The 72,089-nt window shown below is 38.2% G+C and overlaps 1 long non-coding RNA gene across 1 annotated transcript; it reads left to right on the top strand.

Annotated features, from left to right (window-relative positions):
- Positions 1-55,867: 55,867 nt before the first annotated feature.
- LOC138849719 (uncharacterized) lies at positions 55,868-66,917 on the top strand. Its single transcript, XR_011388819.1, has 3 exons — positions 55,868-57,654; positions 57,746-57,796; positions 61,013-66,917. It is a non-coding gene; the product is annotated as an uncharacterized lncRNA (long non-coding RNA).
- Positions 66,918-72,089: the final 5,172 nt, after the last annotated feature.

Below are 72,089 nucleotides of genomic sequence, written 5' to 3'. Positions count from 1 at the left end.
AACTGTAGCATAATGTTAAATGATGTAAAGTAGTTTTAATTGGCCTATTGAAGAAGAGGGTGAGAGGCCGGCACCACGGTTCACTGGGCTAATCCTCCACCTGTGGCGCTGGTACCCCAGGTTAGTCCCAGTTGGGTCACCGGATTCTGTCCCAGTTGCTCCTCTTCCAGTCCAGCTCTCTGCTGTGGCCTGAGAAGTCAGTGGAGGATGGCCCAAGTGCTTGGGCCCTTGCACCCACATGGGAGAGCAGGAGGAAGCACCTGGCTCCTGGCTTCGGATCACTGCAGTACACCGGCCGCAGAGCACCAGCTGTAGCGGCCATTTGGGGGGGTGAACCAATGGAAGGAAGACCTTTCTCTCTGCGTCTCTCTCTCTCACTGTCTAACTCTGCCTGTCAAAAAAAAAAAAAAAAAAGAGTGAGATAAATCTAGAAGGTATATAGAAGAGGGTGGAATAAGTTGCTGCACATGCTTATTCCTGTCTCAGCTGCCCTGTATCTGATCCAGCTTCCTGCTAATATGCCTGAGAAGGCAGCGAATGATAGTGCAAGTACCTGGGCCCTTGCCACCCACATGGAAGACCCAAATGGAGTTACAGCCTCCTCACTTTGGTCTGGGTCCACCCTGGCTATTATGGCCATTTGGGAAGTAAACAAGAGGATGTAATGTTCTCTCTCAATTTTTCAATTTTTCTCTCTCTTAATTCCCTCTTTCACTTCTCTCTGTCACTCTTTCTTTCATTTAAATAAATAATCTTTTTAAAATGGATTAGAAAAATGCTTGAAAATAAGTAAGAATAGAAACTCTCAATGTATACTTTCTATACACAAAAATGAACTTGGGATAGAAGAGAACTAAATGCAAAAGCCAGAACTCTGAAACTGAACAAGAAACTAAAATAGAAAACATAGGAGAAATCTTTGTGAACTAGGAAAGATTTCATGGACACATACAAAAAGCCCAGACTACAAAAGAATAAAATAATAAATAGGACTTCATCAAAATTCAAAACTTACTTTCTTTGTAGACAATGTTAAGGAAAGGAAAAGCATTGTCATAAACTAGGAGAAAATATTTACAAAATATAACTGAGAAATAATCTTTTCTGGAATGTATAAGGAGCTTGTTAAAACTCAATGATTTGAAAATAAACAACACAGTTAATAAGTAAGCAAAAAGATTTGAACAGATAGTTCACTACTATGCAGATATGGTGGGCCTACATGTAGAGAATGGGCGCCCACGGCTTGGGGCTCCAATAGCCGAGAGCCCATGCACCAGCGCTGGAAAGTGAGGTGAGACCAGGCCACAGCAGCCTAAGCCACTGGTGAAAAAGTGGCAGAAAGAGCCTGGAGGCAACCAGGCTTGGAGCCCCATGGGGGAAAGTGTATCAACCAAACTAGAGGAGAAAAAAAAAAAAAAGGACAGGATGGACATGTTTCTCTCTCTCAGATCTCTTTACAAAGGCATACTATACCAAGCTGATAGAGCAGGTGCCATTTTCAACATATGTAACAGTTGTGGCAACTCGTGTCTGCACCCAGCAACCAGCTGTGTGGAGATTCCTGACTCTCATGGAGAGAAGTAACAGGAGGCTAGGGGCTTGTGACTATGTGAAGCTTCTGAACAGGGAATGTGAAAAAAATTGAGGGTGTGTAGGAGGACTCATGGTGTGGCTGGGACTTTGAGCAGTCTGAGTGGGAGATTCCACAAGCTTGGGGGTTCCTGGTTACCTGGTGATAGACATTGCTGGGGAATTTGAAATTACACTGAGGACCGCACAGATCCTTTGTGTGGTCCTTGTGACAGAGTGGATGAATATTATACCCACTGGGGCTAGCACTCAGACACTGGTCTCCATTGAGGGGAGGAGCTCAGCTTAGCAGAATATGCCTCCCTTCTGATTAAAAAAAAAGATTTACCACACCAAACCTGGGTGTATCACCTTAGGTACACCCTTAACCCTGGAGAACTGAACAGAGCTCTCTGGCCACACCCACTGCAAACCTCTAGAGATTCACTGAAAGCAGACAGTCCACTTAGCTACAGAGTCATAAAAGCTACCACAGATAAAAGCTACCACAGCAAAAACAGAAAGAAAGAAAAAGAAGGATAAGAAAGGAGAAGGAGGAGAAGGAAGGGGAGAGCAAAAGGGAGAGGGAGAAGGAGGAGGAGAAGAAGAAGTAGTAACCAATGGATATCTCCACAAATGCCCAACACCAAATGCACCAATCCAAGAAGCAAGAATAAGGAAGACAACATGATGTCCCTGAAAGAACATAACACTTCAATACTAGATTGTGAAGATGATGAGATAGAAGAAATGCAAGAAATGAGACCCAAATAATTGATCATAAGATTACATAGACGTAATCAAAAGCAAATGCACAAACTACTGAAATCCGTGCAGGACATGAAAGAAAATTTCTCCCATGAAATTGAGATCTTACAGAGGAACAAAAATGAAATTAAGACTTCAATAGAATATGAAATTGAGATCTTAAAGAGAAATCAAAATGAAAGGAAGAATTAAATAGAACAAATAAAAAATGTAGTGGAGAGCCTTAAGCACAGAATCAGTGAAGCAGAAGAGAGAATATCGGACTTAGAAGCCAAAGCACAGGAAAGTATACAGTCAAACCAAAGACAAGAATAGGAAATTAGAAAACTTTAAAAAACACTGTTGGGAATCTAGAGGATACTATAAAAAACCCAACATATGGATTCTAGGAGTTCCTGAAGGCATGGAGGGAGAGAGAGGATTAGAAGTTCTTTTTAGTGGAATAATAGGAGAAAACTTCCCAGGTTTGGAGAAAGAAAGGGACATCCAAGTACAGGAAGCACGCAGAACTCTGAATAGACATGACCAGAAAAGATCCTCACCATGACACATTGTAATCAAACTCACTACAGTGAAACATAAAGAGAAGATTCTAAAATATGCAGGAGAGAAATGCCAGATTACTTTCAGAGGATCTCCAGTTAGACTCACAGCTGACTGCTCATCAGAAACCCTACAGGCTGGAGAGAATGGCAAGATATACTCCAAGTCTTAAGAGAAAAAAACTGTCATCCCAGAATATTATACCATGGAAAGCTCTCATTTGTGAATGAAGGTGAAATAAAGACCTTCCGTAACAAACAGAAATAGAAAGAATTTGTTACCACCTGTACAACCCTGCAAAAGATGCTTAAGAATGTGTTGCAAACAGAAACATAGTCATCATTGCGAAAGAAGGTAAAGGAAGAAAATCTCTCAGTAAAGGATCAAAGGAAGTTCAAAGTATAAATTAGGAATATTTTTGGAAAAATGCAGGGCCAAGTCATTACTTATCAATAGTTACCTTAAATGTAAATGGTCTCAGCTCCCCAGTTAAAAGTCACAGACTGAAGGCCTGCCTCCTTAGTGCAGTAGGCAGTGCATCAGTCTCATAAAAGTCACAGACTGGATGAATGGATTGAAAAACAAAACCCATCTATTTGCTGTCTAAAAGAGACACATCTCACCAACAAAGACATATACAGACTGAATGTGAAAGGATAGAAAAGATATACCATGCCAACAAAAACCAAAAAGAGCTGGTGTAGCCATCTTAATATCAGACAAAATAGACTTTAACACAAAAACTGTTAAAAGAGACAAAGAAGGGGATTATATAATGATTAAAGGATCAATTTAACAGGAAGATGTAACTATTATAAATATATGTGCACCTAATTATAGGGCACCTAACCATTTAAAAGAAATGTTAAGGGATTTCAAAGGAGACTTAGATTCCAATACAGGCGTATTGGGGGACTTCAATAGTCTACTTTCAGCAAAGGAGAGATCAACCAGACAGAAAATCAACAAGGAAACAGAAAATTTAATTGACACTATAGACCAAATGAACCGATCAGATATCTCCAGAACTGTTCATCCTAGAGTTGCAGAATATACATTCTTCTCAGCAATGCATGGAACATTCTCTAGGATTGACCACATACTAGGCCATAAAGCAAGTCTCAAAAAAAATCAAAATCATACCATGCACCTTTTCAGACCACATTGCAGTGACGCTGGAAATTAGCAGCTCAGGAAACTCTAGAGCATATGCAAACACATGGGGACTGAACAACATGCTTTCGAATGAACAGTGCATCATAGAAGAAATCAAAAGGGAAATAAAAAATTTTCTGGAAATAAATGAGGATGACAACACAACATATCAGAACCTATGGGATACAGCAAAAACAGTGTTAAGAGAAAAGGTTATATCAGTAGGTGCCTACATCAAGAAATTGGAGACACCAAATAAATGAGCTATCAGTGCATCTCAAGGATCTAGAAAAACAGCAAACCAAACCCAAAACTAATAGGAGAAAAGAAATAGTTAATATTAGAGAATAAATCAACAAAATTGAGTCCCAAAAACAATACAAAAGATCAGTAAAATGAATAGCTGTTTTCTTGAAAAAATAAACAAAATTGACACACCATTGGCCCAACTAACCAAATAAAGAGAGAGAAGACACAAATCAATACAATTAGAGATGAAAAACGAAATGTAATGATAGACACTACAGAAATAAAAATAATAATCAGAAATTACTACGAAGAGCTGTATGCCAACAAACTGGGAAACCTAGCAGAAATGGTTAGAATCCTGGACACATGCAATCTACCTAAATTGAGCCATGAATACATAGGAAACCTAAACAGACACATAATCAAGACAGAAATTGAATCAGTAATAAAGGCCCTCCCAACAAAGAAAAGCCCAGGACCGGATGGATTCACTGCTGAATTCTACCAGGTATTAAAGGAAAAATTAACTCCAATTATTCTCAAGTTATTCAAAACAATTGAAATAGAGGGAATCCTCCCAAATTCTTTATATGAAGCCAGCATCACCTTAATTCCTAAACCTGAAAAAGACGCAACAGAGAAATAAAATTACTTACCAATTTCCTGGATGACATCGATGCAAAAATCGTCAACAAAATTCTAGCCAATAGAATCCAACAACACATCAGAAAGATCATCCATGTAGACCAAGTGGGATTTATCCCTGGTATGCAGAGATGGCTCAACATTCACAAATCAATCAATGTAATGCACCACATTAACAAACTGCTGAACAAAAATCATATGATTATTTCAATAGATGCAGAGAAAGCATTTGCGAAAATGCAACGCACTTTCATGATGAAAACTCTAAGAAAATTGGATATAGAAGGAACATTCCTCAACAAAATCAAGACATTTTATGACAAACCCACGGCCAGCATCCTATTGAATGGGGAAAATTTAGAAGCATTCCCACTGAGATCTGGTACCAGATAGGGATGCCACTCTCACCATTGCTATTCAATATAGTCCTGGAAGTTTCAGCCAGAGCCATTAGGCAAGAAAAAGAAATCAAAGGGAGGAAGAACTCAACTTATCCCTATTTGCAGATGACATGATTCTTTATACAGGGGATCCAAAGTACTCCACTAAGAGACTATTGGAACTCATAGAGGAGTTTGGTAAAGTAGTAGAATATAAAATCAATACACAAAAATCAGCAGCCTTTGTATACACAGACAATGCCACAGCTAAGAAAGAACTTCTAAGATCAATGCCATTTACATTAGCTACAAAAAATCAAATACCTTGGAATAAACTTAACCAAGTATGTCAAAGATCTCTATGATGAGATTTAAAAAACATTAAAGAATGAAATAGAAGAGGATACAAAAAATGGAAAAATCTTCCATGTTCATGAATTGGAAGAATCAATATCATCAAAATGTCTATTACTCCAAAAGCGATTTACAGATTCAATGTGATAACAATCAAAATACCAAAGACATTCTTCTCATATCTGGAAAAAATGATGCTGAAATTCATATGGAGGCACAGGAGACCTCAAATAGCTAAAGGAATATTACACAACAAAAATAAAGCTGGAGGCATCACAATACCAGATTTCAAGACTTACTATAAGGCCTTTTTAATCAAAACAGCCTGGTACTGGTACAAAAACAGATGGAAAGACCAAGGAAACAGAATAGAAACACCAGAAATCAATCCAAACATCTACAACCAACTTATACTTGACCAAGGAGCTAAAACCAATTCCTGGAGCAAGGATAGTCTGTTCAACAAATGGTGCTGGGAAAGCTGGATTTCCACATGCAGAAGTATGAAGCAAGAGAAATCCACTCAACATGGATTAAATCTAAATCTATGACCCAACACCATCAAATTATTAGAGAACATCGGAGAAACCCTGCAAGATATTGGCACAGGCAAAGTCTTCTTGAAAAGACTCCAGAGGCACAGGCAGCAAAGCCAAAATTAACAACTGGGATTATATCATATTGGGAAGTTTCTGTACAGCAAAAAACAAAAACAAACAAACAAACAAAAACAAAAACACAAAACCAGGAAAATGAAGAGGCAACATACAGAATGGGAGAAATTATTTGCGAACTATGCAACTGATAAAGGATTAATAACCAGAATCTACAAAGAGATCAAGAAATTCCACAACAACAAAACAAACAACCCACTTGAGAATTGGGCCAAGGATAAACAGACATTTTTCAAAAGAGGAAATCCAAATGGCCTACAGAGACATGTCACAATGTTCAGAATCATTAGCCATCAGGGAAATGCAAATCAAAACCACAATGAAGTTTTACCTCTCCCTGGCTAGAATGGCTTTCATACAGAAATCAACAAACAACAAATGCTGGTGAAGATATGGGGGAAAAGGTACCCTAATCCACTGTTGGTGGGAATGCAAACGGGTAAAGCCACTATGGAAGATAGTTTGGAGGTACCTCGGAAATCTGAATATAGTCCTACCATGCGACCCAGCCAGCCCACTCCTGGGAATTTACCCAAGGGAAATTAAATCAGCAAATAAAAGGGCTATCTGCAACTCAATGTTTATTGCAGCTCAATTCATAATAGCTAATACATGGAATCAACCTAAATGCTTGTCAACAGAAGACTGTATAAAAATTTTTCTTTTTCATTTTTTTTCTTTTTTATTTAGTAAATATAAATTTTCAAAGTACAGTTAATGGATTATAATGGCTCCCCCCCATAATTTCCCTCCCATTCACACCCCTCCCATCTCCCGCTTCTTCTCCCATTCCATTCACGTCAAGATTCATTTTCAATTATCTTTATATACAGAAGATCAATTCAGTATATATTAAGGAAAGATTTCATCAGTTTGCACCCACACAGAAACACAAAGTGTAAAATAGTGTTTCAGTACTAGTTATAGCATTACTTCACATTGGACAACACACTAAGGACAGATCTCACATGAGAAGTAAGTACACAGTGACTCCTGTTGTTGACTTAACAAATTGACACTCTTGTTTATGGCATCAGTAATCTCCCTAGGCTCTAGTCATGAGTTGCCAAGGCTATGGAAGCCTTTTGAATTTGCCGACTTCGATCTTATTCTGACAGGGTCATAGTCAAAGTGAAAGTTCTCTCCTCCCTTCAGAGAAAGATACCTCCTTCTTTGATGGCCCTGTTCTTTCCACTGAGTTCTCATTCACAGAGATCTTCCATTTAGGTCTTATTTTTTTTTTCCAGGGTGTCTTGGCTTTCCATGCCTAAAATACTCTCATGGGCTCTTCAGCCGGATACGAATGCCTTAAGGGCTGATTCTGAGGCCAGAGTGCTATTTAGGACATCTGCCATTCTATGAGTCTACTGTGTATCCTGCTTCCCATGATGGATCATTCTCTCCCTTTTTGATTCTATCAGCTAGTATTTGCAGACACTATTCTTGTTTATGTGATCCCTTTGGTTCTTAGACCTATCAGTATGATCAATTGTGAACTGAAATTGATCACTTGGACTAGTGAGATGGCATTGGTACATGCCACCTTGATGGGATTGTATTGGAATCCCCTGGCATGATTCTAACTCCACAATTTGCGGCAAGTCCGATTAAGCATGTCCCAAATTGTACATCTCCTCCCTCTCTTATTCCCACTCTTACATTTAACAGGGATCACTTTTCAGTTAAAATTTAAACACCTAAGAATAATTGTGTGTTAATCACAGAGTTCAACCAATAGTACTAGAACAAAACAAAGAGAAAATACTGAAATGGCTAAAGTATTACATTGTACATCAACAGTCAGGACAAGAGCTGATCAAGTCACTATTTCTCATAGGGTCCATTTCACTTCAACAGGTTTCCCCTTTGGTGCTCAGTTAGTTGTCGCCGATCAGGGAGAACATATGATTTTTGTCCCTTTGGGACTGGCTTAATTCACTCAGCATGTTTTCCAGATTCCTCCATCTTGTTGCAAATGACTGGATTTCGTTGTAAAGGGTTGATAACCAGAATCTACAAACAAATCAAGAAACTCCACAACATCAAAACAAACAACCCACTTAAGAGATGGGCCAAGGACCTCAATAGACATTTTTCAAAAGAGGAAATCCAAATGGCCAACAGGCACATGAAAAAATGTTGAACATCACTAGCAATCAGGGAAATGCAAATCAAAACCACAATGAGGTTTCACCTTACCCCGGTTAGAGTGGCTCACATTCAGCAATCTACCAACAACAGATGCTGGAGAGGATGTGGGGAGAAAGGGACACTAACCCACTGTTGGTGGGAATGCAAATTGGTAAAGCCGCTATGGAAGTCAGTCTGGAGATTCCTCAGAAACCTGAATATAACCCTACCATTCAACCCAGCCATCCCACTCCTTGGAATTTACCCAAAGGAAATGAAATTGGCAAACAAACAAGCTGTCTGCACATTAATGTTTATTGCAGCTCAATTCACAATAGCTAAGACCTGGAACCAACCCAAATGCCCATCAACAGTAGACTGGATAAAGAAATTATGGGACATGTACTCTACGGAATACTATACAGCAGTCAAAAACAATGGATAAAAAATTATGGGATATATACTCTGTGAAATACTACACAACAGTTAAAAATGGAATCTTGTCGTTTGCAGCAAAATGGAGGAATCTGGAAAACATCATACGGAGTGAAATAAGCCAATCTCAAAGGGACAAATATAATATGTTCTCCATGATCTGTGACAACTAACTGAGCACCAAAAAGGAAACTTGTAGAAATGAAATTGACACTATAAAAAGCAACGACTTGATCAGCCCTTGTCCTGTCCAGGAACAGCTTATTATTTTATTCTTACTATTTTCTTTTTCTAGTTAATACCATTGGTTGAACTCTTTACTTAACACAGAATTATACTTAGGTGTCTTAGGTGTTTTGTTTACATCCAATTGAAAATTGATCCTTATAAAAATGAGTGGGAATAAGAAAGGGAGAAGATGTACAGTTTGGCACACATTCCCATGGACTTACTCCTAATGATAAAGCTTAAAAGTTGCCATGGGATTCCAAATCCCATTTTGTTGGCAAGTACTAATGCTATCTTACTAGTTAAAGTGATCAGTTTAAGTGTGTAACTGATTATAAAGATAGGAATGAGTCAAAGGGATCACATAAATAAGACCAAGTGTCTATTTATAGCAAAATATAGAATTAAAAAGGAGAGAATGATCCAACTTGGGAAGCAGTCCACACAGCAGACTCATAGAATGACAAATGCCCTAAACAGCACTCTGGTGTCAGAATCAGCCCTTAAAGCATTCAGATCTGGCTAAAAAGCCCATGAGAGCATTTCAGGTGTGGAAAGCCAAGACACTGTGGCAAAAAATGGCCTACAGGAAAGTTCTCTGTGAGTGATAGCCCAGTGGAAAGAAGGGGCCATCAAAGAAGGAGGTACCTTTCTCTGAAGGGAGGAGAGAACTTCCACTTGGCTTATGGCCCTATCTAAATAATGACAGAATTTGTGGACTCAGAAGGCTTCCATAGCCTTGGCAGCTCATGAGAATAGCCTCGAGTGATCACTAATGTCATAAATAAGAGTGTCAATTCTGAAATCAGCAACAGGCAACAGGAGTCACTGTGTACTTGCTCCCCATGTAGAACCTCTGTCCTTAATGAGTTGTACTATGAGAATTAACAGTAAAACTAGTCTTTAAGCAGTACTTTATTCTTTGTGTGTCTATTTGTGTGTAAACTGTTGAAATCTTTACTTTGTATAGAGTTGATCTTCTGTATATAAAGGTAATTAAAGATTAATCTTAATGAAGAATGGGATGGGAGAGGGAGTAGGAGGTGGGATGGGAGTGGGGGTGGAAGGGCGGGTTTGGGGAAGAAGAACTGCTATATTCCTTAAGCTGCACCTATGAAATTTATATTTATTAAATAAAAGCTTTCTTAAAGAAATGTAAAATTCAAACTAATAAAAATATAGTAATATAGCATTCTTAACCATTGAATTCAGGGAAACTATTTATTGTAAGGATATCACAAAGGCTATGGCTGAACATCCATATGGAAGAGATGCAGTGGAGAGTGTGTGGGAAAGGACATGGTACATGGAATTTCTATGCTCTCTCTATGGGTACCAACTTCCAGGAGCCTCCATGTGTGTCCACCAAATCTGGGATCTCTATAAACCCCTAGTCTTTGGATTTTTATGAAGGTTTCATTATGACTACGTGACTGATTAAAGCATCTGCCAAAATTTCGTGATTCTCAGCTCCCCTGAGTTTCCGAGATGAGACTTTACCTTTAAATTCTTTTTTGCTCTTTCTGGTGACCACCCCATCCTGAATCTGTCCAGGGGCTTCCAGCTTACTGTCATCTCATTAGTTACAAAAGCACTTTATCACTCCTGAGATTCCAAGGATTTTATGAGGTATGCATCAGGAAATTGGACAAAAAGAAAATGTATAAATCTTATTATAAATCACAATATCACATATACATTGAATCATATACTATTGTGAGAAATAAGATAGGTAAAATGTAGAGATGGAACAATAGTTGTTAAAATCTTTTCTAGCCCAGGAAAACTGCCATGGAAGGTAGATTACTTGTTAGGATAGATTCTTCATGTCAAATATCTTTCCTCTATACTTCTGTGCTTTTAAAAATTTTTCCTTAAAATTTGCATAATTTAGAAATTTCAACAAATTATGAAAATGATTATGCTATCCTGCCATTTCTCTTTTATAAAAGTTAGAGCATTCTTTAGTATTTTAAACTTTCCTAAAGCTATGCTTATATAAGGGTCTTCACAAACTTATTGGGTAAGTGGAATTACAAGAAAAGTTTAGGATCTGATGTTCTAGCTCTGTAGGATTCAGTGAGCTTTGACTGAAAAGAAGATTCATGTAATGTTTGAGAGAACTCCTAAGACAGGTTGGACAGAATCTTTAGCTGCAGGTCACTATGCTCTCTGGCACCAGTTTGCACTATGTTGAGAGAGAAGATACGGAATCTGGCCACCCATATCTCCTGGGACAAGCTAGTGTTGCTGGATACTTGCTTCAGAAAATTTATGACGACCATAGTATCTACTTGCACATGATAGTTCTGGGTTACCTTGTTTGTATGGTAAATATAAATTATGGAGAAAGTATGAGCAAGACCAGTCCTTCCTACATGGGAAACATGTTTTGGAATCTAATTTGGGTAGAGCCACTGAAAATTCTTCTCAGTCCCAGGGAGTGGAGTTGTGCAGTATAGTAGATATACCACTGGGTTTTGGGGTGGTAGGAAAGTCTACACAAGACTTCAGGAAAGTAGACCCCATGGTGATTGGTTGTTCATCAGGCAGACATTGGGCAGAATGTGCAGCATGAAGAGGTGTTGACTTAAAGACATCATGAGGACTAAGACTGCATAGTAGCACTGAGCTTTGTGTTTTGTCTCTGCAGAATCTGATACTGTGCATCCTGCTTATTAATAATTTTTCAATATTAATAAGCTTGTTGCCAAGTATTCAGAGGAGAATTCTGAATACTGACTCAAGTAGACCAGACAACATGGTAAGTGTTAAGATTTTATTCAGTGAGAGAAATGTGCAGGAGAGTGAGGGCTTTATTTAAGGGAGAAAGAGAAGTCTAGAAGCTAAATTGGGTCCATTCCACGCACAGAGAAGACCAGGAGCAAGCCACATGGACCAAGCCTGCAGGCAGGAAAGCAGGGAGCATGTCCCCAAAGGCCACACACACTGAAGGTGTGGGGTAACAAAGGCAACCAGCGCAGCAAGGGCAGTAGGACAACAAAAAGGAGGGGCCCACCAGGCCTTTTATCCACTTCCAAAGAGGAGTGGTTACACAGTGACTGGCAGGTGGGCGTACTGGTGGGATCAGGTAGGAGTGTGAGATCACACAGGGACATGGTGAAGGCCTGGTCTTCCAGCTCACAAATCTCATCAATTTTATCCTATCTGCCTGCTTACATCAAATCAACCATTGTGCTGAATTTTGTGAACACTGTAGTCTTCAGAAAATTCTTAGTTTAATATTTTCTCCATCACTGACAAATACAGGCTAGATTCACATTACAGAAATGGCTCAAGATTAAGGTTTCAAATCTTTGTGTTTGTTGTTAATAGAATGCTCTATGTTATATTTTAATCAGAGGTGTCTTGTGAGGAACAGATTCTAATTGTTATAACTGAGGACAAGAATAGCTTCTTATTGTTATCTGTTATAATACTTTGTTTCCCAAACTCATGATAAGAGCACAATGAATTTTGTGTTATTACATCTTGAAAAATGTTACTATACTGGAATAGTAGGACATCTAGGATTTTACAAGTAAAATTTAGATTAAATTATAAATGCAGTTTTTCCAGCTTGCTCTTTTCTGTGCAGTATGTGCTCTGTTGTCTGGAAGAAAAACTTGGCATAAAACCCTAGTTTTACCACCAACCAGCTATATAAACTTGGATGAGTCATTCAATTTTAATAATTTCATTTTCTTTTCTGTGTAAAAAATCATAAAATTAGAAAACAGCTTTAACCACATATATACGAATGGTTTTTATACTTATAATTCATAGTTGTAAAGCGTCTAGCATAATGTTAAGCAAGTAATAGTTGTTGAATAAATGGTAAGAGTTACTTTATATTACATATTTATGCATTGCCATTGCTATTGCTAAACAGGATTTTATGAGTAATTTTATTTTATTGTCTTGTTTTTGTTTTTTAAAAATTTATTTTTTGAGAAAGATGGATCGAAGGAGCAGGGGGGAGAATGGAATCGAGAGAGAGAGAATAAAGAGAGACAGAGAAATCTCATGTCCACTGGTTCACTCCCCAAATGCCTGCAATAGCCAGGACTGGCCCAGGCCAAAGTTGGAGGCTGAAAAATCAATCCAGATCTTCCATGTCATTGGCAGGAGCCAGTCACATGAGTCATCACTGCTGCTTCTTTGTCTGTACTCGTGGGAGGCTAGAAACAGGAGCCAGAAGCACGATTTCAACCAGGCACACTCCAGTGTGGGAAGTGGGTGTCTTAAGAGTCCTTAACTAGGATAAATTTATGTCCATCTTTTGCTTGTTTTTTACATGCCATTTTCCCATCTTTTTATTGGATAGGATGAACCCAGGCTGATTTTTTAAATTTTGATTTCATAAAACATAATTTGTCTTATGAACCTTTACTTACTTGATTGGACTAGACAAAAAATGTACTAGTCTCAGACTCTGATAAGTCATTTCCTTCATCCTTCCCCATATCTTACCAAATTATTTATAGGATTATTAAAATATTAAAAATAACAACATCACTCAGCCAAGAGATTTAGAAACTACATTTATTATGAAACAAAAACAATTTTGTAATGAATACACTGATGATTTTTAACTTCAAAGGCGACATTCCTAAAAATAAGACAAAACTATGAAAGGGCATTCTGATAATTTCTACTTTTCTATGCAGGCGAACTTAATCTTGTCTGGGTGATTGCCAGCATTAGCATACATTATCTGGAACTCACCTAATTTACTAATGATCTAAAGATACATAATATTATAGTTGTTGATAAATGCCCATTTTACTATATATGAAACATTAGCACTGTAGTCCAAAAATATGTATTTTTTGAGAATCAATGATTGTTTATAGCCTTTGACTCTTCTGTTGAAGACCCGTAGGTTTTTTTTTCTTCATACTACTTGTTAAACTCTCTTACTTAGTGTAGGGCTATCTATATATGACAAACCAACAGTCAATATCATACTGAATGGGAAAAACTGAAAGCATTTGCCCTCAGATCTGTTATTCAACGTAGTACTGGATGTTTTAGGGGAAACAATTAGGGAGAAGAAAGAAATAAATAGCATCAAAATTGGAAAAGAGGAAATCAAATTAACCATGTTTGCAGATGACATGATGTTGTACATAGAAAAACCTTAACACTTTCCCAAAAAGCTGTTAGAAGTGATAAACCAATTAAGTAAGGTTGCAGGTTACAGAATAACCATAAAAAAGAATAGCTTTTTTGTATGCTAATTATGCACTCTCAGAAAGAGAAACCAAGACAGAAATCCCATTCACAATAGCCACCAAAAAATCAAATATTTAGGAATAAATTTAATCAAAGAAATGAAAGATCTCTACAATGAAAATCATCAAACATTGATGAAATAATCAAGGACACAAAAAATGGAACTTTAGTTCTTGCACATGGATTAGAAGCATCAATAGCATTAAAATATCTACACTACCTAGAACAATCCACAGATTCAATGAAATCCCTATCAAAATACCAATGACATTCCCTATAGAACTAGAAAATGCAATCCTAAAATTCATATCAAATCACAAAAGACCCAGAATAGCCAAAGTGATCCTGAACAAGAGAAATCAAACTGAAGGCATCACAATACTTGACTTCAATGCCTACTAGGAAGCTATAATAATTAAAACAGCATAGTACTGGCATAAAAACTGATACATAGATCAATGGAACAGAACAGAGAACCCAGAAATTAATCCAGGTATATACAGCCAACTGATTTTTGACAGAAGGACCATACAATGGAGTAAGGATAATCTCTTCAAAGATGGTTCTGGCAAAACTGGACTTATATATTTAGAAGAGTGAAATTAGATCCGTATCTCTCACCTTATACAAAAATCAACTCAAGATATGTCAAAGACATAAATTTCAGAAAGACCTGAGACTATGAATTTGCTAGAAGAAAATCTAGGGGAAACACTCCAAGACACTGGTGTAGGGTATGACTTCTTGAACAAGACTCCCAAAGCACAGGCAACAAAAGCAAAACTAAACAAATGGGACTCTATCAAACTCAGAAGCTTTTGCTCAGCAAATTAAAATATCAATAGAGTGAAGAGAAATTCAACAAAATGGGAAAAATATTGGAAAATCACCTATCTGATAAAGAATTAATATCCAAAACATATCAGAAACTTAAAAAACTCAATAACAACAACAACAACAAAGAACCAATCCAGTTGAGAAATGGGAAAAGGACTTCAATAGACAGTTCTCAAAAGAAAAAATGAAAACGACCAACAAGTATATGAAAAAATGCTCAATATCACTAGCCATCAGAGAAATGCAAATCAAAAACCACAATGAGACAGTATCTCACCCCTGTCAGAATGGCTAAAATCCAAAACACAGAGAGTAACACATGCTGGCGAGGATGTAGGCAAAGAAGTATACTTGTACACTGTGGGTGGGAATGTGAATTAGTGCAGCCACTATGTATATACACACACACACACGAATATTATTCAGGTATAAAAAAGAATGAAATTCTACCATTTGCAGCAAAATGGATACAACTGGAGGATGTTGTATTGTGTGAAATAAGCCAGACCCAGAAAGACAAATACCAAATGTTCCCTCTTATATGTTGGAGCCAAGATTTTTTTTTTAAGAAAAAAGAAGAAAGAAAAAAGAAATGTCTGTATTAGTATTGCTGTAAATATAGTTTTGTAACACTTTGTTCTATACTTTTGTGAAACCAATGATTAAGACTTTTTTTTTTTTTTTGACAGGCAGAGTGGACAGTGAGAGAGAGAGACAGAGAGAAAGATCTTCCTTCCATTGGTTCACTCCCCTAATGGCCACTACAGCCAGCGCTGCGCCGATGAAAGCCAGGAGCCAGGTGCTTCCTCCTGGTCTCCCATGCGGGTGCAGGGATCCAAGCACTTGGGCCATCCTCCACTGCCTTCCTGGGCCACAGCAGAGAGCTGGACTGGAAGAGGAGCAACTGAGACTAGTACCCAGCGCCCCAGCTGGGACTAGAACCCGGGGTGCCGGCACCATAGGTGGAGGATTAGCCAAATGTGCCACGCCACCTCCCTCTGAATGTTTTAAAGTAGGTAAATTTTCTTGGGTCCTGCACTATGTATTCTCAGGCATTCTTGTGAGAATGCTCCTCTCTGAGTTTTCCTTTAATTCTTGAAATATAAACCTGAACAAAGACCAAGGCCCTAACATGTACTTAAGTTCCTCCTGTTTCTCTAAGTTGTAATTTACATTTACTACACCAATTTGAGGTCATTCAGAGTCAAGTAGGCTTATTCAAACTCTTTGTCTATGATGTAAGGTTTATACTCTTGGTAGATAATTACTAGGCATTTGAAGATATTTTAAAGCAGATCTAGCACACAGAACAATGCAGTTTAGGAATCACCATTGCTGAGGCATGAAGGGTCTGACTACCCCACCCACGGCCACTCAGCCATTTATGAACAAAGCTCACCCCGAAAATCCAGCACTCTGGGTTCTCAGTTAAGTCATCTTTTTCCACACTAGAATATGCACGTATTTACCAAAAATAGATGAAGTTATTTCTTCCAACCTCATTAGATATAAATTGCCAAATGTAACTATGAACTATTTAATACCAAGACATAAATAACCTGTAGCAGCTGGAAAATGAGACCTTTAACCATTGCATTGGGCAACAAATGTCTTTAAAAAAGCCTTTTGAACATATTTCATATGTAAAATTATAATAATTCATAAACGTGATATTACATAGGTGAATTTGAATTTGTACATGCATTAGTATTAAAAAGAATTTCTGCAGTAAAAACAAAGAATTATGATGAATTATTATCTATGAGAAAAAGATGACATTCAGCTTTCAACAAATTTTTTTAGTTCCATTATACCTATGTTTATAGATTGAACAAGGTGTTTATATTTCTTGTAGATTGAGTTGATCAAATATACTATCTTAAAGCATTTTTTCTCTTCATAAGTTTAGAAGTACACAAAATTGTACATAAGAGATGAGAAGTGCAGAGATTCATAATGAAAAGAACTTCTTGTTCCTCTTATTCCATTTTGATGGTTTCAAGGTAGAGTTGTGCTGGCAGACATTGGGGAATGTATATTTTCTGGATGAACAGACTTTTTTTTTTGTCTGTGAGAGGTAGAGAGGGAGAGGGAGAGAGAGAAGGGGAGAACAAGTGAGAGCAAGCTTCCATCTGCTAGTTCACTCCCCAAATGGTGGCAACAGCCAGGGCTGGGCCAGGCCAAAGCAAGGAGCCAGAAACTTCGCCCATGTGAGTGGCAGGAAACCAAGTACCTGAGCTATCCCGAGCACATTCACAAGGAGCTGGATTGGAAGCAGAGCAGCTGGACTCCAATGGGTGCTCATACAGAATGCTGGTGTTGTAACAGCTTAGCTCACTGTGCCACAGTGCCAGCCCCAAATGTATCATTCTTATAAGGGTTAAGCTATGTGTTTAGTGCACAAACAGATGTGACTGGAAGATTAGGCACATCTATTGGGGAAAGTAAAAGGTGAGATGAGCTAGGTCTCTAGAATAAATACATACACTATACCTTTAAATGCTTTGTTTGGAAATTTTTGTTTGGACTTTTCTTTCATTTCCCTCCAGGAATAGCTTGGCTTATCCTTGTACTCCTAAATTAGGTAATTAATCCATGTTAACTTAAATCCAAATGAGGCTTTCAGGATTATCTTCAATTTAGCTATTAGGTTTTATGACTTGTGACTTGTTAAATTTGGTGCTTATAGCCTATGAAAATAATGCTTCACTGAAAATCATGTATTGCGTTTTTGGGATATAGAAGGTACAAAGTATATCCAGAGGGCATACATAGCTATCATTAGATTTAAGATTATTTTTGCATGTAGGAGGTGAATAGTTTTGTTGTATCTTCATATGCAAGATTTAACTTGTGGGTAATTTGAATGTAGTGAAGAACTTAATTCTGGAAAATCATTTATTTTTGATTAAAATCTTAAATCTCAAATCTATACCATATTAATCATCTTTTCATAAGTAACTAAAATGCTGATGCTCGGCATTTGAAACCTTATAGTAAACCTTTGAGGTTTGCAATCTAGTGAGGCCAAAAGATCACAGAGCCAGAAAGCGGTAAGACACAGGAAACTCATTCTTCTTCTAGCCTCTATGTGGTCTCACCATGATTCCTCAGTGAGTCCTCACCATGAGGCTCCACCCTAGCAACTTAATCTAATCCAGTCATTTACCAGATCATTAGATCAGACCTTAACTGAAATTCATCAGCCACTAACATTAATCCACTAGCGACAACATAAGACTTTACAGTACAAACACCTGCATGAATCTGAGGGGTCAAAGACTTTTCATACCACAACTTAAATGAAGAGAAGTAATTTTCTTCAGCTGCCTGTTGTCTAAAGTATGATGACTGTATCAGAAAAATGAAAGTCATCCATGGGTGTTTCTTCATTTGTAAGTAAAAATATGAAAGGTCAAGTATCACAGATCCTTTTTACTTGAAATATTTTAATAACAATAATAGAAGAGGGAATTTCAAAAAATTCATTGAAAATGCACATTATAAAAAAGTATGCATGGATTTCAACATTTTTTCACCATAAGAAAATCGAACTTCTTGAAGCATCCTCATATTTTGAGCAAGCCCATTCCGTAGCAATTCTAACTGAAATCCAATTAATAGTCATTTGCTGTCTTTCACAAATTACACATCAAAATTACTTCTTCTACAACCACAGACAATACAGCATGCTCCTTTGAATTTTTTTGCCTTAGTATTTTCTAGGATAACACAAATGAAAAATAAATGACATTTCCTTTGTGAAGGTACAGATTGATGAATCCACTGTGCTTTAAACACTAACTTGCTTTTTTTAAAAATTATGGAAGCACTTCTGTTCAGCTCATTTAATCTGCGGTTCAGATCCATAATCTTAAACAAATTTTAAAGTTAATAAGAATCTTAAAGAAATATATTGTGAGGAAAACTTTTGAAAAGAACTCTCTACACAAGAATAATTTGCATTTGTTAGTAGTTGGTAAGGCAGTTGCTCAACTTTTTATTTCACTGCTTACAATCACTTTTCAAAATTCCTAACCAGATTATCATTTAGTGAGATGAGAATGCTGAGTTTGTGTATTTAAAGTTATGTTATTTTTGTAATAAATTATTCAAATGATTACTGATTCTTTGATTAGGTAGGCTTGGCCAAACTGTAATTTTCTTAAATGGAAATGCAACCAGTGCAGAAGAGTAATTACTGTATGCCTATTCCTGTAGAAAAACAGCCTTGGTGACTTCTGTTACTCGAGATTCAGCTCAATCAATCTTCAAATAAACTTAGCTGTGTATCAGCAAGACATCTGCTATAGGCTAACTTTTGATCCCTTTGTATTCTTTAAATTACAACTCATTTATTTAAAGGAATACTTGTCAAAAGGAAGCTTTAAGTAGTGGAGTTAAAAAAGCAGTGTTAAATAATTGAATTGACTGTGATAAAACTGCGTTGGTTTAAAGAGACCAGTCTGTTTAATGAATTGTGCTTTTATAGGGTGAGATAAATCTATGTGATCTCGAGTGGTTCCGCCAGAAATGCTGAATCTGGATAGATTAGGAGAAAATAAAAAGGAGGTACTTACAGTAATACAGTTATATTTTATTTTATTAAACTTACATCTACTTAGGAAGCAATGTTTTCTGCCAGATTAATAATAACAATGTAAAATATTATCAAGAAACTTACATACATATGAAACAATTCAGATTACTTGAAGAGGAAGTACTATATTTGTTGTTTTTTCTCAAGTAGAAATCATAACTTGAGGCTCGATTAAGAACACAGCATTTAATTTCCAGTTTTTAAGGAACAGATTCAATTACAAACTCTTAACATTAGATGGAATTATTTTGGCAGTGAGACTGTAGCAGGAAATTAATTTCATATTTTAACATAAATTTGGCAGGTTTACTTTCCTGTTTAGTGTTGAAAAGGGTTTTTATAGCATACCATTAAACTATCATGCAGAAAGCCTGTGTAGCAATGCTTGGTTATCACTTCAAAAGAGAAATTTAGCTGGAACAGTTCATAGCCCTTGATTATACTTCTTGTGTTGTTAAGTGTTGAAATACATTTTATGTGCTTAAAAACAGAGAAGCAACTTAAGAAGAAGAAAATACTAAGACAAGTACAAACATAAGGATCTGTTCTCATCAAAAAAGAATCACAAATTAAAACTGGGGATCATGTACTATGTTGGCAATCACTTTCCCATCAGCTGAATGTTGGAAACCGAATTCTTTGTAACAGTGGTCTAAGTTGAAAGAAAGGAAAAAGGAAAGACATTACCAGTTCACTCATACCATTGAACCATTCCACAGTTTAAGAGTTATCTTTTCTTTTTGTCTGACTCATGAAATTCTTATTTTAGTACTTATTATTTGAGAACTAACCTCTTAAGATGACATTCTTTTCACCATTCACACACAAACTTTGTGCTTGATATTTGTGTTTTTACTTTGCAGAGATTTTAATGATCTCAGTGAAAATAAAAATTCAAATTCAAGTTCGGTATATGGAACTAAGATAGTAAATCATGATTTTTGAAGTCATGATCTAGTTGTACTAGCAAGCAAAATGGGGCATTGATATAACCTTAATAATTCATGTCTAGTTCCCAAACTGATATTCTTTAGTATCACAATATTTCAATTAGACTTTACTTCACAGTTTAACTTTTGTTTCTCAATAGCTAAAATACATATATTTGCTATAGAAACTTAGAAGAAAATAAATAAAACCCATAATTCTATGCCATCATGCATTCAGTAATTTGTTCAGGGCCTGATAAGTGCAGTATGTATTTCTACTTTTGTGGTCTGTTAGAGATAAGACATTAAACAAAGAGTCACGAAATAACTATATAGTGACAATAGACTGAAATGCAATGAAAAGTGGATACAGGGTTATTAGAAGATGTATAGTTGGGAGACCGCCTCTAAACTGAGAGGAGAGTTGAACGGGAGAGAGAGAGTGAGAGAGTGAGAGAGAGAGACCCAGAGATGTATAAAGAGATAGTCAATCTGCTAGTTCAGTTCCCAGTTCCTGCAACAGTTTGGGCAGGGCTAGGCTGAAATCAGAGTCAGGAACCCAATCCAGGTCCCCCTCATGAGTGGCAGGGACTTAATTACTTGTGCCGTCACCTACTGCCTCCTAGAATGTGCATTATCAGGAGGCTGGAATCAGAAATGGAACTGGGATACTAATAGAGATAATCTGGAATGGGTTGAGCATATCCCAAGTGGCATCTTAACTCTTGCCCCAAGAGGAGATTTCATATATATATAATATATATGAATATATATATATATAATATATATATATATAATATATATATATATAAAATATTTGGGGACTGAAGGAGAGTCAGGGATGTGTAAAGAGGGGTGGTAAATGGGAGGAGCACATTTGGGATGGAGGGGACTGAGCATGGCCAGGCCCTAATGCTGGAAAGCCACTGTCATATTCCAGGAACAGAGGCCCAAATGATTTAAAAGCAGTGAACAAGAAAAGAAGTTGAGAAAAGAAAATTAAATCAACAGGTAGTATCTACCCAGATAACATGAGGCCCTTTATATTACATTAAGAATGTTGGATAGTATATGAACAACCAGAGAGAAAGAACATTAATATCTCATATCAATTGGGTATCTCCTGATCTTTCTTTTTCAATATTTTCAGTAGTGCCAGGAATTATATGTTGTTCATAACATCCTTTTCTTGCTTGTAATTTATAATTCAATATTCATTAAATGTTCTTCTACAATGTATTTTTTGTGGCTAATTCATTTCATTTTGTGGATTTTCTGATTTGCCTCACCACACTTTTATTTTGTACCTTTGTAATTTTTTATTTTGTAGCTATTATTACCATCAACGTTAGGGACATTCTTGTAATCACATTCTCATACACACATTACTCTTTCTTTAGAAAAATTCGCAAAGTGAAAACAGAATTACTTTGTCAAAAGATAAGAGTATATGTGCACCTTTAACAGAAATTGACAAATTGCCTTCCTGAAAGATTGGAATGATTATTTCAAGGGTGTCATGAAAGATAATCTGTGGTGAATACACTTTTTGAACCTAAGCTATAGAGATAATTGGGGAGGGGTGGTGAGAAGTTTCAGAATCTAAAATATGCCCTTAGTTATTGACAAAATTGGAATATACTGAAAGATTTTCATTTGACAACTGAGTTTCAACCATGTGACTGACAGTCTATAAATTCTATTTTTCCCATCTCATTTTTTTTTGTTAATATTGACTTATTTCCCTTGTAATATTGTGCAGTGACCACTACCAGTGTGTTGTGAGCTTCAAGGTTTGTGGGTGATGTAGTTTTTTACATTTGCGTAAACAGTGAAAAAAATACACACTAAGTTTTGCCAAACTTTGAAATCTTTATCATACAAATAGATAGGAATTACATACTACTATAGTTTGAATGACTTTGTGATTATTTAAAAATTTATATACATGAAAGAATGTATATACATGAAGTTGAACATCTTTTTATTTGATTATTATTTAAAGCCTTTGCCTATTTTTCTGCTGAACTATTCTCTTTTTTTTATTTGTTGAAATCTTTGTTTACTGGAGCATTAAATGTTTGACTAAAATGTAAATTAAAAATGAGTTACCTCAAAAATAAATTAATACACACTAAAAATACTTATATAAACTCTAGAACTTAAAAGTTTGAATTTGTGATAAGTTATTGAAATTAATGATCATTTTCAACAGTGTGTCTGAAATTTCAAAGGGTAATAGAAATAGATGCAAAAGCACACAAAGAAGTGTCGAGGTAGGTGAGAAAATGGTCTTTAACTCCGCATGATTAAGTGTAGTCTCAGATGTTCCAAGGCTATTTTTAAGCAGTTGCTTAGAATTTTCAACGCTGATACGCTATCATTGGCTTTCCCGTTAATCCCAGCTCCGTCTATTGGCAAAACACCCGAGCTTTGATGTGCCTCCGGCCCTTGGCTTCCACTTCCAGATCTTTTTCTTTCTAGCGTTTACGCATTGCTCTCCTTAATGGATTTTGGATGCTCTTGACTTTTTGAATTTTCTTGATCTGTCCAACCTCTGATGAGATGATCTTTCTCACCTAAATGCACCACCTCATTCCTCTATAGTTGTTTGGAGAACGTGTCCTTCTGTCATAGTCATTGCTAGGACGGCCCTGGCTGTGTCGCCCCAGAGTTGGGGAAGCTTGTTTGCACAAGTAAACTATATGTTGTCATTAATTGTTTAAATAATTGTTTAAATATCCCAATAAATTATAATACTTAGAGTAACTTTTGTGGAAATTGGGCAGAACACACTAATAAAAGATACCCACCCTTCTTCTCTACAAAGAACTGTATACTTATAAAGTATGCAAATTTGAAAAAGGAATTAATATTTTAGCTGAATTATTCAGTGGAGAGACAGTATTTTATAATACAATCACTCTGAGAATAGGGATATTTATTGCAATGATGTAATTTTTCTAAGTCTGTTTGGGATTACTCTTAGAGAAAAGAGAATAGGTACTCTATAAAGTTTATGAAATATGAATAGACCTCTACCTTATAACATCTCTTTTAACCATATTGACTTGTGTGATGCTGACATGCATAAGTCAAAGCTAAATTAAGCAGCTAATTCAGCAGGGGCTCCACGTGTGCAAATAAGGAAGGGTGCTCAATGTGTTGAACAGTTAGGAATAAGTTTTTTTTTGTTTTTTTAGGAAAACGGTCCTTGAAGAAAATATATCATTTAGGAAACTGGAAAGTAGAAGGCAAGATTCAGATTAAGAGAACCATGTTGGCAAAATGAAGGAAACGTACAGAGCATGTCATGATGCCAGGAAATCATCTAAACGAGGCTTTCAAAGATTTGCCATGCTTTGTGCTATGATGATTGACAAAGGGCTTTTTTTTATATATAAAAAGTCTACTCATATGACCCACCTTTGTTAGGATATGCGTTTTTGAGCTGTATTTTGGATACTGATGATGGTTTTACACTGCCTTAATCTTTTGTTATTACTCAGTGCTTTGGTTTAGTTATTAGCTTGGCTGTTGCCCAAAGGACCACGTGTTTAAAGGATTCCTCCCCAGGGTGGTGGTGTTGGGAGATGATGGAGACTTAGGGAGCAGGGCTTAGTAACAGGGCTGTAGGTCATTTAGGGCACTGCCCTCACAAGGTAGTTCTCATGACAGGGTTATTTTAAAAGCCTGTGTTTAGGACCAGTCTTTCTGCTTCCTGGCTCACTGTGTGGCCCTTTCTCCACACACACTCCACTATCTGCTACAGGGCCTGTCCCAAAACCTGAATTATGCAGTTTGGGCTTTTACCCTCCAAATCTGTGCACTAAGTAAACCCTTCCATTTTTTATAAATCAGTTGCCTCAGGTATTTTGGTGTTGACAAGCAAAACACTCAGGAACATGTGGAACCCGTAGATTGAAGCTTTGGGAAATCATTCTTGCTATACGAAGCAAACAAAATGGAGCAAGTAGTTATCCAATTCTCTTACTTCTTTAGCTTATTGGTCATTGATTTTTTTTTTTTTACTTTTTCCTCTCATTGGCATGCTAAAACCAAATATCTATCACCTTTTTTGAGTTTTTCCCTTTTATTTTTCTTTATGTTCTGTCATTCAGAATCCTATGATTAAAAATGTGGAATAGGATCATCCTCTCTCACCTGATCTCTCTGGTACTCCCTCTCACCCTGGAGTTCATACCAGACATCACATAAGTCAAAATTTTTTAAAAAACTGCTTTTATTTCATACTATTTTCCTGATCGAAATCTTCATACTGATTTTCTATCACCTGAATGGTGTATTTCTCCACAGTTCAGCTCAAATGCATCTCCCAGATATTGGGCCCAAGATTCCTCTGACCCAAATACTGTTTATGAAAAGCTATGTGTATAGGGATCAGCATTGTGGTACAAAGGGTTCAACCCTGTCTTGGGATGCTCACTTCTCGTACTGGAGTGCTATTTCATGTCCTGGCACCTCTGCTTCCAATCCATCTCCCTGCTAGTGCATCCGTGGATGCAGCAGATGGTTCAAGTGCTTCAGCTCCCCACCACCCCATGGGAATCTTGGATGGAGTTCCTGACCCCTAGCTTTGGACTGACCCAGCTCTGGCTGTTGCAGGCATTTGAGGAGTGAACTAGTGCATGGATGACCTCCCCCTGCCCCTGTTCTTGCTTTCACTCACATTTCAAGTAGATGAAAATAAGAAAATTAACATTTTAATAAAAAATTGTGTTTATAAATACACCTTTCTTTGTCCCATTCCCAAATGAGGCATGCTTCTCTGTCTCCTTTCCAATCTCATCATGGCCATTTCCAACTCTGGTTTAATGCCCCTTTCTGTGCTAAACCCACGGTGCTATGTAGATCCTGCAGCCTTGTTGATTCCTTCTATGATTAAGCTTATTCACAGAGCTTTCTTTCATTATGCTGAAAGCTGGGTTAAAAACCTCAGTTGTTACAATTTACCTTGTATTTTTATTTATACCTTTCCAGCTGTTGGGTTGTTCCATTTAAAAGATTTCCTCTTTGAAGACAGAAATTGTATTTCTATTTCCCCCACCTCTGAAGAGTCAAGAACAACGTTTTCCCACATGGTGGGGCTTCTTCATGACATCTGTGACAGCAATGTGACATGCATCTCCACTTAACTATTTTCTTTAGAAAAATCGAACTTTCTAGCTAAAGAAATTAGAAACTCCTGGTGTATGCTCTGGTTGTTTCTTAGGCATTCTTAAAAGATCATGAGCCTCAATGGTAATAGAATTATATTACTACTAATAATATTATTAGTAATAGTAATCATAGAACAGCAAAGTAAAGGGTGAACAGAGTTTCTGCCTGGTGTGCTGAAGATGCTCAGCTTTTCCGCATTTCTTAGGGAATCCTGTGCATTTAACTCTTACTCGTGATTTTGGTTTCATCAGTAGCATTTCAGGAGCTACTAACAAAAATGATCACTTATCCAGTAGTCGTATGTCAGACGTTATACCAAGTTTTTGGTACGTATTATCTCATTAAGAATTTATGCTATGCCTATAAGACAGAGATTATCATGATGAAGAGATACTGCAAGCTTGTAGACCAAATTCATAGAATAAGTTGATTGTAAGGCCAAGGTTTTATTCAGTTTGAGCTGCATTAAATGTTTTTCTGTAAATTTTGACAAATTCTGTTATCAACAAAATTCATTACTGGCTCAAAATGGAATAGAAGAGCTTCTATAAAGCTGGTCAAGACAGATGATATGAGGGATAGCACTAATCCTTCTGCCTTTTTGGTGGAAACATAACTCATTGATTATACAAGGTAGCAGGTGGTGGATGAACAAGATTGTCTTTAAAGTGAGGTGATGTTTTGTTTTGGCCAGGTGAAATGTTAAAAGGTGATAGAGATTTGGTTAGTAGATGTAGAATTTGCTGGCACCTGGTTTTCTATTTCCCAAGAGAAATAATTCTGATTCCTGCTCCTAGCCCCAAGATTATGGATTTTCCTGGAAGGAACAGGAAGAAACTGGAGGCAGTAGAATGCAGAATTAGAAATAGAACCATACAGAACCATTTTAGAAAATTAATGAAACAAAGATTTTTATTATTTTGTTTCTATCACCATGAACTCCCCCCTGCCACCTCTGTAAAAGAATCTGTCTTCCCAAGTAAGGGAAATGGTTTTTAAAAAGATAAGCCTGAAAAATATTAATTTAAACTTAGCCATATTAGGGTAGCATTAAGACACTCCTGGGTACATTTTATTGGTCCATTAATATAGGCCCCGAGTGGTTGAATACACCTAAGGCATGTACTGTATTAATGAACCAATAAAACATGCCCTGGAGTGTCTTAATGATATATTACAACTATTTCTATTACATACATAAATGCACTATTTGCTGGCTGTCTTGCATAGTTTCAAAGAACATCTTCAATTAACTAAAAATGTTGCATCAAAAACTCTAACCCGCAATAAAAAAGAAACACAACAAAGAATCCTGTAATTAACTTACTGGAATAGTTACCCATAAGGTGATTCTCGATTGACTTTATCTTTGGCGCATTTTCACTGTTAATTCTTTGGAAGAACTAGTCCTTTGGGTTTAAAAGGAAACAGATGAAAGTCGGCAGCATTTATACTGATCTCTTTCCTTACTTAACATACCCAATCCAGGAAGGTGGTTATGAAATTAACTAGCTGTTAAGGGATAAATCATAATGTTAGCTCTCTATGTCTATAATCAAATGTATTATTTAGGCAACTAGGAAAATTTCCTACAGAGTGATGAAGAATACTGCATACTCATGTAGGTCAACATGACAGTGCTGAGAGTTACACATGGGATCTTGTAAAAATGTCTTGTCCTGATTGACATTGTGTTCTGTTCTTGTTTAACTCAATATTAACCCTATTGTCTTTCACTAGAGTTATACAAATTGATGCATTGCTCTGAGTGGGAGATTCTGAAGGAAAAAATGAAAAAAAGGAAATATAATAGCTATGATAATGGATATTATTATTTGATTATTATTCAACAGGCAATGCTATAATTTTTTTTACAATTATACTTACCCTTAATCTTTGCAAAAGACTTATGAGGGAGATGCCATTATATTTATTTAATACAAGGTTAAAGTAGAAACATTTCTAAGTGGTGGAGCTTGGGTTGAACCTAGACAGTCTCAATCCAAAGCCCATAATCTAATGAATAAAACTTGGTGAGGTCACAATGAGAAAAGCAGAGAGAGGCTTTAGGTTTATGCTTTTTTGTGTGTAGTAGTCCTTTATAAACTCTATCTGCATTTTTACATGGTATGAGGGGTCTTCAACAAGTTCATGGAAAATGTGCAATATGGAAAAGATATATGTGGATTTCAAAAAATTTTTGCACCAAAATAAACTTATTTTTTAATTATACTTTTCCACAAACTTTTTGAGGTCCCCTTAACTCCCTCCTTAGTGACATATATGTTGAGGGGAGAGAGACAGCTGGTGGATCTGAAGTGATCTCACAGTACAGACTTAGAGGATGCAAAGTGACCTGCATGGAGAAATGATCTAAGTCTCCATGGGAATGGACAATTGCAGTTTGGCTAGGAACCGATAGCCAGTAGGAGGTAAATGTGATCTTGAGGAGAGATGATGATTTTCTCCCATCTTCTCTGATGCTGTGGTGTTAAGAAGACCCCTGGAAACCAAGATACATTCCTGGGATAATGAGTGAGTAGAAAAAAAATCTTCAAGCTAGTCATAGGCTGAGAAAATACAGCATTGACTGATGAACCCTAAATTTGATCAGTAGATAGAATGAAGGCTTAAGATAGACATTTAGAGAAAAGATAAACTCTTTTTTGTATCTACATGTTTTAAGTCTGAGATTTATATCCTGAATTGTTTCAGTCATAAATAATTGTGTAAATTCTACAGATTAGTACCTTAAGATAACCTGATCCTGTTATTTTTAGAAAAATCACTGAAATGATTGTGTAATTATTTGTTTATTAATTAGTTGTTAAGATATGCTAAACTGATCTGTATATAAAGAGAATTGAAAATGAATCTTGATGTGAATGGAAGGGGAGAGGGAGAGGGAAAGAGGAGGGTTGCGGGTGGGAGGGAAGTTATGGGGGGGGGAAGCCATTGTAATCCATAAGATGTACTTGGGAAATTTATATTCATTAAATAAAAGTTAAAAAAAGGTATCATAAAAATTTTTTTGCATGAATTGCATTTTAGTTTACTTTCTTTTTTAAAAAATTTTAAGGTATGCAGATTTCACGTATTTCATGTATACAGACTCAGAAACACTGTCACATTCTACCCTGCCCTCCCTCCTGCTTATGCTCCCACCCTTCTTCCTCTTCTTTCTCCTATTTCCATTCTTATTTTTTACAAAGATCTATTTTCAGTTAACTTTATACTCTTAAGATTAACTCTACACTAAGTAAAAAGTTCAACAAATAGTATGGAGGAAAAAAAACACTAGTTTCTTCTTTAAGAAGAGTTGTAAAATAGTAGAGTTTTGTGGCTAAGTATACTCAAATTCTCTACACAAAATTCACTGTTTTGTAAGCTTATTGTGAAATTGTGAGACAATTCTTCAACTGGATTTGGGGAAAAGGGTGACTTCCTCCATTTGATTTTTACTCTTAGTTTCTATTTGCTGCACATGTTTTGTAGTCAAGTGATAGAATTCTGATTGACTCATTTACCAAAATATTTGGGTCTGGTATTGAAAGTTATACTGTAGCCGGCTCTGTGGCTCAATAGGCTAATCTTCTGCCTGTGGTGACGGCACTCGGGGTTCTAGTCCCGGTTGGGACACCAGTTCTGTCCTGGTTGTTCCTCTTCCAGTCAGCTCTCTGCTGTGGCCCGGAAAGGCAGTGGAGGATGGCCCAAGTGCTTGGGCCCTGCACCCACATGGGAGACCAGGAGGAAGCACCTGGCTCCTGACTTCGGATCAGTGCAGCGTGCCGGCCGTAGTGGGCATTTGGGGAGTGAATCAACGGAAGGAAGACCTTTCTCTCTGTCTCTCTCTCTCTCACTAACTCTGCCTGTCAAAAAAATTTAAAAAAAAGTTACACTGTAACATCTTTCCCTCAAACATTAGGCAGTAAGAAAGTTGTTAAAAATAAGACCTAGTACATTCAACATCTTTAAAAATAATTTTACCACAATATCTTTAAAAATCCCAGATGCACTGTTTATAAATAAATGATTTCTATGTAGGTATAAAGGTAATGTTTTTTACAACTGTTGCAATCATTATAGCAACATTAGATTGGTGTTATTTATAATGAAGTGGTCATTTAATATCCAGCAGTAAATCCATCAGACAATTTCAACCAGTAAATAACTGCATCATTCAGGTTCATTGGGTCTATTAAGCGACTCATCTGTTGGCTTAGGTTCATTGTGGTAATAAGATTGTCATCCCCTTTGCAAAGCTGACCAGACGGGTCACCCGAAGGTGGTCATGGTCATGTAACAAAGCAGCACCAACCTGTGAGAAGTAATAATGAGAATAATGAGGGCCAGCCATGGCATTGTGTATTTTAGAGGATGTATGATCTCACTGCTCCAACTCTTAAACACTTTAATGCTGGTTTCGCTGATGATGACATCTCTGTTGTCTCCAATGACAGCAACTTAAATGCGAATGGTTCTTTAAAGATGTCTGGAGGACATTCACAGGGAACATTATCTTCTTGGATACTTTTCCTTGATCCTTCAATTATAAACCTTACTGTCCTCGTTTTACGATGAGGAAATTGTTGCTAAGAGACTTTAAGTGATTCTCTTGAAATAATGTACTTTCTAAGGAGCAAAATACAGAAGAACCAGGTTTTCTTATGAGTAGCCCAGTGGGCATATTCTCCTCATGATGAGAGGTACACACCGACAAGGCACTAAAACTAAATAAGATTAAATGATATTAACTGATAGTATTCCATTGATTCTAGTCTACTAGAACTGTAATTTCCTATAGCTCAACGGAATAATAACATAGAGGCTTTGAGTATTCTTGCTCAGCAAACTTGAGAGTCTGCTTGAGGATAGTGAGGAAAGAGTGGACAGGATGATGGCAGTGGGCTCAGTGCCAAGGTGGTGTGCTATTCATGGCTGCTGAGATAACAGTCAAAGAAAAAGCTGTTTAATATTAAGTCGTAAGTCATAAATATTTCCCTTTATTTTATATAACACTGCACAATAAACCTGAAATGCTTCTGAGAGAATGAATTTTAGAGATTCAACTGAGTGTTGAAACAAGATGGATCCAGGATATAAAGACCAGATGGTATGTGTAGACGCCAATTATTTATTCAGAAAAAATTGTGTATTTTGGGAATCTTATTCAATAAATTTGACTCTACTTAATTATGTAAAATATTTTATAGTAGAATGTATGTAGGGGTTCACATGGGACAGATGGAAAAGTACCTGACATAGCATCAAAAAGCTTAAGTCTGATCCCATATTCTGTTATGTAACTTGGACACGTTGTTGAATTTCTTTGCAGATTAATTTTCTTAATTGAAAATTGGGATAACGATTCCCATTTCAAAGCAGACTGACTTAGAGATGATAAAATTATTGACACATACAGTTCAAGAATTATATCATAAATGATTAACCTATAGATGTCAGGAGAATCCTATTTCAGGATGTTAATGACCCCTCTAGAATTGAATGCAGTGGTTTGTGCATTGGCCCATGCACATAACTCTGGGTACAGTGTTCATTATTGTCATCAGGCCCTTAAAGAACTCTGTAAGTTATATATACCACTGTATATGAAAAGAATTCTAAGTTGGGAAACAGTAAAAAATATTAAAATTAATGGATAAAGAAGCAATTTCCATGAAGGAAACACAAAATTGCGATTTTCAGTGGGAGTGGCTGTTCATTTATCTCCAACAGACTTGGGATGGAATTTTAAAGATATATTTATTTATTTGAAAGTCAGAGTTACACAGAGAGAGAAGGAGAGGCAGAGAGAGAGAGAGGTCTTTAATCTGCTGGTTCACTCCCCAGTTGCCTGCAGTGGATGGAGCTGGACTGATCTGAAGCCAGGAGGGCCAGGAGCTTCTTCCAGGTCTCCCATGTGGGTGCAGGGGCCTAAGGATTTGGACCATCGTCTACTGCTTTCCCAGGCCATAGTAGAAAGCTGGTTTGGAAGAGAAGCAGCCAGGACTAGAACTGGTGCTCATCTGGGATGCTGGCACTGTAGGCAGTGGCTTTACCCGTTATACCACAGTGGAATTTTATACAGTTATGTGACAAGTCATTTTAACATAAAACATAAATTATCTGTAATGGTAAAATCACTTTCATTTATTATGGCTTTGAATATAGACTTGTAAAGAGGTGCTTTTGAACATATTCTACAGATGATAATCTGTAATTTGCTAGTTTCTGTTTTTGAACTATTAATGTATGTGTTTGAGATCCTGTTCATGATTTTCCTTAGGTGATATCATTGAACAATTAAGTGTGACATGAGGGCTGGCGCCGTGGCTCACTTGGTTAATCCTCCACCTGTGGCACCGACATCCCATATGGGCGTCAGTTCTAGCCCCGGCTGCTCCTCTTCCAAGCCAGCTCTCTGCTGTGGCCTGGGAAAGCAGTAGAGGATGGCCCAAGTCCTTGGGCGCCTGCACCTGCATGGGAAACCTGGAAGAAGCTGCTGGCTTTTGGCTTCAGATTGGTGCAGCTCCAGCTGTTGCGGCCTTCTGAGGAGTGAACAAACGAAGGAGGACCTCTCTCTCTGTCTTTCCCTCTCACATTCTGTGGCTTTACTTCTCAAATAAATAAATTTTTAAAAAAGTGTGACATGAAACACGTGTGCCTTAGTTTCATGTGAGTAAATAATCTGCTCCTCTTTTACCTTGAATAAATAAATTATTTTATTAATATACCAGAGGCACATCAGCCCTCCCAAATTGCAGTATTTGGAATATAAATAAATTCTCCATGAATACTATTTTTATGGATATTTTGCTTTCAACATACTACATAAAAGGTAACCTAACCTAGGGAGGATACAAAGAGATAATACTAGGAAGAAGAAATAATATCAAAGATTGTGCTTTTGAAAGTTCCAAAAGTATTAAGTAATCAGTCCTGCAATCTTAAAATAGACAGGGGTCTGGCAGTGGAACATCAGATTTGTGATGTAGACTGCTCTTGCTTTCTCAGATACAAAGGTATTGTTGTCTAGGAGAAAGAGTTACATCTTGTTACTAATGTAGAATGAGTTCTCCCAGTCTTCTCCTGGATTTTGGCAAGACTGAATGGAGAACCATAGTTCATCAGGAAGAACACTGTATGAACAATGTGACTTCGTATTGATATAATGATTAAGCCAGAAAATATAGGCTAAAATAATGTATTACTTAGTATGGCAGCAAGAAACACATGACTCATTCCAGTAGAGTAGTTCATGGAATCTGTAATACAGGGAGTACTTAGAAAGATATAGTTGGGAAATAGGAGAACCATGAGTTGGCATGTACCCCAATACTAGTAATGCAGGGTCTTTTCCACCCTTGGGCTTGAAGGTATGGGTCCACCTTGAGAAGGGCCAGGTTCTTCATGGAAAAAAACAGCAGCTCAAGGTGATCACAGAAGGGGAAGTTAAGGGAGTACAGACACTCTCATCTCACTCTCCTCCCTCCCTCTAACCTGTCAGACCTCTGTAGTGGTCAAACCCAACCAGAAGCCAGAAGAAAAGAGGTTTAGTTGTTTTATTCCTACCGGCTGGCTTCCTGCAGCAGAATAGGATTGAGTGGAGATTGAGAGCAACAGACAACCCCCAAATTTAGTTCTTTATAATCCCAAAGTTGACTTCTCATCCATGCTAAATATCTGACCTGGATCAATATGAAGTATCTCTGCTCCATCTCCATGGGTCTTGACTTCAGAACCTACTTTGGAGATGGAGCAATTGTTTCTTTGGGATATAACTGGTTGGTAAAAGGAAAGAGAATTCTGGATAGTCTCAAGCCAACAATTGACTATTTTGGTCTTGAATCACTCATATAATTCATTCTTATCCAGAACTAATTCAGGGTCCTCTCCAAGCTCAAAAGAGATGGGAAGTTCAATTTTACTATGTGCCTGAATCAAGAAGAGAATGCGGCAAGTCTGAGCATGAAATAGCTACCAAAGATGACTTTTTTGTGAAGTGCATGGTGGTCTCTAAATTAAACTGAACTTGGATGTGGAGTTGCAGAACAATTTAGGCAGAAGTTAGTTTGTGAAAAACTTCTGAACATCTTGCATGGTGTTCAAGAGAACCAATAATATATCATGCCTGAATTTTAATAAAACAAGTCCATGCTGTTGACTATAAGAAGACCCTAGAAGAATTTTTGAAGATTATTAGAATCATAATATTAATAAGTAATTTATTTTTTTATTTTTTTATTTTTATTTTTTATTTTTATTTTTTATTTTTTTTATTTTTGACAGGCAGAGTGGACAGTGAGAGAGAGAGACAGAGAGAAAGGTCTTCCTTTTTTGCCGTTGGTTCACCCTCCAATGGCCGCCGCGGCCGGCGCGCTGCAGCCGGCGCACCGCGCTGATCTGATGGCAGGAGCCAGGAGCCAGGTGCTTCTCCTGGTCTCCCATGGGGTGCAGGGCCCAAGCACCTGGGCCATCCTCCACTGCACTCCCTGGCCACAGCAGAGGGCTGGCCTGGAAGAGGGGCAACCGGGACAGAATCCGGCGCCCCGACCGGGACTAGAACCTGGTGTGCCGGCGCCGCTAGGTGGAGGATTAGCCTAGTGAGCCGCGGCGCCGGCCCTAATAAGTAATTTAAAAAGTGATTTTGTTAAGCACTAAGTCAAAGAAATTTAAATAAAATTATCCCTAACCTCCAGGCATTTACAATCTAAACAGACAATACTTATTTGAAGAAATGCAATCAATTCCCAATTATTCACAAGAACATTATCTACTTTTACATTTGATCTACAGTAATTTCAGAGTGATTGAATTATATCACTCAGCATGTAATTTCAGTATGTTCTTTTTCCTTTTAGTTTTAATATAACTATTTTAAATGAACTATGAGCAAATGTTAGGGATATCTAGCATTTTCAGGGCTGTATATATGTTATGCCCAAGTGAGATAAAATCATATACTTGAGTACAAATTTAGAACTGGTGGGTCTAGAGGGAGATGGGAAGCTGTATATTGGAATATATTCTGAATATAAAGCATGGTATGAATTAGCTAATATTTTGATAGTGAGAGACTATTCTTCCTCTCATCTGAATCCTGAAAGGCAAAGATTATTGGAAATTACATCTAAATATTCACTGGTAATGTTCCCTGAATATCCTCTGGAATGCTAATTGAAGAATATTTTCAGATATTTTAATAGTTCCCAACCATGCACTCTTACTCTGACAAATTCCATGATGAACAGAGCAAATGCCACCCATTTCACCATGGACCTTGCCGTTTCTGTACAGTTGGGTTTGATTCCTGATAGCAGGAAGCCAAGTGAGGGTGTCATCTGGCTCATGAAGCCTGCTATAGTCTGGACACATCCAGTCTTGGAATGTTGAGAAAATTCCTCATCGGCAGCAGCACTCAATTACAGACCCAAAGGAGGGGTGGGTCTGTGGGAGCGATACCCAGACACATGTGCAGGAATGTCTCTTACAGCTTCTCAGGGGCACACATCTGTAGTCACTTGAGCAGTAACTTGCTTGATAAGGTGTCTTTTGTTGATTTATTTCCCTGCATACTCTCATTAGCTATTTTATTACCAGCGTTGCTTGGGATCACTGTCCAAATAAACTAGGGACTCCAATCTGCCTGCTCTTTCTTCTCTTGTATTGTGGGTCCTGGAAAACAAAATACTCAGCAGTAGTGGCCCAAGGTATTCCTCAGGTATGTATTGCTGTAGATAAAGGAGAAATAGGTGTAGAGGGACAAAGGGCTCTAGAGGAGTTTAGTGAAGCATTGATGGGAGAGTGTCAAAAAATCCAAGCAAGATATTATAATGTTCAGAATTAAGGCTAAAAGAATGAACCTGAGGCTTGGGTTTATATTTATTTATATTATTATTATATTTTTATACTTCTACTATAGATCTCACAATAAATAAAATGTTTAGAATTTAAAACTTGTCAAGAGGTAACATGAAATGGAACAATGATATATGAGTTTCATACCATGATTAAAATTTTGCAGCTAAACTTTTATTTTATGAAGGAATATATTTCGAGTAGTCTCAATTTTGGTTCTGCTCAATTATTTTACATATTGATAGCATGCAAACAAGAAGAATCTAGAAGAATGCTAATGTCTCCCTTAAACTACCCTACTTGCCTAAACAAGAAGTGATCTCTGTGGACATACCATGATCTCCTTGAGCTCAGTGCTTTTGATGTCTAAAAACAAAAGCAGTACAGTAAAGAAGTGCTTGTTTCCAAAGAGCTCACCAGTCACAGAAAGCACACATCACAGTTATCTCTTTTCTGTGTTTTGTGTTTTCCAGTATATGATAGTAAAGAAGAAAAGCAAGCTATTTAGTAAGTTATCTTTATAGCCTCATAGACTATAAAGGTTTTGAAATTTATAGCAAGTGTCTTTCTTGCTATTTCCAAGATAAACTATTTCTTAGGTCCAAAAGTGTTCAAGGCACAAGGCTATAGAAGGTGGGGTCTATATGGGGTCAATCTTAGACTTGGGCTTCTGCTTCTCTTTTTTTTTTAATTTTGACAGGTAGAGGGGACAGTGAGAGAGAGAGACAGCGAGAAAGGTCTTCCTTTTTTCCATTGGTTCACCCTCGAATGGCTGCTGCAGCCAGCACACTGCAGCAGGCCCACTGCGCTGATCCAAGGACAGGAGCCAGGTGCTTCCTCCTGGTCTCTCATGCGGGTACAGGGCCCAAGGACTTGGGCCATCCTCCACTGCCTTCCCGGGCCACAGCAGAGAGCTGGACTGGAAGAGGGGCAATGGGGACAGAATCCGGCACCCTGACCGGGACTAGAACCTGGGGCGCCAGCGCCACAGGCGGAGGATTAGCCTATTGAGCCACGGTGCCAGCCATGGGCTTCTGCTTCTCGAAGATGCATGGATTCTCAAGCCAATATACAAGCTACAGAACACTTTCCAGCCCCTAAAATTGTAGAAAAAGTATGGTGGATACCTCGATGGCCTTTCATTCTGGGGAAATACATTATATCCTTTATCAGATTATATGGCCATTGTCTATTCAAGTGTACACCTACTTCTAATGACCATAAATTAGTATATTATAGGAGCAAAACTAATGGTTCATATAATATTGCTATTTCAAAGGGTATAATTAATTTGTCTTATGGATATGAGAGTAAACTATTCAGTTATGGGTATTTTAAAAGTTTATTTAAATAGCTTTACATGTTTACCTCTCTGAGCTTTGTTTTATTTCCATTACTATCTCATAGGTTTCTTTCTTTTTTTGGGGGGGGGGGACAGGCAGAATGGACAGTGAGAGAGAGAGAGAGAGACAGAGAGAAAGGTGTACTTTTTCCATTGGTTCACCCCTCAATGGCCGCTGTGGCTGGCATGCTGAGGCCAGCGCATGAGCTGATCCGAAGCCAGGAGCCAGGTGCTTCCTCCTGGTCTCCCATGTGGGCGCAGGGCCCAAGGACTTGGGCCGTCCTCTGCTGCACTCCCGGGCCACAGCAGAGAGCTGGACTGGAAGAGGGGCAACCAGGACAGAATCCGGTGACCTGACTGGGACTAGAACCCGGTGTGCTGGCGCTGCAGGCAGAGGATTAGCCTATTGAGCCATGGCACTGGCCATCCTCCTAGGTTTCTTATGAGATAATTTATACAGAACCATTTGCACAATCCTTGAAAATGTTTTAATAACATATGTATGACAAATATGGTTATGACAGTTGTTATGCATCTGTATGCAAAGAAGCTATAAATATCAAACTTAGGCTTAGTAAATTGTTAAATATTAGTCATATTTAATTTGTGATCATCTCCTCTTGGAAGCTGAAGAAAGAATCCTAAGTAAAATAATATTTATGTTCTGTCCTGCAAGTACTATTTTTAAGAAGGTAAATGTTAGGTTCTGGCATTAACTGCATATTCCCATTACAGGAAAGAAGAAAAATTTGAATTAATGACAAACAAATCCTAAGACATGACAACCTTTGGAATGAATGAGCCAAAGTGACATAATTCAGTAATTAACTTTTGGAAGTTGTGCAACCATTAAGGATCAGCCCTCACTTCTTATGACAAGAGTTTAAGAATATTCTGTATGAAGATTGAATCCTCATCCACACCCAGCACTGTTGCTTTTCACTATCTACTTATTGGGAATCCAGTGAGACCCAATATAATTCTTCCACTGGACAGACTGTGGAAGATGTGCTTTCTTTCTCCCAGCTATTTTTCCTCTGGCTAGTTTAAATTGCTGGGATGGGGCCAGCACCATGGCTCACTTGGTTGATCTTCCACCTGCAGCGCTGGCATCCCATATGGGCACTGGGTTCTAGTCCCGGTTGCTCCTCTTCCAGTCCAGCTCTCTGCTGTGGCCCAGGAGGGCAGTGGAGGATGGCCCAAGTGCTTGGGCCCTTGCACCTGCATGGGAGACCAGGAGAAAGCACCTGGCTCCTGGCTTTGGATAGGCGCAGCGCCAGCCATGGTGGCCATTTGGGGGGTGAACCGACAGAAGGAAGACCTTTCTCTCTGTCTCTAACTCTCACTGTCTATAACTCTATCTTTCAAATAAATTTTAAAAAAATGCTGGAACATTTAATGGCCCTTTAATTTGACTTTTTGAAAATATATATATATATATTTATATATACAATGTTTTTCATCAGGCAGAAAATCTTTTTATTTTTTACTTTTAAAACTTTATTTAAGTTAAACAAGTTTCATGTATTTCATAGGTACAGATTTAGGAAGATATACTGATATGTTCCTCATGCCCATGCTCCAACACCTCCTTCTGCTCCCTCTCAAATTCCCACTCCTAAGTTTTAAAGACATCTACTTTCAGTTTACTTGATGAATGTAAAGTTAACCCTACACTAAATAAGAGTTCAGCAAATAGTATGAAGAAAAAAAATCACTGTTTATCAACAGTTAAGAAAAGAGCTATAAACAAGAAATGAATCTCAAAATGTCCATTTTACTCCAATGGACTACATTTTATGTACTCTATTAGTTACCTCAGAGCGGGAACAATGTTTGGTATGTGACTTTTTGGGACTGGCTTATTTCACAAAGTATAATGGTTTGCAGTTGTGTCCATATTGTTGCAAAAGATAGGCTTTCTTTTTCTTCATTGCTGAATAGTACTGGGTAATTATAGATGCAATAATTTTTTATCTAGTCAACAGTTTATGGACTGTTAAATCTTAGCTATTGTGAATTGTATTACAAAGAACATGGGATACAGATAACTCTTTCATATGCTGATTTCTATTGGTTTGAGGAAATTCTCAGGAGTGGGTTGGCTGCATCATATGGTAAATCTATATTCAGATTTCTGAGGAATCTCCATACTGTTTTCCATGATGGCTGCACCATTTTACATTCCCACAATAGTGAATTAGGGTACCTGTTCCCCAATCCTGGCCAGCATTTGTTGTTTGTTGATTTCTTTATCAGAGCCATTCTTATTGGGGTGAAGTGTAACCTCGTAGTTCTGATTTGCATATCCTTGATAAGTAGTGATCCTGAGTGTTTTTTCAAGTTTCTGTTGACCATTTGAATTTCCCTTTCTGAAAAATTCCTGTTCAAGTACTTTGTTCATTTCTTAGCTGGATTGTTTGTTTTGTTATTGTTGAATTTCTTGAGCTCTCTGTAGATTCTGGATGTTAACACTTTGTAAGTGGCATAATTTGTGAGTATTTTCTACCTTTCTGTCAGTTGCCTCTTCACTTTGCTGAGTGTTTCTTTTGCAGTGCAGAAGCTTCTCATCCCTTTCCATCCTTTCACTTTAGTCTGTGTGTATCTTTGTTGGTGAGATGAGTCTCTTGTGGGCAGCAAAGAGATGGGTCTTGTTTTTAAATCCATTCAGCCATTCTTTTAACTGGAGAGTTGAGGCCATTTACATTCAAAGTGACTGTTGATAAGTAATGACTTAGCCCTGCCATTTTCCCACAAATATTTCTATTGCTTAATTTAGATTTCTTCTGTACTTTTACTGGGATATTTTCTGCCTTCACTTTCTTTCATAATGATGGCTATCTCTCTGTGTTTCTGTGTGTAGCACAGTCTTAAGCAACTTTTATAAGGCTGGAAGAGAGGTGATAAATTATTTCAATTTATGTTTGTTATGGAAGATCTTATTTCACCTTCATTCATAAATGAGGGCTTTGCAAGGTATGGTATTCTCGGTTGACAGTATTCTTCTCTTAAGACCTGAATGGTGTTTCACCATTCTCTTCTAGCATGTAGGTTTTCTGATGAGGAGTTAGCTGTGAGTCTAATTGGAAGTCCTCGGAAAGTCATCTGGAATTTTCATCCTGCACATTTTAGAAACTTTTCTTTGTCTTTTATTGTGGAAAGTTTGACTACAAGGTGTTGCGGTGAAGATCTTTTCCAGTCATGTCAAATGCCTCCTGCACTTTAATGTCCCTTTTTTTCTCCAAATTGAGGAAGTTTTCTCTAATTATTTTACTAAACAGGCTTTCTAGAACATTCTCTCTTTCCACACCTTCAGGAACTCCTAAGACCCATATGCTGGGCCATTTGATAGTATCCCATAAATCTTCAATACTGTTTTTAAGTTTTCTAACTTCTTCCTAATTTTTTAGTCTGACTGAAAGATTTCTAAAGATTTGTCTTCTCCTCTGCATCACCAAGCTATTGCTAAGGCTTTCCACCACAATTTTATTTGATCTATTGAATTCTTCATTTCTAATATTTCATTTTTATTTCTCCTTAAAGTCTCATTTTCATGGGAAAAATTTTCATTCATGAAGTATATTGTTTTATTTAGTTCATGGATTTGCTTCCAATTGGTTTTGAGTAATCCTATGATTAATCTTTTGAATACCATTTCTGGCATTTCATCAGTCTCTTCATCTTTACATTCTAATATTGAAATGTTGTGTTCTTTGGTGAGGGCCATGTTGTCTTCCTTAATCTTGTTTCTTGAATTTCTGTGTTTATTTTTAGGCATTTTTTTTCTTCAAATGGCTTTTATCTTTGAGCTATTCCTCTGTAACTTAGTGGAATGTCTGCATTTCCAGTGACTATCAAGAGCTGTGTGCTGGATGTGGCCAGGAAGCTCTGGTCAGTGCTCCAGGGTAGGGTGAGTATCCAGTGTAACACCCAAGTTGGATGTGGTAGATCTCCTCTTGTTAACAGAATGGAGGGAATAATCACAGAATGGGGATTGTTGGCGTGATCACCCCCTCACCTCTTCTCTTCCAAGTTTAGCAATGTCCAGGTGTTAGCCCCTAGTGTGTTCAATACTCATCTGTGCTGCTGTATGAAGCACACAAATGATTTGTGCAGTCCTTATTGTGAGCATGATTCCTGTTGCAATGACCTGCCCCAGGCAACTGCAGAGCTCTGAGCACGTGGAGCCACACCAGTGGTTGCCCAGAGACCCAGATAAACTCTGCCCATGGCCTCAGCAAACAAGGCTCCCACAGTTGCTGGGTGTAGAGGTTTTGCTTTGCACTGCCAGCCATCCACTCAACAGAGAGACAGATGTTCCCTGAGCCAGCCCTGCTGAGGCATCCTGATCCTCACAGCTTGTGATATGTTGGGAGGCTGGTGTTTTCTCACAGTCCTATATGAGTGCCCAGCCACCTTTCAATCCTCCTAGCCAGGCTCAAAGTCAATAGGGATTGTGGATTTTTCTCTCTTCTAAAATCTCGGGATCATCATTACAAAAAAATAATTGTCTGGATGTTGTCCTCTCCCTGCCAACAAGATGGCATCCTATCTCAGCCAGTTGCTGTGCAAGCTCACAGAGGCTTCTGCAGCTGTCACCCAAACCCAAAGTGGTTCCCACCCTTTCTCAGATGGGCAGTGGGTGCTGTTGTGAGGAAGTTGGGGTGAGATAAACCTGCCCCTTTTATTTCCACTGGGTATTCGGGTAACCACTAGTAACTGCCAGCCCCTAGGGCTCCAGTCTGAACTCACACCAGTCTCTCCTTCCAGCTATATCACCATGTATTGCTGCAGTCTTGTCTCACCTCCATCTCTAAGCTGCCACCCACTCTGGCTGTTTGCTGCAGTTGTGTATTGTGTCCTTGTTTGTGCTGTGTGCCAATGCGTTCCAGAAAGGTTCATGGTTCTTTTTTGCTTTTGTAGGCTTTCCCATGCAGATTTCTCTCTAATTCTCACCTGAGAGTACAGTTCCTACACTTTTTATTTTACTATTTATGCCTAGCCTAGTGAAGTATGTCATTCTTAATTTACCATCTTGGAAACCCAAAGTCAGAAAAGGTTTTAAAAATCATTTTGGGGAGGTTCCCAAGATCATGGTATAGCAACAGAATGATATGAGTCAAGTGGGACAAAATAGATAGTTAAAAAGGAGAGAGGATACATGATAGAGCCATAGGAAATTCACAGCAGGAAACCAACAGAGACTTGGCAGGTCCATGTTGAAGGAACAAATAAGAAAGGGAAGCAGTGAAGGTGCAGCAGAGGTGCAGAATGGGGAGGCTGGCGCCAGCCTCCAGTGAACCAGATTAGATGGGAAATCATGGGTCCATGGAGTTGCAGATAGCAGCAGGAGGGGGAACATAGTGAGCTAAATTTGAAGTTCCATGTTGGTAAAAAGAAAAGGTATAGAGGAACAAACAAAGAGGTCAGGCATCCTCCTACCCGTCTATGCCCACCACCCACAAAAGAAGCCAGCTAGGAGAAGCCATATTGTTTGCTTACATTTTTGAATGTAAGCTCGGGGACTGATGCCTTTGCCTCCCATGCACATGCTCATCAATTGCAGGGGCCACCTCACCACACCCCCCAAGCAGGAATGAGGATTGCAACATTTCGGAGTAATTTCTTCCCCACAATGTGAGCTGTACAACAAGGTGAAGTCCCGAATATCAAAAACTCAAGCCCATTCCATCCACCAGTGATAAGCAAGCAGGCCTCAGTAGGCAGGGCTCCATGCACCAAGCTCATACCCACCCCCACCATGATTGAGAAGTGAACTGGAACTGAGCTGTGTGCTTCCTCTTGGAATGCACAGACACATAGCAGCTCATATCAGAGGGAAACCTCACCACAAGCACAAAGACACAAACTAAAGAGAAAAGCAACTAAAGAAAAAAGTATACAAATGCTAAAAAAAAAAGGGAAAAACCATAAGTAAGAATAAGGAAGATGCTATGAGCTCCCCAAAGATCACTACAACTCTTCAATAAATAGAAGGTGAATATGAAGTGATTGAGGATATGCCAGAAATGGAATTCAGAAAATTATCAGATTACTTAGAAGCAATCAGAAGCAAATTCACTATCTAAATGAAAAGCCCTCCGAAGAAAAAGAGATATTAAAGAGAAGTCAGAATGAAATACTATAAATGAAGAATTCAATAGATCAAATAAAAATGTAGTGGAAAGCTTTAACAACAGAATAGGTGAGACAGAAGAAAGAATACCAGAACTAGAAGACAAATTTCTGAATATATTACAGTCAGACCAAATAAAAGAAGAAATTAAAAAACTCAAATACATGTTTGGAGATCTACAAGATTATATCAAAAGACCCAACATACAGATCCAAGGAGTTCTGGAAGGCGCAGAAAGAGAGAACAGATTAGAAGGCCTTCTTAATGAAATAATAACAGAAAAATTCCCCGATCTTGAGAAAGAGACATCTAAGTGCAGGAAGTATACAGAACTCCCAGTAGCCACAACCAGAAAAAATCTTCACCACAACACATTGTAGTAAGTCTCCTCACAGTAAAGCATAAAGAAAAAAAATCTTAAAATATGCATGAGAGAAACATTAAATCACATTCAGAGGAAATCTAGTTAGACTCATTGCAGACTTCTCATTGTAAACTCTACAGTTAAGAAGAGAATGGCGAGATATATTCTAAGTCCTAATAGAAAAAAAGTGTCAACCCAGAATACTGTACCTTGCAAAGCTCTCATTTATAAATGAAGGAGAAATAAAGATCTTACACAACAACCAGAAATTGAAAGAATTTGTAACTACTTATCCAGCCCTACAGAAGATAATCAAGAATATGCTATACATAGAAACACAGAAATAGGAATATCAATATGAAAGAAGATGAATGTAGAAAATGACCCAGCAAAAGCAAAAAAGAAACCCAAAATACAAAATTAGCACTATTTACAGAAACATGGCAAAGTTGTTACTTAACAATAGTCACCCTAAATGTAAATGTTCTCAAGTCCTAAGTTAAAAGACACAGACTAGTTGAATGGATTAAAAAGAAAACCTATCAATTTGCTGCCTGCAAATCTATCTTACCAACAAAGATGCACACAGATTGAAGGTGAAAGGATGGAAAAAGATAATCCATGTGATCAAAAACCAATAAAAGAGCTATTGTGGATATCCTCATATCAGACAAAATAGACTTTTACAAAAAAAACTATTAAAACAAAAAAACTATTAAAACTATATAATTATTAAAGGATCAATTCAACAGGAAGATGTGCCTATTATAAATATATATACACCTAATTACAGGACACCTGGCTATCTAAAAGAGATGCTAAAGGATTTAAAGGGAGATACAGACTCAAGTACAATAGGAATGGGGGACTTCAATACCCCACTTTCTACAGTGGACCAATCAAACAGAAAATCAACAAGGAAACAACAATTAATTGACACAATAGGACAAATAGCCCTAGCGGAATTCTACAGAGCTTTTGGCCCTACAGCCACAGAATACACATTTTTCTCACCAGTACATGGAACTTTATCTAAGATTGACCACATGCTAGGCCATAAAGCAAGTCTCAGCATATTAAAAAAAAATCAAAATCATACCATGAATCTCCTTGGACCACAATGGAGTGAAGCTGGAAATCAGCAACTCAGGAATCTCTAGAACATATGCATAACATGGAAACTGAACAAGATTCTCCTGAATGAAAAGTGGCTCATTGGAGAAATCAAAAAAGAAATCAAAAACTTTCTGGAATCAAAGGAAGATGACAATACAATATATCAGAACTTATGGGATACAGCAAAGTACTGTTAAGAGGAAAGTTTATGGCAATAGGAGCCTACATCAAGAAATTGGAAAGGCATCAAATAAATAAACTATTAATGCATCTCAAGGATCTAGAAAAACAATAGCAAACCAAACCAAAACTAATAGGAGAAAAGAAATAATTAAAATTAGAGAATAAATCAACAAAATTGAAGCAAAAAATGGAAGACCTCTTTCTCTGTTTCTACCTCTCTCTGTAACTCTGTCTTTCAAATAAATAAAGATTAGTCTTTTCTAAAAAGATTTTATTTATTTATTTGACAGGTAGAGTTACAGACAGTGAGAGAGAGAGATGTCTTCCTTCCGCTGGTTCACCCCCCAGATGGCTGCAACAGCGGAGCTGTGCTGATCCAAAGCCAGGAGCCAGGTGCCTCTTCCTGGTCTCCCATGCAGGTGCAGGGTCCCAAGCACTTGGACCATCTTCCACTGCCTTCCTGGGCCACAACAGAGAGCTGGACTGGAAGAGGAGCAACCGGGACTAGAATCAGTGCCCACATGGCAGAGGATTAACCTAGTGCAACATGGCGGCGGCCCCAAAGATAAATCTTAAAAAAAAAAAAAAAAAAAGTCAAGTGAAAATAGATCCCAGTAAAAAATAAGAGAGGGACGAACTGTGAAGTTCTGCATAAATTTCTACTGACTTACCTCTAAGGGTACAGCTTAAGACTTGCCATGGGACTCCAATTCCCATTTAGCTGGGTGATAATAATGCCACCTTAAGTGTTAAAGTGATCATATTAAGTGTTAAATTGGTCATATAGATAGGATTAAGTGTTAAAGGTATCATATAAATAAGACCAAGTGTCTGGTAATAACAATAGATAGAATTAAAAAGGAGAGAATGTTCCACATGGGAAACAGCCCACACAGCAGACTTACAGAATGACAATTGCTATAGATAGCACTCTGACCTCAGAATCAGCCCTTAAGGCATTCTGGTCTGGCTGAAAAGCCCATAAGAGCATTTTAGGCATGGAAAGACAAGACATTGTGTCAAAAAAAAAGTCTTACATGAAAGATTTCTGTGAGTGAGACCCCAGTGGAAAGAAAGGGCCACCAAAGAAGGATGTACTTTTCTCTGAAGGGAGGAAAGAACTTCCATGTTGTTTCTGGCCTTGTCTAAATACTGAAGAGATTGTGGACTCAAAAGTCTTCTATTGCCTTGGCAGTTCATGTCAAGATCCTCAGTGAGCACTGATGTCATACATGAGAGTGTTAATTGTTAAATTAACAACAGGAGTCACTGTGCACTTACTCCCCATGCAGGACCTCTGTCCTCAATGAGTTGTACTATGAGAATTAACCGAAAACTGGTTCTCAAACAATCTTTTTTAAAGATTTATATATATATTTGAAAGGTAGAATTATGGAGAGACAGGGGCAGAGAGAGAGATAGAGGTCTTTCATCCATTGGTTCACTGCCCAGATGGCTGCAACAGATGGAGCTGTGCCATTCTGAAGCCAGGAGCCAGGAGCTCCTTCTGGGTCTTCCACATGGGTGCAGGGGCCCAAGGACTTGGGCCATCTTACACTGCTTTCTCAGGCCATAGCAGAGAGCTGAATCGGAAGTGGAGCAACTGGGACTAGAACTGGTGCCCAAATGGGATGCTGCCCTGTAGGCAGTGACTTTACCTGCTACACCACAGTACCAGCTCCTCAGTTTTTATATTTTGTGTGTATGTGTGTGAATTATTGAAACCTTTACTTAGTATAGAGTTGGTCTTCTGTGTATAAAGTTAATTTAAAATGAATCATAATGGAGAGTGGGACTTTGCAATGGGAGAGAGAGTAGGAGGTGGGGTGAGAGTGCTGGTGGGAGGCCAGGTATAGTGGGAAGAATCACTATATTCCTAAAGTTGTACTTAAGAAATTTGTACTCATTAAATGAAAATGTTTCTTTGGAAAAAATCATTTTGGTGAAATAAATTAAAACCACTCAGGCACAAAATAAGCCTATTATTAGAGATCTGGCAGGAAGATACTAGCCAGCCTTAAAGTGGAATAGCCTTTTTCTCCTTACTTCTCTGTAGGAGTCTTTTGACATCGTTATGTAACTTGACTGGCTTCTGCTTAAGCAGTTGCCAAGGAGTGTTCTGCAGTGGAAAGAAAGGCTTACTGTCAGACACACTGGCCTTGGGATTGGGCTCCTAATCGCTAGCAACTTATGTGTGGATGATTTTTTTTAACCTCTTGGGAATGTCCTCTTCAGTGAAAAGAGGATTCCAATGCCTCATTGAGTAATTTTAAGAATTGAAAGTAAAATTTGTGAAGTACATGGCACCAATGACCACAGAAGGAATTAGAAGTATTTGATTGTCTTGCTAACGTTCAGTTTTCACTCTATGTTAAATAAACTACATATCAAGTACATTATCCTTATTTTACAACCCGTTTTTGTTCATTACCCACTACACGTGTTAGGGGCTGGGGCGTAAGGAAGAGGAAAGCACAACTATACCAAAGGGACAACGGTCTAGTTGTGTTTGGGTTCTGTATCCAAAGGGACAACAGTCTAGTTGTGTCTGGGCTCCTAGTGTACCTGGCCCATAAATAGAGCACCATCACTCCTCCTCTTGTTGAACACTTTTCTCTGAACAAAATGAAACCAATGAATTGATGTTTTTTGAGCATCTGTATGACTTAGAATAGATTGATGGTTCTTTATTGAATGGAGAGTATGGGACTTCTTTGACGGAATCTTGAAATCTGAAATGTGTTCACAATGGACACTAAAGCAAGGAACTGAGCTGTGTGTTCGTATGGCTAATCTACTTCCATTTTGCCAATAGTAGTTTAAATTTTGTCACATTGGATTTTATCAGAAGTCAATCTGGCTTGACTTTTATATCTAAGGGCCCTTAGTTTTTACTCATTTCTTTCAAAACATTTTCTGGCTAGCAGTACAGTTCCCCAAATCAATTTACAAGTTTTACAAAGATATAATCAGGATTCTATTTGTATCTTTATTTTGCCTTTTTTTCCTCCCAATCCAAAAAACTTTCTAACACCTACCTCATAAGATGAGCAGAGTCATCACTTATTTCTGGCTGGATAATAGAGGAGATGAGAAATGATATGACTGAGGACCTCATGTTATTTGAAGGCAGATTTTGTCACAACCATGAAACAACTTTTACATTGACTGGTAATTATGTATATATTTGGAATGAGTAAGAAAGATACATTATTGAAATCAAAAAAATTTTTAATGTAAGTTGGAAGATGTAAGTTGACACATTGAGAAGAAAATAAATCAGGTGCCGGCACTGTGGTGTAGCAGGTAAAGCTGCTACCTGCAGTGCCAGCATCCCATATGGGTGCCAGTTAGAGTCCTGGCTGTTCCACTTCCAATTCAGCTCTGGGCTATGGCCTGGGAACCCAGTAGAAGGTGGTCCAAGTCCCTGGGCCCCTGCACCTGTGTGGGTGATTTGGAAGAGCTCCTGGCTCCTGGCTCCAGGCTCCAGATTGGCCTGGCTCTGGTCATTGTGGCCATTTGGGGAGTGAACCAGCAGTAGGCAGCTCTCTCACACACGCTTTCTCTCTCGCCTCTCTCTCCCTCTCCCTCTCTCTCTTACTCTCTGTAACTGTGCCTTTCAAATAAATAAATGTTTAAAAAATAAATCAATCTTATTTCAGAATGGAGAGGGATTGTAGAAATCGTTGTTTTATGGCCATGTGTGCAGATGAAAGAAATGAATTATGTTTTACCCACAGTAGGTCATGCAAATTATCCCCTGTATAAATATGTGGTTCTGTTGTATAATGTAGGTGTTGTCATGTTGCTGTTACTGCTTGGGAGGACTGAGTGCATTTACAATAAAGTTTACCTAATACCTGATACAGAAATCCTAGTGCCCTAAAGTAACTGTTTAATGATGATGCCTTTGCTCTATTCAGACCAGTGAAATGAACACACATTTCTGGCGCCATTTAATAAATTGCCTCCTTGAGGGCACTAAATCCTGTTCTTCTGGAAAAACTCATTCACCTCACATGGGTAAACAATTTGCTTCTTCACAACTTCTGTTGTTTACTCACAATCCATAAACAGAGTAAAGCCCGTTTTCTGTTATTACTGTGATCACAAATTCAAACAGGCTTCAGTGCAAGATTGGAATCTGGTGTTGGAAGACTGCTATTGAAATGGATATTTGGTTCAGTACAGATTCATATAAAGGAAGAAAAGGTTGACCAAGCATGTCAGAAGTACAGTCAAATAAGTATTTAATTGTGATAACTTAGAATACTTTCCTTGTAATTGGAAGCTTTTCAAATTAACTTTATTTTACCTTTCAAAATTGCTGCAAATGATTCAAAAATAAAACAGTTAATTTAATAGGTCATAGGTTGAGTTTTCTAAATTTCAAAAATATTTATTCATTAGAAAAATTTGCATTAATATCACCTGTATTCCGTGCCTACCTTTATTGCGTTCCTCAATACATTGACCTTTAATTCCTCCAGAGGAAGGATTTGAAATTTAAAAGTAAATTACACAGAAATTTTACAAGAAACAATTCAAAACAGAGTTGTGAAAAACAGAAATGCAAGTTAGAAAGAATTCCATTGGTTAGCTTCACTATCTTTATTGATTTTTTTGTTTTATTAGCAATAATTGTGTATATTTATGAGCTACATTGTGGCATTTTTATGCGATGCACACTGATCAGATCAGGGTAATCAATATTTCCCTTTCTCTTGCATTACTTTATGATTGGAGACTTGAGCTCCTTTCTTCTATTTACTAATTGAATAGATACTGAGTTGTTCTGAACTATAGTCCCCTCACTGTGCTGTGTAGCATTAGGAACTTACTCCTTTGATATAACTATATTTTGGTTCCTGTTATCTAGACTCCATCTCCCCATCTTTCTCTTCTGGCCTCTAGTAATCATCATTTTGTGTTCAGATTGAGCTTTAGCTTCCACTTAGGAGGTACAGCATGTGGTAATTTTCTGTGTTTGAGTTATTTCACTTAATATGAAGTGCTCCAGTTTCACTGATTTTGCTGCAAAGATAGGATTTCAATTTATATATACATTTTCTTTACCCATTCATCTGTTGATGGACACCTTGGTTTATTTCATGTCTGGGCTCTGGTGAAGAGTGCTACAATGAACATGGTGCAGTAGGGGGCCTTTGTTGTGGCAAGGCAGGCTCAACTGCAGCCTGCAGCTCCGGCATCCCACTTGAGCACCGATTTGCATCCTGGCTGCTAGGCTTCTGCTCCAGCCCCCTGCTAATGCACCTGGAAAAGCAGCGGAAGATGGCCCAAGTGCTTGGGCCACTGCCACCCACGTGGGAGACCCAGATGGAGTTCCAAGCTCCTGGTTGGGTCTGGCTCAGCCCTGGCTGTTGCGGCCTTTTAGGGAGTGAACCCAAGGATGGAAGATCTCTCTCTCTCTCTCTCTCTACCTCTCTCTCTCTCTCTCTCTCTCTCTCCTTCTCTCTCTCCCTGTCTTTCTGCTTATCTCTCTCTCCATGTAACTCTCTTCCTTTCAAATAAATAAATAAATCTTAAAAAACTAAACATGATGGAGTAGGTATCTCTGAGAGAATGATTTCATGTCCTTTTGGATAAATACCCAGTAGTTGGATTGCTGGATTTTGTGATAGTGCTATTTCTAGGTTTTTAAGAATCTCTATACTATTTTCCATAGTGACTTTACTAATTTATATTCCCACCAACTGTGTATTCCCTGTTCTCTACATACTTGCCAGAATATTGTAGTTCAAGCTGGTTAGATCCACTTTTAAAATATATACATATTTCGACCTGTGCTGTGGTGCATTAGGTTAATCCTCCCCCTGCTGCACCGGCATCCCATATGGGCACCAGTTCTAGTTCTGGCTGCTCCTCATCCGATCCAGCTCTTTGCTGTGGCTGGAAAATTGGGAGCCCCAGAAGAAATTCCTGGCTTCTGGCTTTGAATCAGTCCACCTCTAGCCATTGCAGCTGTTTGGGGAGAGTGAACCAGCAAATGGAAGACTTTTCTCTCTGTCTCTCCCTCTTACTGTCTGTAACTCTACTTCTCAAATAAAATAATAAATAAAATATTTAAATATATATATCCATAAGTTTCTTTGCAATTTTTATTTATTTTGGGCCCTCCCACCTTCCCTCTCTCTTTTCCATTTTCCTATTTGTTCTTTCTTCCTTCCTTTTTCCCTCCCATGACCTAGCCTAATCTACAAATTAAATTTTCTACTCTACAAAGATTTGAGAATATTGAAACATATTGATGAATCTTATAAAATTTTGAAGCATAAACTGCTTTTTAAGAACCATTCATTAAAAGTATTCCTATTGGGTCATACAGAGCAGTTCTGCTGCTAATGACATCATCAATTATTATTTCACATGAGAAATACTTTTTGTAGTTTGGCATTTAAATCTGAAAGTATTGATGATGTCTATCCAGGAAGTTCAGACTAATTTAACAGAATTATGGATGTCTCTGCCATTTATTATTTTAGATACTTGGGGGATCCATTGTGTATTATTTGTATTTATGAAATTCTTTAATCTTTTGGGAGCATAAAAGAGTTGGGTTACACTTCTGTCTTAGTTCATTCAGGCTGCGTTAACAAAATACCATAAACTGTTCAGCCTACAAACAAGAGAAACTTATTTCTTATGGTCTGAAAGCTGCAAAGTCCAAGATCTAGGCACTGACAAATTCATTGCCTGGAGAGGGCACACTTCCTAGTTCATAGATGTGTCCTCCCCTGACAGATGGAATACATAGTGCTCTATGGCCTTCTTTAAGGCCATTAAACCTGTAAACCTGGTAATGAGGGCAGAACCTCATGACAGGGTCGGCATCCCATATGGGCACCAGTTCTAGTCCCAGCTGCTCCACTTTTTTTTTTTTTTTTTTTTTTTTTTTGACAGGCAGAGTGGACAGTGAGAGAGAGAGACAGAGAGAAAGGTCTTCCTTTGCTGTTGGTTCACCCTCCAATGGCTGCCGCGGCTGGTGCGCTGTGGCCGGCACACCGCGCTGATCCGATGGCAGGAGCCGGGTACTTATCCTGGTCTCCCATGGGGTGCAGGGCCCAAGCACTTGGGTCATCCTCTACTGCACTCCCTGGCCACAGCAGAGAGCTGGCCTGGAAGAGGGGCAACCGGGACAGAATCCGGCGCCCCGACTGGGACTAGAACCTGGTGTGCCGGCGCCGCAAGGTGGAGGATTAGCCTAGTGAGCCACGGCGCTGGCCTGCTCCACTTCTGATCTAGCTCTCTGCTATGGCCTGGGAAAGCAGTGGAAGATGGCCCATGTCCTTGGGCCCCTGCACCCACATGGGAGAACCAGAAGAAGTTCCTGGCTCCTGGCTTCAGATCAGCGCAGCTCCGTCAGTTGTAGCCATCTGGGCACTGAACCAATGGATGGAAGACCTCTCTCTCTCTCTCTGCCTCTGCCTCTCTGTAATTCTGCCTTTCAAATAACATGTTGCCCTTCAAAGTGCTGGACTTGTGCTAGACACATCAGCCCATGAACACTGACTGGGAAGAATGATTATCAAATCTACCAGTTTATGTATTAAATTAATAATTTGAACTCTCCTTGAGAGACTAATGGGGAAAGCTGCAGTTACCTGAATACCTAGAAGAATATCTAGGATCACATACATGCAGGAACACACACACACATTTGTATACAGGTACAGGAAAAAACAGACATAGGTGGTCTCAGCTGTTACTATTTGATTTTTACCACTGGAATTAGATATATTAAAATGAAAGTAAGTGGAATTAAAATTTCCAAATCCTCTGGGGAAAATTCATTTATAACAATGAAAACAGATATTCAGAAAAGATCTAAAAGATGACCCCTGAACCTAAAAAGCAAAACAAAATGAAGCAAAAATTGTCCTTATTCTCAACAAAATCCTTTGAATCAGGTGCTTTTATCAAACAAACCATGTATAACTAAGTATTTCAGTGTCTCAGGATTCAGAAAACATACATATTTTTAAAAATGCCTCTAATTTACTGATCTTATGGCTCAGTTGTTTATTTGTGTGTGTGTGTGTGTGTGTGTGCGTGTTTGTGCATTTTGCTACCACTTAATTCTGTAGATAAGTTCCATAGAAACATAAAATATGTTCACTTAGTTCATGAATTTCTTGAAGCATGGTGTCTAACTAACTCTATCCTTGGCAGAAATAATTTCCCGTTTTAAAAGAAACTAACTTAAAATGTCTTATAAGGAAGGTTCACACGGCTTCTTGGAAATCAAGCCGTTCTTACAAAACATTTTGATGTGTTTAGTACAGAGGAATTAGGAACATATGGATTACATTTTCCTTAAAATGCACATGGTTTTAAAAATTAAGGGGTAATGTTCTTGGCAAAATAGGTTTTGCCAAACCCAAACTGTTTAAAAAATTGTTCAAGATGTTCAGTAAGGCCAAAAGGCCCCAGGCTTCCACAGTCCTAATAATAGAATCAATCAGGAAAACCAGAATGAAGTCACTAAACTCATTTTAACAGTCTCTTGAAATAACCAACCAAAATAAATCTCCGCGTAGTAACAATCACAAGCAATTAGAATATAATAACTTTTATGTTCATACTGAATAAAAACCCCAAGCTAGTAGTTAAAATCATTCTAGGAATTCTGGAAAGTTGGCAGTGCATTTTGTTTGACTGAAATAATTGATTACATCTACGAAAATGACAGAGAGACCAGAAGGGATTGCACAGATAAAGTACTTACCAGGAACAATTCAAAAGTTTTACCGTGGTTTCTCATGGAAGGAGGTGGGTGTGTTTGAAACCTAGACAAAGAAGACAGAGGCAGAGGCGATGATCACAAACATTTTGCTAACCTGGTATTGAGACCACTTGTCTTTTCTGGAAGAGAGTCTGTTAAATCACTTAGTAATGTTCCCACAATGATGAGATGGGACTATCAGGAACGTCAGACCAGAGACTGTATGTTTATGGCAAGGATCAATTGAGTCTAAGATCAGCTGTCAGAAAGCAAACCCAGGAAGAATCCTATTTCTGTTTTCAGTATTTGATTCTCAAAACCTACTTATTTTGAAATGCCATCATGGTTTTGCACATAGTAGGGATCTGATAAAAATTTGTTGATTAGATCATTTTTTTTCATATGAACACATCTTCATATTCTTTCTTAAGGTCTTCATTTTTCTATTTATTTATTTGAAAAGTAGAAAAAAAGGAGAATAAAAGAGAACTCCCATTCACTCTCCAAATGCCCCAAGCCAAAGCCAGGAGCCAGGAACTCCATCTGTGTCTCTCACATGGGTGGCAGGGACCCAAGTACTTGGGCTGTCATCCATTGCTTTCCCAGGTGCATTAGCAGGGAGCTGGATTGGAAGCTGGAAAGCTGGGATTCCAACCAGCACACTGATACAAGATGCTGGCCTAAAAAGTGATGGTTTAAGCTGTTCCTCCACAATGTTGACCTGTTATTTTTCTCTTCTTGGCTTGTCTCTGGGCATTCTGAATAAACTGCTGGAGTTTCTTATGCTGGTTGATTCCTTGATGTTTTAAGAAAAAATGCTGCAGGGCCTTTTTTTTTTTCTGATTTAGACTTTATATAATCATTTACAGCTACAGTGGTCGAACGTTATGTTTACTACTTGAACCCATAGCAGAAGGGATTTCGAATCCTTCCGGTTTCCTCCTCTCCCCTCCAAATTCATGTCATTCTTTTCTGCTGAATGGAGTATTAATTACTGGACAGCTTGGGAACCAGGCAGGTCCTGTCAGCAGACTTTAACATGGGCTGTAGAGTTTGTACAGAGCCAAGCACTCATTGAAAGACTCCGTGTTGCCCATCCTGATCCCGCTGACTCCCTAACAAATGACATGTTTTGAAAGGAGATGGGGATAATGTGTTTTAAGTCACAGAGGAGGGTTTTGAGGTATATCTTGGTTGTGCATCAGGGGCTGTGGTTGCAAGCATCATCGGTGTATTAAGGGTGGGATGTGTTACACTAATCTGCATCCATATCTGGGTCTGTAGGGAATTGCATGAGTGCATGTGAGTGTGTGAAGTTGGCTTTATCAGAATTCCTAGATCAGTGGTGTAGACGAAGGAGATTATTTCAAAGGCACTACGAGGGTATTAAGGCTATGAATTAGTTACTAAAAGATTCAACTGGAGTGATACAGTTCAGCTGACTAAAAATTTCAAATGGGAGTCAGCTTTCCTATAGTAAAGGAAAAATATTTTAAATAGAATACTTCCAGAAGTCCTCTGACAGCATAAACCCAGATTGCCTGTTTTCTTATTTTTTCTCATGCTCTGCTGGTTTCCACTTGGACCATATAGCTCCCGACACTGATCAGTTTTCTTTTTGCTTATTATAGTTCTGTTCTGTCCCATCCTATCCTGACAAATTCTAGTTGTAACTTCCTAAAATAATTTCATGAGCACAAATGAATATTCATTCACTGTTTGAAAAACACTCTCTGTGACATTTTCCTTGGTGATTTTCTTGATCAGCACACTTGTTTAAACTTAAGAAATGTTTTTCATTCTTAAAACTTGTTTTGTATAAACCAGTATACTACAATAATCATTGAATTTGTCCACCTGTCCCCAGTTAGAGTACAAATCACTTGAAGGAGGAGCCTGTATCTAATATAACACATAGCACATGAATGAATATTTGTTGTGTTAAGCAATTGTTTATATACAATATATGGACATAAACCTTACTGGAGAGGGAAATGAAAGAATAGGAGATTTAGGAAATCTTGAAGAGCCTTTGTGTTGTCATACAAATATTTATTGAAACTGTTCCTATTAAGCATAATAAGACTGTCTCTTGACAAAGTTCTGCTTCTCTCTTGAGTATGGATCCTTATCAACTCAAGTGTTTAAGATACATAATTTTCTGTCTCTCTCTCTCTCACTGTCTATAACTCTACCTGTCAAATAAAAAAAGTTACATAATTTTCTTTATATTCTACAAGTGCATTTAGTTCCTTTTGTGCTTTAATTTCAATGGGACGACAGATGCCTAATCCCAGTTAACATGGGATTTCTGTACACTGTTTTCCTTGGAGTTGTATCTATTTCTGGTGATCCTAAATAGTGCTGTGACTTTGAGTGGAATTGGCACTTGGTTAAGGGAGACCACTGCGAGACAATTGTTTTTTTGTCCACAGCATCTCATCAGATTCTCTGCTTTTCCTCCTAAGTCCATGCCACCTTTTAGCGTCAGCTGTTTATTCCGTTGTTCCCTCCCCCAATGCCAGGTCACAGAAATCTCTAGGAGACTGACCAGATGGCTTCTTGCTTGGTTTGTTAGACTGCCCCCTCATGGGAATGGGTGCTCTGACAATTCCCTTCTGAACTCTGAAGCGTCGAATGTTATTATTTGAGAATTTGGGGTCAGAGTGTGGTCTTGTTCTCCTCAAGGCCTCCATAGCGATTTACAGTGTTTATTCTTGGGGTCCTTGATGTATGTCTCAGTACTATATAAAAAGATGAGAGCCAAGAAGTGAGGTGTGGAACTTACACTTAATGGTGGAAATTCCTGAATAAGAGTGCAGAAGGGTAGGTTAGGCTGGTACACTATTCTGAAAGGACTTGATTGATATCTCTAAACCAGTTTTCTCTGTCAAATTTAAGGAAGAGAAATAAGAGGTTTACTCAAGCTATGCAAAACCATGGAGCCAGAATAAATAGAGTGTCCCAGGAGAGTTAAAGGAACTGAAGGGATCACTGGCTTGAAAGAGAAATTTATACTGGAAATATCCCCAGGACCCAGGTAACAAAGGAAAGGAAAGTGACTTGGATGCTCTAAGGACAGATTAAATATTCTAAGAAAAGCAGTGGCTACCAGGAGAACCAAGCTTAAGAGGTGACCCAGAGCTCACTGGATTCTTGGAAAGAAGTGATGGTGCATTTACAGCCAGTGTATTGAAGATTTATTCAATGTAAAAGAAGTTCACTTTGTAATCAAATATTTGACATATATGAACACTGAGACTATAACTGAGATTTTGTGTTTAGAAAATCATGACCAGAAATCCCTTGTCCTTGTGATTAAGTTTTGGTTATTCATTAAAAACAGTTATCTGTTGCACATACTTAATTGCACATACAGTTTTTAAGTGCTGAGTGGTTGTCTGAAAGGAAACCACAACAGATAACACCTTGGAGCTCTCATGCAGCCTGCATGTGTTACTGATCTCTATGGCATTCTTTTGCCTTTTGTAAATTAATTTCTGCCTTTCTGAACCTCATGGTAAGATTTCAGAAGAGATATTGTACCCAGGTTTGGATCTTGGTCATGATGATGGTGATTAAGTGAAAAATACCCTGGATTGATGCTTAAGTAGGAAATACTCCTGATGGAGTGCTTTCTGGGAACCAGTCCAATTTTTGGTGTACAACTTAAAACATCTACCTGCTTTCTTATTTGAACTTTTCATTTAAAAAAAGATATTTTTATTTTATTTGAAACGCGGAGAGGCAGGAAGAGGTCTTCCAAACACTGACTCACTTCTCAAATGCTTGCAACAACCAGGGCAAGCCTCTGTATAAACCAGGAGCCCACAACTCAATGTGAGTTTCCTACATGGCTGAGAGGGACCCAAGCACCTGAGCTGTCACCTGCTGCTTCCAGGATGTACCATAGCAGGAAGCTGAATTGGAAGTGGAGGAGTCACGACATGAACCAGGGATTCTGATACAGGATGCAGAATCGCCAAGTGGTGATGTAAGCACTGTGACAAATGCCTGCCCCAAGAACTTATTTTTCTTACTCAGTATTTTTACTGAGGAATACTTATCTCTGGCTTATCTTGTAGGATTGTTGAGTTGAGATATGTCTACACTTGAAAGAGGCATATAAATATAAGGTATAGTTACATTTTAACATCATCCATTATTGCTATCTTATAATCAATACTTGTGAACTAAAACCACTTAATGAAAGGTGACAGCTTCTCTTTAAGGTCATTTTTGCATTTTATGGGTTCCTATAACATTAACTTTGGGTTCCAGAAACATTCAAAATATTAAAACTTATGGCAGAAATATGATTCATATCTGTAGTATAAGCATCTGTTAAGTTTACTATCAGGAACACCAAGTTCCCTGCACAGTCTTTTGAAAATAATCATGTTATTTCACATCATGATGCACTGCCACAGAATAATTGCTCTGTTACATGCATTTCTGCCAACGATGATAAGGCAGGAGTAAGGAAGACGATAATGTCCTAATGCTGAATGACATCATGTCTAGGTATTTGAGAAGATGTAGAGGAAATTTAGCACACTGCATTAATAGAATTAAGACAATTGATTTTTTTATGAGATATATTAAAGCACCATTATTAACCAACTTGTTAAAATCACCAAGTGACACATATATGACTTCTCTTATTTCTCCAAACTTAATTTAAAAAAACGACTCTTAAAAAAAAAGACCCTAAATGTTATGGCCAAAAGACTCATATTTTCTGACATGAGCGTTCTAACAGAGTTCTCAGTGCCTCCTTCTTCAGAAAAAGCAGTTAGGTTTGTACAACCTTTGTACCCAACTCAATAGAGTGCCTTCGAAGAGAATTATCTTCTCATGCTTCTGTCTGGACCAGCCAATCTGCAAATAGTAGAAAAAGAGTAACCCAAAGTACAAGGGGACTTTAAACAGTCTGTGTATAAATTGAATTGAAATATGTGTTTATTTTGGTTGAATATTTTTCAGAAATCCATACATAATTTTGTAATGATATATGTTTTTTATGAACTCCTCATACTGTTCAGTATTTGTTGTTGTTTTTTAAAATTTTCTGGATATTCTCAGAAAACACAATGTTATCCCAGAAAGTAGGCCTTAGAAAACAGCGAAAAAGGTTAGAGGTTAGAGGCAAATGTAAGAATTCAGAATGTAAATCTCTCATTTTACACTAGCTTTTAATGTTTCCTTTAAATGGATAACACTACCTCAAAGTACAAAGTCAAGGATTCCTTCCACTTTCCAGTTTAAACTCCTGCTGTGTGGTATGTATAGAAAGTCTTGGCTGCAAGAGAATAAAACCCCACTTCTGCTGGTTACAGCAGAAACAAGCAAATGCAGGGTGGCTGGGTAGGGGGAAACGTGTTGATCCAGGCCCCTGAACCACCAAGGTTATTCCCATGCAGGCATGATGATCCCAGACAAGGGTGATATTCAAGACATCAGTGATTATCTCTCCACTCTACTTTCTTTGTGGTTTCATTTTCTTTTCTTTTTTTTTCAGACTGGGTCTCCTTATAAACTGGCAAATGTTTGCTCTCAGCTTATGTCCTTTTAGCTTAGCAATTCCTAGTGGGAAGAGAACCTCTTTCATGAGAGTTCCAGTGAAAATTCTAGGACTCAGTCTTATTGGATTGACTTTGTCCCACACATATGGCCAAGGCAACCATGGTTAAGAGGGACTGGAATCTGTGGATTAGGTCTGAGCCATAATCCCACAAAGCTGCTGGGAGACAGGAGTTAGGGTGATAGTGTGGTCCAGAGGAGGGAATTTAGATGCCTGGACCACAAGAAATGAGAGGGCAAAAAATCAGGGTACCGTACCATTGTTAGAAAGAAGGCTAGCTGGGTAGTCAAAAACAACAGATATTCCACATATTTTTAAATGTCATTAAAAAGTGTTTTCCCATAAATAGACTATCTTCCCATTAACAAAACTATAAAAAAAAGCCACTGAGACAAAAGGCCAGAATCCAAGTGCCAACCTTGTTACTTGGGATCTTAGATTGCTGAGAAACTGAAAATGTTTGGCAAATCCTGCTGTGCTATATCTGTTGTCATTACATATATAAAATAATTTCTAGTTACTTCTTAACAATTAATAAATGTCACTGTAATAAATTCACATAATCATAAGATAATCCCTCTCTCATGATTACTTAACACTTTATAGAAAATACATTCCCTTAATTGAAATGGAAAAATGATTATTGTGTGCTTTTTGATAGTGTTAAGAAGCAATTTTGATTAATTAATTATGTTACTTGAAAGGCAAACAGACAGTGAGAGAAAGACAAAAGAGAAAGGGAAAGGAAGAGGGAGATGGGGGGGGGAGAGAGAAAGCGAGAGAGAGAGAGCGAGCACCCTTCCATCCAGTGGTTCACCCACATGCCTCGCATAGCCAAGAACACAATCCAGATCTCTCACGTGGATGGCGGGGACCCATGTACGTGGGCTTTCACTTGCTGCCTCCCAGGGTGTGCATTAAAGCAAAGCTGGAATTGGAAGCAGAGCCAGGACTGGAATGTAGGGCTGCGATATGGGATGCTGTTGTTCCAAGCAGTTTCTTAATTGCTGTTCCAAGTGTCTACCCCGAAACATCAAGGAGAAGTTGACTTCCTGACCATGAAACTACTTAATACCTTGAAATATTTTACAAGAAAAAAATCTTGCTTTTAAACTATTCTGTTGTCTTGTTTTGAGATTGGAGTTATGTGTGTAAATATGATGTTTACTATTGTAAAAATGTGTAAATGTACATTGTAAACACATTAATATTTAAAATGAATGTGGGAAACATAGTTGAATTTCAGTTGTTTAAGTCATGTTATATTCCATTAAAGCTGAAATGTAGAATGTAGCTATATCTATGGAAGCAAAGACATTTTACTTGATTTTCTGTTACCAGTGTTTTGCATGGAGGAAATTGGCAGGTTCAATTCCCACTCTGTCAGTGGTTAGTTCTTACCTTGGGTCAAGTCAATCTCCTCAGGCCTCGTTTCCTCATCTGGAAATTGAAGAAATTTAATCAGATGCTATGTAAAGCTGCCTACAGTCCTACAGTTCTATAATTTATGCACACTTTGAAAATGCCACGTCATAAAATGTGTTCTGAATGTGAACTAGTCACACTGCCAAGGGCAGTAGCACAATATTTTAAATGATCTCTCGATTCCAGTATGATCACAGATTCTGCCACATTATTGGGAAGAGAACCTGGTCCTTGCATGGATATCTCTGTGACCTGCACATTGAAAGGTGTAATTCCTTAGATGTTGCAAGAGCACTCATGCAATTTTGGGCAAGAAGTTTGATTCAAATTTTCTTTCCACTAGGAATGAACTCCAAGGGCAGGATGGGGCACAGAACGGGTAATGTGTCTTGATCAGTTTGAAAAGTTTCAAGCGTCCATGGTTGATTATTTGTTATTTGGGACTAGTTTTACTGAACCAGCCGGTCTGATGAATTACTCAGGTTACCTCATAGGCCGAGTGCCTTGTCCGCTTTTTATCTTGACACCCTCCTCTCCTTTCCTCTCTGTCTTCTCTCTCCCATCCTGCAGGAGAGGACTGCAAATATGCCCACTCTTTCGAGCCGTTTTCTTTTTTTCATGTTCTAATTGTCTCTACATGCTGCTATCCAAACACAGCCCTTTAAAAACATTTTCCAACTGGAAAATAAAACCCAATAATAGTAACGGCTGCACAATATAATTAATTTTTGTAACTATTAATGCGGGAGGAAAAATGTCTAATGGGTTGCAGATTTCCTCCTATTTGAGTAGCGTGACCGTGACCAATAAGAAAGGAACCCCTCTGTTGAAGTTGCATTTCCTTACTTCCTCTCCATCGGGGCAAGATCTGAGCATTGGGTGATGGTTGCCTGGTGTTCTTTGCATGGAAACAGAAAGGATGTGCAGAGGAGTAGAGGCTTCAGTGAATGGGTAGGGTTCTTTAAACCATTACTAAGATTAAGACCGCAAGACTCCACTTGTCTGGCTAACCGTTAAATAGTTTTGATTGTCTGCCAGCATGCTTCAGTATTTCTTTGAAGCTTTCTTTAACTTACTGCAGTGGAGTAATTAAAGTGTACTTTTTCATCCAACACACACACACACACACACACACATCCATTTAGCTCTGATGTAGACTTTCTTGGGGGAGTCGTAGCCCCTCTATGGAACTCTCCTCCTGAGGCAGGGCTGCATTTAGGAGAGGTCTCAGGGGCAAAGCAGGGAGGCTGATTCCTGGACTTTACTTGGTTTCTCCATCTCCATCTTCACTATGTTTCTCTAATACTTCCAAGGAAGTTTCATAAGTGAATAGATTTCACAAAGTTGTATCCCTTAGGGATAATAATGTGCGTCAGTAAGCAGCTGGGATCATGAGTGTGGCCAGCTATTACACTGGGCACTTGGCTACAGGATGTGGGCATCCATCTCAGCTGCACCAAACACCCACCTCATTTATCCATTTTCAAATTGGATTTTTAGGCCTTTAGACTATGGAGTTGTGGTGATTCCTTATATATTTTGGAAATTAGCACCTATCAGATATGTTTGTAAATATTTTTCATTGCGGAGGTTGTCTTTTCACTCTGTTGATGTCCTAGGACCTGAACAAACATTTCTCCAAAGAGACTACACAGATAACCAGCATTGTCAACATCACTAATCAACATGGAATTGCACAGCAAAACCACAATGAAATATCACCTCACACCTGTCTGGATGATTATTTCCAAAAAACCCAAAGACAGCAAGAAATGATGAGGATGTGAAGAAACTGGAATCCTCGCATGATGCTGGTAGAAATGCAAAATGGTACAGCTGCTATGGAAAACAGTAAAGTGACTTCTCAGAAAATTAGAAATAGAACTACAATATGATGTAGCAATCTCACTCTATGCATTCATCCAAAAGAACGGAAATCAGGATCTTGAAGAGAAAACTGTAGTCCCATGTTCATTGCAGTCTGATTCACACAATATCAAAGATGTGGAAACAACCTCAATCTCCATAAACAGATGAATGGATAAGGAAAATGTACTACAGACACACAATGGGGTATTATTTAGCCTCAGCAAAAAGGAAATTGTAATATGTGACAATGTGAATGAAACTTGAGTATGTTATGCTGAGTGAATTTAGTCAGCCCCAGAAAGATATTACAGGTTTCCATTATATGATTTATCTGAAATATTTGAATTTATAGAATCAAAAATGGGATGGAGTTGTCAGGAGATGGAGAAGAAGTGAATAGGGGAATTATTAATTAATGACCCAAAGTTTTAGTTAAGCCAAAATAGAATCTAGAGATTTGCTGAACTGTACATATAAACATTTGTTAAGAGGAAAGATATTGGGGCTGGCACTGTGGTGCAGTAAGTTAATCCTCTGCCTGTGGTGCTGGCATCCCATGTGGGCCCTGGTTCTAGTTCTGGCTGTTCCTCTTCTGATCCAGCTCTCTTGGAATGGCCTGGGAGAGCAGTAGAGATGACCCGAGTGTTTGGGCCCCTGCACCTACGTGGGAGACACAAATGAAGTATCTGGCTTCTGGCTTCAGGTTGACACAGCTCCAACCATTGGGGCCATTTGGGGGAATGAACCAGCGGATGGAAGACCTTTCTCTCTATCTCCCTCTCTCTGTCTGTAACTCTACCTCTCAAATGAATAAAATCCTGTTTTTTTTTTTTTTAAAAAAAAGAGAGAATAGATGTTACATTAAGTGCTCTTATCACAGAAAAATAACCTAAAAATAATATGTATCTTGCAAAGTAGTTTTATCAAATGAGATTAACAAGGAAGTTTCTGGTCCATAGTATTACTGAATAAATGTTTGCTTCATCTTAACATAACAAATTAAGCCAGACTCACCCCAATCCTGTGCTTCAACGAGGTCACCCTGTTGTCTTTTACTTGTACCTGTTTTCCAAATCTGATAAGCTCAGAACCCAGGGAGCTTTTTATTTTTTTCTATTTAGATCTTTCTCCAAAAAGCCAAACAGCAAAGCATATGCATCAATGCCACCCAAACTTTCTTACCAACATCTATACTCAAATTTGTATGTTTAGTTTCCAAAGAACTGATTATATTTCTTATTTATTTTTCTTTGCAAGTCAATTTAACATTTCGAAGGTGAAGTCACATTGTTCACACTGCCTGGGATGTGCTAGTGAGTCTCATTCCTCAGCTATGGTGGCCTTGGTAGATAATACATTAGTGGTCTCTTTACACCAGTGGAACCAGCTACTGTAGGACAGAAATATTTTAGCTCTGAATCTTCTGTTAGAGAGACACCATAACCGTCAATTTTGTCTCTCAGACACTGCTCTTTTTAGGTTACTTTCACTTTTCTCCACTATTGTTGTCCTTGAAAACCCTCTCCCCCTCACCAATGGGTAAGAGAACTGGTTGAGAGATTCCCACTCCCTAGGCTGTACATTTTTATGATTCTTTTTTCTTTCAGGTTTCTCTTTGGCCTGATCATATGATGATGATGGAGTACCTTATTTCCATGATGCATAAATCCAGCACTCTTAGATGACCCATTCCTTCCCTTTTCCTTACCATTTTCCTTTGTGGCTCTCCTCTAAAGCGTCCAGTCTTGCTCAAAGCCAGTGTTCTCCCCAAACTTCAGAACTCGGGAGACTCTGGACAACAGGGCACCCACTTTTGAATTCAAAAGCTTTCATATTAATGCACTGAAATAGATATAGTAATACATTGAACAATTCTTAGTTCCATGAAATAAAATTCACAAAGAAAGAAGGAATCCTAGGGTGGACATGTAGAGATGCCATTCATTTTATTTTTAGAGAAATATCAGTAATTTTGTCTTACTTAGAAAAAATATGTAAAAATTAGTGTAAATTATTTTTAAGTTGTAGGAAGTTCTTTCATGACATCAGATATAAAAATGGCAAAATGCCAAGTTGTAAGCCCACGTGACCAGAAATCTTGTTTGTTGACTTGGTATTTTTCCTCTCCTACTTGATTAGTCTAGATCAAAGTGACTGGCCAGGCAAATCCAGCCAAAATGGTCAGATACGTGCTTGATTCTGAAGGATGTTGTGAGGGCTGAAAAATCAAGAGAGGAACTTTATTATTATGTCATTGAAAATAAATTATGGGCATAAATGCATGTAAGTCTCAGGAATTCATTTCAATATGTTTAAAATAGACTTTATTTTTTTGAGTATTGTAGGCTCACAGCAAAATTGAGCAGGAGGTACAGAAAGTTCCCATATAGTCTCTCCCTCTACACATGTGCCCCTCCTTCATTATCAACAACTGCCGCCAGGGTGGTGTGTTTGCTACAATCCAGGAACCCAAGGGGACACATCATTGTCACGCAGAGTCCACAGATGACTTTGTTGTGTTTGTGCATTCTTTGCTGTTTTTGTGATTTTTTTTTGACAAATATATATTGTCACGGCCATCATAAGGGTCTCATACAGAATATGTAGTTTCATTGCCCTAAAAATCCTCTGTGCTTTACCTCTTCATCCCACCCTCTCCCTGACTCCTTGTAACCACTGATCTTTTTACTTTTCCAGAATGTTGCATAGTAGAAATGGTACAGGATGTAGCCTTGTAAGAGAGGCTTTTTCTGCTTAATAATATGCATTTCCATTTCCTCTACAGTTTTTCATTTCTTCTTAGTGTGGAATAATATTTTATTGTCTGTATAAACCGCAGTTTATCATTTTATTCTCTGTATGAACCACAGTTTATCTACCGGTTCACTGACAAAGGACATCCTTTTTGTACCAAAGTTTGGCAATTATGAATCAAGAGGCTCTGAAGTTTTTGTGTGGGTAAATACTAAAGAGAGCTATTGCTGGACCATGTGGCATGTCTCATTTTCCAGTTTAAAGAAAGACAGTGTAGCATGTGATGGCCTGCACAGAATGGATAGACAGGAAGTATGCGAACTACATGTTCTCTGAGGCTCATTCGCGTCAGTGTTTGCTACTGCGCTGAGTGCCGAGAACAGTCTCTGTGATAGTGATAGTTCATAATAACTGAGAAATGGGTTTACAGGAGTGGGATGGGATTGACCTGGGTTTTTGACACCGCTGTTTCTCCCCTAAGATTGTAGCACAGTAGAGAAAATTACCTTTGGCCAGATAATACAGTTGCTTTGACAATCTCATAGTCTTTCAGAAACTCAACAATTTATGAATAAATTTTTTTGAATATTGGATATCCTGACTTTTGGATATCTTGGCCTGTTTCTTCTATTAAAATATTAAATAGAATATTAAATTAAATTGAATATAGCAAAAAAATTCATAAATATATCTAAGAAAATTTTTGTCAGTGTTAACATCTAATTGCTCACTGACCTATTAAAGCTCATTGAAGTAAATATCATACCCCTTTTCTGGATAAATTTCACAAGTAAAAAATCTGATAAAATGGTTGACATTTCCCCTTGGCCTCTGATATTTCTGCAGCTGTCTTGGATTCTGAGAACAATCACACTGTTGAGTCTAATTCTGAGAAATATAAAAAGCATCATACTCACATACCTGTCCAGGAAAAGAAAGTCCTGAAATAATTCTCACAGTTTTCAGCTATCGCTACTTTTCTTTCCTTTTATCTTTTCTTCCATTTAAGAAAAAAATAGTACTTTGGAGCAAATTGATTTTGTTAGATAGTGCATTGATCATACTCCTAGCCTGGGGTTAGCGCATAACTTCAAAAACAATAATAACTAAGACAATCATCTAATTTTACTGAACTAAAACTGAAAATGTACACCCGACAAAATCATCCCTGAGACGACTTGAGGTGCATTTGTGCTTGTACTTTATTCTCAGTGACACTGTAATCTACTAAAGTTCCTCTCTCGATTTTTCTCTTTGCAATCTGGAAGAACAGATTCACCAGTGATTGTGCTCATTTATAAAAGCATCCAAAACAAAATTGAACCCCAAGGCTGATAAGCTATAAAGATGCTGATCAGATCTGAGCAGAATGGACCATGCTTTGGGGCTTGCTGAGCTGAAGATGGTTCTAGAAGACTGATGGCTTTATATACACAATTACAAACACCACAGTGCTGTCAGATGAACAGAAACTCATGAAATATGGTTCTGGTCCTTTATTAAGTAAAGAATGGCATTTTGTAAAATACTTCCTCAGATTTAGTAATTTCTTGGAGGTAATTAAATTCCCTCCATTCTTTAGCAAGAGACATAATCAAACACTTTCATAATAAAGAACAATCCAATAATATAAATGTATAAAACAGTTCTACAAAACAAAGGCTGATTGATCTTTAAATGGCTCAAACTTAAAAGGGATTAACCCTGTCAAATTTATATAAATGTTATTCATAATCAATGGAAGTCTTAGTCACAAATTAAAAATATGTTTATTCTTTTCAGAGTTTCTCTATTCCAAAACAACTTGGAATTATCTTCTCTGTTTTCAAATAGCACCAACAGCTAAAAATATAGTGACACTGGGGTAATACATTAAAAACAATATTGATCCACTGAAGATTGATACACATTTATCCGGGATGGCATTAGTTCCCAATACCAGGCTTGGATAAGTTTGCTTTTGGTCATAAATTTTCAGATTTATATTTGATAAATAAGGCCCAGAAATTATATTTTTGATAATACCTTTTGCCAAATGAAAGTTTTGTTCATTGACTAAAGGGATAAATATGGCTGACAATTTCTGAATTCTCCATGTATTATCTTATCATTCTACCAGTGGAACAATAATGGGATTCTATTATCATTACTGGGAGTAGCATAACTTTCCTGCTTTTAGCTGCTCCACTGTGAACCACCGCTCACCTCATCCTTTGTGCCCAGAGTTCCCCTGGATTCCTACTATAAACAAACTAACTGAGATACCTGGATCTACACAGAGGTTTTTACACTACATAGTACTGCCTGTAGTAATAAGAAACCAAAATCATCCAAGTCCTCAAACATCAAATTTTAACAAATTTGGATGCTCTCATGGAATAGTTTGAATTAATGTGAAAGAAATGATACGTTCTACTTTATGACAGAATGTTTTTGAGAGATGTTAATTTATTTTAGAGATGTGAAAATTTGAGTTCAAATGTCACAATAAGGATAAGTGGGATAGATAGGGCCCTGATATTTCAAGGCCCCAGGAAAGAATATATAAATAAATGTTTACATATACTATGTGAAAATATTTAAAAGTCATGAATCAAGCTAACACATTCTCAAATAAATTGGCTTTATAAGTTATAACAACCTGGAAGGCCAACTTTGAACTTGGATTCTAGAACTTCTAGGACACTTGTGTGGCACCATGATGCTCCAGAGTGCTAGACCATAGCCCATAGCCATGTCACTGTCCCCTCCTCCTCCTTTTTCTCTTGTGCACTACAAGGAACCCTGCAGGTGCGTGTCTGGAGATGTGAACCTGCATTCCTTACCCCACCACTATATATGTATATAGATTTTTTCAAATATTTTTCAGGAATAGGAGAATTTTTAAAAGATTTATTTATTTAGAGCCGGCGCCGTGGCTCAATAGGCTAATCCTCCACCTTGCGGCGCCGGCACACCGGGTTCTAGTCCCGGTTGGGGCGCCGGATTCTGTCCCGGTTGCCCCTCTTCCAGGCCAGCTCTCTGCTATGGCCAGGGAGTGCAGTGGAGGATGGCCCAGGTGCTTGGGCCCTGCACCCCATGGGAGACCAGGAAAAGCACCTGGCTCCTGGCTCCTGCCAGGATCAGCGCGGTGCGCCGGCTGCAGCGGCGGCCATTGGAGGGTGAACCAGCGGCAAAGGAAGACCTTTCTCTCTCTGTCTCTCTCTCACTGTCCACTCTGCCTGTCAAAAAAAAAAAAAAAAAAAAAAAAAAAAAAAAAAAAGATTTATTTATTTATTTGAAAGTCAGAGTTACACAGAGAGAGGAGAGGCAGAGAGAGAGAAGTCTTCCATCCAATGGTTCACTCCCCAGTTGGCTGCAATGGCTGGAACTACACTGATCCGAAGCCAGGAGCCAGGAGCTTCTTCCAGGCCTCCCACTTGGGTGCAGGGGCCCAAGTACTTGGGCCATCTTCTACTGCTTTCCCAGGCCATAGCAGAGAGCTGGATCGGAAGAGGAGCAGCTGGGACTAGAACCGGCGCCCATATGGGATGCTGGCACTTTAGGCCATGGTGTTAACCTGTTGAGCCACAGTGTCAGCACCCAAGAATAGAAGAATTTTTTTAAAAAAGCTTTATTTGTTAGAGAGGCAGAGAAGTAGGGAGGGGAGAGAGAGAGAGAGAGAGAGTGAGAATACTCCCATCTGCTGGTTCACTCCCCCAAAGCCCCCAACAGCTGTGGGTATAGGCCAAAGCTGGACCTGGGAACTCAATCCAGATCTTCCATGTGGATGCAAGAATTCAACTCCTTGAGCTGTCACTGCTGCTTCCTAGGGTCTGCCTTAGCTGGAAGCTGGAATTGAGAGTGGAACTGAGCGTTAACACAGTCACTCTGATATGGGACTTGCATCTTATCAGGAGCTTTGACAGCTGGGCTAAGTACCAACCCTAGGAACATGGGAATTTATGAGAAAGCTGTAGTTAAGATTTGGGGGTGGTGCTGTGAAGAATGACCCCCTCACTCCAAGAAGTCCACACCCTAATCCCTGGGATCTGTGAATATGTTACATCACATTAAGTAAAGAGGAATAAAGATTTCATGTGGAATTAATGTTCCTCCTCAACTGACCCTAAATAAAGAAAAATGCGATTCAAGTAGACCTGATTTAATCACAGGATTTTTGTCCGTGAGAGGTGAAGGTAGACAGATCAGTGCAGTGATCTGAGAAGGCCTCATCCTCCCACTGCCATCTTTGAAGACGGAGGAAGGAGGGCCGGAGCTGAGCGATGTGGCAGTCTGGACAGCGGGGAAGGCAGTCTTTCCTGGCCCTCCAGCACAGAACACCAGCCTCACCTGGAGTTTTTGCTCAGTGCAATCCCTGCCAGACTTCCAGCTTCCCACCTCTAGATTTTAAGACAACAAGTTTATGGTAATCTCTTACATTACCAACACAAAGCTAATACAGGGGGGCAAATGTGTGTGATGTTTTAAAAAGCTCAGCATTGTACTGAAGCTTCTGTAATATATAGAATGTTCTGTGACCTTGAGCAACGTTTATTAACATGCAAGTAATGTCACAATTAGGGTCAACAAATATTACCAGCTGCTCAGTAGAATATTGCTGTACTTATCATTTGTGTGTGTGTGTGTGCGTGTGTGTACTCATGCACATTTCACCTGGTGTGGTTGGCACCTATAGAGCTGATGGACATTAGTTACACTTTCTGACATTGGTCGTCTGTTATTGAATTTTAATTTATATTAAGACCTGTAACTGAGTATTTGGGAATTTCTTTTAAAGATTTATCTATTTATTTTGAAAGAATTACAGAGAGAGAGAGAGAGAATCTTCCATCTGCTGGTTCACTCTCCAGGTAACCCCAATAACCAGTGCTAAGCCAGGCCAAAGCCAGGTGCCAGGAGATTCTTCTAGGTCTTCCACATGCATGCAGGGGCCCAAGGACTTGGGCCATCTTCCATTGCTTTCTCAGGCCATGATAAGGGAGCTGGATTGGGTGTGGAGCAGCCTGGACATTAGCTGTATGGGATGCCAGGTCACAACGCTACAGTGCTAGCCATGGGAATATTTTTTAAAAGATCGTATTGCCACTTCTGTGTTGAAATGAAAAACACTGTATGTAAAGCTCATGAAAACAATATCATTATAAAAGTCTTTATAGAAATTGTAGAACTTTCTAGAAGTTGTTGTGATATAGTCAAATGAGTTTTTCAGTTGCTTCACATTATCTGTCCGAAGAATCTGGCTTACGTTCAAGGGAAGTTTATTTAAATGCTACTAATAAGTAACTAAATTAAGAAAGAAATGATGTATTTAAATAGGCAGTGACTGTAGTAGAAGTGTTATAGTCTCCAAAAGGCCTCAGCCACACACTTCTAATTCCTTAAGGTATTTTTTGCTCAAAATTTGGAGTTTGAGTAATAAAAAACTGGTTTGTCTCTGGGATGTCATTTAAGTGAAGCATTTTGTTTATACTCAGAATAATTTTATTTTTCTTTCTTTTTTAATAAGAGGATATATCTTAAATTTGAATCATGATTGAAGAAAAAATTTGCATGCAATTTGTGTGACTGTATACCGTATCTCCTTAATTAACAGATTATATATATATATATATGAAATCTTAATTTTTATCTGAAAAGCTGTTATTTAGTCACATACATGTAAGAATGTGTTAATATATTTGTATTCAATTTTACTGAGAATTATGATTTTCAAAGATGGAAAAAAAGCAAATATCCACACAAATTTCAATCTCTGCTTCATCTTTATATACTGAAGTTATAAAGTGACACATTTTTTCCGGTGAGTGAATAGTCAGTCCTATAAAACGCAGAATGAAAAGTGAAGCAGGGAGGCATTTGGTGCAGAGGTAAGACACCCTTGGGACTGCTGCATCCCAAGTTGAAGTGTCTGGGTTTAAGTCCCGACTCCACTCCTGACTCCAGGTTCCTGCCACTGTGGACTCCAGGAGGCAGCAGGTGATGGCTCAAGTTGGTGAGTCCCCGCTACTCACAGAGGAAACCAGAAGGAAGTTGATGCTGCCTGGGCCAGGCCTGGCTTTGTGGGCATTTGGGCAGTGGACAGCACTTGGAAGATCTCTGTCTCTGTTTCTTTCAAATAAAATGAAAATCAATAAATATAATTTCTGTTAAAAAGTGCAAAGCAGTAGAGTTAAACATATCAGAATCTAAATCCCTTTAAGACTTTATCTTTAAAATCAAGGGTAAAAATCAGAAAATTTGTGCTAAAAGGAACAGATTTAGTTCACTAGCAGATATTCCTTAAACTGGATTTCCCTGACATTGGTGGCTTTGTTTTCCCCTCCCCCCTTCCTTTCTTCTTCTTCCTTTCTTCTTCTTCTTCTTTTTAATCAAGCCTAAAAAACCTATAGCGAAGTTCTAATAGCAAAGTATAATGGGGCCTGCTGCACCACTGTATGGAGAGGGCTGTCTCGTCTATTTTTAAAAGTCTCCAGGGAAGGAGCGTCTGCAACTTCCTTGTGAATCTCTGACTTCGTACCTGGCAATCTTCCCCTCCCGGGGTCCCCAGGCTGGTCTTCCTCCCTTGCTTAAGAATTTATTATAGATCAAATTATTTTAGGGTTCTGAATATATTGTTATATTTAAACGGTACTTTCCCCCAAAGGGGCTCAATTAAAAGAGCAAGGATGTCTGTGCGCTAGAGTGCCATCTCGGAGAAGGGTGTTCAGTTACTGCGAATGGGTGAGAAGGCAAGCCGGTAAACAGCAACGAGAGCTTCTCAAACCAGCTCTTTAACACATTTTAGCACAACTTGG

The sequence above is a fragment of the Oryctolagus cuniculus genome, chromosome 5 (assembly GCF_964237555.1).
Source record: "Oryctolagus cuniculus chromosome 5, mOryCun1.1, whole genome shotgun sequence".
NCBI lineage: Eukaryota > Metazoa > Chordata > Mammalia > Lagomorpha > Leporidae > Oryctolagus > Oryctolagus cuniculus.
This window is presented reverse-complemented; position numbering and strand designations above follow the sequence as displayed.